The sequence below is a fragment of the Manduca sexta genome, chromosome 13, assembly GCF_014839805.1.
Source record: "Manduca sexta isolate Smith_Timp_Sample1 chromosome 13, JHU_Msex_v1.0, whole genome shotgun sequence".
Taxonomy (NCBI): Eukaryota; Metazoa; Arthropoda; class Insecta; order Lepidoptera; family Sphingidae; genus Manduca; species Manduca sexta.
The window spans coordinates 2,975,064-3,047,152 of record NC_051127.1 but is presented as its reverse complement, the minus strand read 5'-3'; the positions used below and the strand labels follow the sequence as shown (position 1 = coordinate 3,047,152).

Genomic DNA, 72,089 nt, shown 5'->3' with positions numbered 1-72,089 from the left:
AATATCCCTAAACGGGTGGAACCGAATGCATAGCTAGCTTGCAAATAAATTCAATTAATAATGGATAACCGAATAAATATTGTTTAGGTAATTATTGGCTTTTCATAATACGTTTATTCGATACGTAAATATGAATGAATAAACGAATGAATTTAATATATGAACGGGCCATTCAATCGCATGAGACCTTTAAATAGATCACGCAATATATAATCCTAGTTTTCATTCAAATGTATTGAAATATGGCGAGGTAAGCATGTTTTTTTAAGAGATATAATTTCCCACTAAATGTACCTACTTAAATAATAATGATAATATCAGCAGTATTATATACTGCACATTGCTAGACACGGGCCTCCTTTACTACTGAGAGGGATTAGGTCTTAGTCCACCACGCTGGCCTAGTGCGGATTGGTAGACTTCACACCCCCTTAAAATTCCTATAGCGAACGTCTCAGGTATGCAGGTTTCCTCACGATACTTTCCTTCACTGTTAAAGCAAGCGATAATACACAAAGAATACACATAACTTTAAACAAGTTAGATGTGCGTACTTGTGGACATTCATCTCGGCTCTCAATTCCATTCCCAACTAGGTTACCCTTACCTAAACAATAAATAATCAGTCTTCCTTATAAACTTGTTTTAGCGTTAAGAGGTGATTAAGAATTGCTTAAATAGCTGTCAAAAACATCACCGGTATCCTGGTTTAAACCTTATTAACAGACAAGATGGCAGGTTTTGACTTACAGCTGAACGAGTAAATTTATGTTTTAACACAGGTTTGCGAAATTTTTACAAATAAAAAAAAACAAGCATCTGTGACAAAAATAATGCTTCACATATCTTCATAATTCATTCTACAGAACCTATAACTTTGAACGAATGGTTCTTAGTCTGTATAACTGAGTATTACTGAACCCTAATTTCAGTTACTTGACCGTTTTTACGAGGGACCGAATGAACGAACGAAATTAAGAGCAACCCCCCAATATAGAATGTTTTCTATGAGATTTATGGCCATGTTTATCTCTTTACAATAGACGTTATAATTGCTTTTCTTTAGAAACTCGCAATATTTTGTTATTATGTAATGCAATATCGGAAGCCAATTTACGACACACGTTCTTCCTGTTGCCGTCTCTTTCTTTCTCATGTGTTGTTGTATTTGTGTCCCTTTCTCTCTTAAGGCCGCTTGTTTCTAGTGCCGGTATTTAGGGCATTCTAAGAGCATAGTGTATACTAGTATTTGTTCGCGGGTCTGCCCGGGTTTATGTTTATATTGGAAGTATACATATTTCGATAATTTGTTTAGTGTAGAAAACCAATCATGTAGACATAGCAATATATTGTAATAAGTCGCAAAAGGCAACGCGCAGACACTTTATTATAATTGGAAAAGATTGAGATGACTAATCGGTGGCATAATTGTATTGCATGCGCGGTACGATCCCGTACTGATATCACGCGTTCGAATCCCGGGTCGGGCAGTGATATTTGAGTTTATCTGCTCAGTATCAACGCGGTGTCTGGAGTTTGTGCCCGGAATAGCGATAGACTCGCCCCCTATCACATCATGGGACGGAACACATTTGGCGAAAAATGGGTGCCCTGGTTTCACCTCTGCATACGCGTCCGGGGATAAATGCCTGATGATGTGTGTGTATTATAAGTAGTGTTGGTTTCCCTTTCGAAGATTTTCACCATTCGCAATTGCTAGATATATAAAACGCTACACTATTCTTGATTCTCAAAGAATACACATAGTTAATAAGTTACTCGCAAATAGTTTACTAATAACGCTCACAACATGTTTACCGGAGCGTTGATGCTAATTAACACATCCTATTTTCTGAGTAAATAATCAAGATCGCGTATTACTTATGCTGGAATATTGAGTGGGCTACTACAGGTTGTCGAATGGAAGTCGATTGGAAATCGGAGTAAATTCGACAGCGAAATGTTGATTCAGTAGTGTATTCCCGAAGGCATAGAGGTTCAACAAGTGCATACTATTCGCCAAACTTATATCTATTTTACGGTGTGAGAAAGCAAGTCAATTCTGTATCAAATATTTTCTTTCCCCAGTAACACGTATATGTTTTTCCGAATTAAAGCAACATTTTCTTATTGCCTTGCCTGGGATTCCTCATATACAGTTTAAGGTCATTTATCTTGAAAGATAAAGCGACTAATCATTGTTCGTAAGAAAACGAAGAAGTTCATTAAAATAATCCATCTAGATATCGGTAAATTGTGTAAAGAGAAATCAAACGATTTAAAATAAACGAAATTAGATCAGAATGATACATAACTAGACTAGCGACCCGATAGATGTTGTCCTGCTCTAAAGAGGAGATAAAATCTCAGAACCCCAGTACAACGCCAACTACAAGGTCAAACTGTGAATCTAAACCATCCAGGGACCCGAATACTGATCCAAATAGCTCCAACGCTTTAGGAGGATTTCAGTGACATACACACGTACATATTATATTATATATGTATCAAACAAAAATGCTGTCTGCTAAATTCACATACATCATACATACGAACTGTGAAATACCGAAGTTAAAATAACCGTTAAGTTACATTAAATTTTAAAATTTCTTTCAATATCTTTAATTGGTTTTCCGTTAGAATATTCTACAAAGTATAAGCAAAAGAAATTCATTTTCATAAATAAATATATAGTAACTCGACTTCGAATCACTTTTAGTCCAATGATTATTTGATTACAAAACATATTTTATTAATTTCTTTCATAATCTAGAATCATATCTCACCACTTTCTCGCACGCGAGCCAATGGTAACGTCCCAAAAACTATGTACGGAAGAACTTGGCAAATCAATTTGAAACTCCTAGCGGGCTGAGTATTGGATACGTAATTTACTATCCCTATGCCACTCGCCTGATTATGTTGATTGTACTGTCACTCGTAAATAGAACTCGCGCGAGTAACTGGCACTACTGTACTATTTGGAAGTCGGTTTGTTCTTACTGTTTGTTATGTTGGTGTACAATAAACAATAATCTATGGCTTAACGTCTGATGTTTTAGGCACCGCTCAGACGCATTTTTTGCACCAGAAACCAAATGGCGGCAGTAATCTGTAGTTAGTTTTCATACATTGATGACAGTTACGTCAATTTATTTTTAGACTAATCCACAGTTAATAGATAGCGCCTAATGATGATGCCTTTATAAATTCAGGAAGCCCGCTAAAATGTCCTAAAAATCGTGACTCATAAGTCAATGTCGTTTAATTTGTTTGTTTATGATCGAGAAACCAATGCGTCGGTCATGTGTTAGTCCCAACCCTGTGGTAGGATATATTTTATATCCGCCTGCATAGCAACCACCAAAGTGTTAAAACCTGCCATAGTAGCCATGTAAGTGCGTCCGGGATGGGCCTGTGTATATCCGGTTTCAATAAGCCGGCATAATTGTGTCGACTGTCTAGGGGTAATCATTCATCAGTAGACATTCTATTGGACCCCACTCGGCTTACCATGAAGTATAGGGAGTCATTTTGCCGTATAAAAATGCAATTTGTAAAGATGATTTATATCACAATGACTAATTATATTTTGTTAATTTATCAAAATAATTAACAAAAATTCTTAACATTCGTTCACAAGTAACACGTATCATAAATTTCTTACGCTCATTAAACTGGCTCATTTACAGCTAGGGTGACCAGGTGTGCAGTATTTTACGGGACATCCCGATTTTTTCTGTGTCCCATAATTTGTGAATCTAATGAAGGATAATTAAATATTCCATTTACAGCTTCGACAACATAGCCTACACAGCCGTGCCATACGTAAAACGAATTACGAACGAATATGAATATTAAAAGAGAAGAAATAGAGATTATAATAAAAAAAAACAACTGGTCTATTTGGAAACCTTTAGTAGAAACGTTTGTTGGGCATTGGATATCCTGTCATGATGACTTAAAAAAAATAGTGTCTGAGTATTAAAGTAGAACAAATAGAGAATTATAATTAATAAAAAAAAATATCGATTGGTAAACCTTTAAAGGAAGCCTTGGACATTAGATATCCTGTTACGATGATTTAAAAAAGATTGTCTCATATTTTACACTTGAATCCCGCATTTCAATTGTTCTTTAAAATGAGAAAGCCTGGCAACGCTGTCTGAGGGCAAGAGGTCGCAGGTTCGATGCCCGCTGCATTTTTCATAATTCTCTTATAATAAGAAAAGTTTGATCGAGTTTGTCCATGATCATCTTGCGAACTATTCGGCTGTGAAGTTTTGTATTTATTTTTAAACGCCATTATAACCAGATGTTTAATTAAAATAACTTTTTGGGATTTAAAATGGTTTAGGTTTGACTGATGGGTGAAGATTGAAGAGATTTATACTAAATTAATCGTATTATTTATAATAGTTTAGCTATAGAATATAGATACACATAATATATAATATACTAGCGATCCGCCCGTCTTCGCTCAGCACAACTTATTATTTAGATTTGTAGTGATATCTGAACACAAATTATATTCTCGAAGGATGATTTCTTCGATACAGGCTTGTAGTGAAGAAATTGAAAGAAATAGTTCGCCGATAAATTGTGATCAGCAAAAACATTGTTCTACTGTTTTAAGGTTTAATTTTCTTTGCATGTCATGTTTTATGTGTTTTGCTATAATAAACAATTTCATTTCATCTATAGCCATATAACTCCTGAAGATCCAGTCGCTTCCAAACTTCACAGGATCGACACGGAATTCAAACCCGGGACCCCATAACGATGTACCGCGCACGCAATAGACCTACGCCACCGAGCAGTCACCATGCTATAAAAAACTCACTTTAACACCAAGCAACCAAACTAAAACTCAACTACTTTAGTAAAATACGTTGGCTGACCATGTAGACCCCAGGATTTATTAACTCCATAGGTAAAACTACAGAGTGTGTCAAAAAGCGGTGAATGCATGCAAAAAGTTCTATTTACGCGAGCGACGCGGCGTATGCGAGGCCACGGAGTTCGCTGCGCCATAATTTGTGTACAGTGATACAGGGTGTGACTAGATGAGCCACTAACCAGTGCTTAAATATTAATTTTACCAGTGTTTTTGTACATAATAAAAGTAAATCTGCCTATATAAGTAGTTGTCGCCTTATTTTACTCAATATTAGGTCTAATATTTAAGGACGTCTTCAGATTAGCGGCGCGGCTGCAGCGCGGCAGCGGTGTTGCGGTGGTGCAATCTCTTTGCGGCAAATTAAAGTCACTGTTAGGACTTATGTTAGCATCCTTTGTTGAAGCAATTCTTATGATTTTTTTAATTCGTGCACTGCAGTATGACCCTACTATATCTAATGCTAAGTGAAGTGGGATCCAATAGAATGTTGACTGACGAGTGGTGATTACCCCTTGGCTGTCGACACTATTATGCCGGCCTGTAGAAACCAAATATACACAAGCTGATGGAACGCGACGCACTTACGTAGGCCATCATGGCGGGTTATAACACATTGCGTACGGTGGTCGCTATCCGGGCAGATAGTCTACCACCAGCAACATTTCAAAGGAACTGCAGACACGCGACTAATATGAAGACGCCCTAAGACGGTATGACGGCTTTAGATATTGATAAGAAATAATATTTGAATCAGTAATATTCAAACACTATTTGATTTCGGTTTGAAGAAAATTATAGCCTGCATACTAGGCATTATGCGACTCGGCTTATTTTAATGTCTTAAAATGATGAGCGTAGAACTTTATACTTTAGGGCTCGGATGATATTAAATAAATAAAATAATATCAGCCCTGTATTATATACTTGCCCACTGCTGAGCTCGGGCCTCCTCTACTACTGAGAGGGATTAGGCCTTAGTCCACCACGCTGGCCTAGTGCGGATTGGTAGACTTCACACACCTTCGAAATTCCTATAGAGAACTTCTGAGATGTGCAGGTTTCCTCACGATGTTTTCCTTCACCGTTAAAACGAACGATAAATTCACAAAGAATACACGCATGATTTTTTTTAGAAAAGTCAGAGGTGTGTGCCCTTGGGATTTGAACCTGCGGACATTCGTCTCGGCAGTCCGTTCCACACCCAACTAGGCTATCGCCGCTTTTTTGGATATATTTATTCGGATGATATTGAATCTACAATATTATTAAAATTCGGTCACAATATATATCATTAAACAGACATTCTGACCTACAGGAGTCCCTGAAGGGCTTCAATTTTGTATCAAATTCCACATACTTAATATATTCATTCATTTTTTTTGCTTTGAATGACGAGACTAGCTTGCCGTTCACCTGATGATAAGTGATACGATCGCCCATAAACAGCAGAAACACCATCCAACACCTTGAATTAAAGTATTGTTTGGTATTCGACTGCGCTCGCCATCCTGAGACATGAGATGTTAAGTCTCATCATGTCCAGTAGTTACACTGGCTACAATGTCCTTCAAACCGGAGCACAACAGTGACTACACACTACTACTTGGCGACTGAAAAAGACTTTTCGGTAGTACCTACCCAGGCGGACACTCACATATGAGAGACCAATCAACAGTAAGTCATGTATATATAATAATAAAAATGAATCCCTATTTCCCTTGGTTATACGGCTGGACCGATTTCACTATTTTTGTTGTGTTTGTTACTGTTAGGAGAAGGTTCTTATGAAAGACAAAATTTAAAAAATTGCGCGACAAATTTGAAAATTTAAAAAAACTTAACGAAAATATTATTTTCAAAACTGTCAATTGTTTGAAATAACTGTCAGCGATTGACAGAATGCGCGCTGCAAATTTGTAAAGACGGGACAACGTCTGTCGGGTCAGCTAGTGAGCAATAAATATTCAATTCGTCACATCCCTTCCAGTTGTTATATAAACGGCGGCCGCGAGCTGGCATCACGCCAGCAACTTAAAGCCCACAGTACCTCACGTTGGAGCATTTGTTCAACGATAACATAGACTTAAATTAACTGAATTACAAGAACCATCGACGGATGTCCCATTGTATTTCTTATTGGATCGAATTAGAGTTTAATTTCCGATTGATGATGAGTGTCCTAATGTAATTCGAACAATTTTCATGACTAATACGACGATTTTTGTACGATTAAAGTGACCCCTAATGGTAAGCGTGATGAGAGATGGTTATCCCTTGCGAGTTGACATAATTATGCTGGCCTTCTTGAAACTTAATATAAGTACATTGTATTTCTATTATGTCAAGCATCATGCATTACACCCTCATTGGTCTTGAGAAGCCTGTCTTGTATTGCAATACGACGGGACAATACACTAAATGATGAAATTAGTACATCTGGTACAGTCAGCTACAAAAACAACATGAACAATTTAAAAAAAGCCATTATTAACACAAACACAAAAGTTCAAAGGCAGTTAGCAATTTAAAATTTCTTCAGCTACTTTTATGGCTGACTGTACATTCACTATTCGTTTCAGTGTTATTATTCACATCACGCTTGTCAGACACCTTCTCTCCTCATTATTTTTTACATAAGAAGCTTACTCCCAATCCTTTTTATCTCTTAAATAAAGAAATCACGACCCGACTTAGCTTAAGGCCCAAAAATCTAATAACAAACATAACACAAAAAAAAAACAAACTTAAATTACTTTTAAAGCAAAAACAAAACTCAATTTGTAAACAAAAACTATTATATGATAAAATCTAAAGATAATAAGACGCGAATAGGCCTTAAATTTGGGATGGGGGTGAGCCAAGATGGTATCTACATCGCAGGGCGTTTGCGGGACGGCTTGTAAGAGACTGCTTACAAAACGTAATGTGGATTAATTTATTCGGATGACCGATAGCGCATTCATCTTGGTGAGAGGTACAGTGGCTTGCAAATAAATCGAGCATTAGTATAAAAATAAAATAAGCCTTTATTGTTGTTACTGCTAATTACAATAGGTATCTTATAATTTATTACTTATTTATCTAAGTATTTTTGACAATACTATTACTTATTATCGATAGTCGGTTTCCATTTTACAACAGCTTGTACTACAACAAAGGCCTCCTCTAAGGATTTCCATGTGATTTAACCTTTGGTTAAACGGGTCCATTCAAGGCCTGCTACTTGCCTTAGTATATTGAATATTAAATCAGAACGTAGAGATACAGCAATCAGCAGTGAATCACACTTTTATTGCTTTGAATGACGAGACGAGCTTGCCGTACACTTGATGGTAAACAATACAGTCCATAGACGGTAGAAATACCATCCAACACCTTACAAAGTATTGTTGGTAGTCCATTGCGCTCGCCATCCTGAGACATGAGATGTTAAGTCTTATTAGGGCCAGTAACACTGACTACAATGTTCTTCAAACCGGAACACAACAATAACACACTGTTGCTTGGCGGCAGAAATAGACATTGCGGTGGTACCTACTCAGGCGGACTCTCACATATGAGAGACCGCCACCATTTTTGTAACATTATATTCGCATTCTACCAGTGTAATAATTTAGCTTTAAAAATAGAACCAAAAATATAGGATGCCCCATTTTCATGTCCCGCATTGCATCAGGAAGATATGGGTAACAATGTTTGAGGGAGGTGTACTGCCATTGTAATGGGATAACACGACTTGCAGATATTTCCCAAGTTAAGTTATGTGCTAGAGCGTTTGCAAAATGCCGGACAGATTAAAAAAAAATAATATGTCTTTCGTGCTAACCTGCCTGCAATGACGTTTCTTCTACACAAGTAGAGTGTTGCGACTATTTAGTTTGTAATAATATTTATACGTAACTAAATCGAACTTTAAAAATAAGATAAAATGTTCTATTTTGTTACTAACAATAAAATGCAGCCTTAGTAAAGACCCATAATCAAAAAATCGCGCAAAAAATATATATAAAAGAAAGGCACCTGACATCTAATACAAACCTACTTCGAATTCACAAAGGAAAGCCTAATTTTCAGTTTTTTTAATACTCGCCATACAACCTAAAAGCTCTAACCTATCTCAATCAGCCAATCTAGACTGGTGCGCGCTCAAAAAGTTCGTCACTTGACCCCATAGCTTTGACAATCGTGATTAGACCTAAACGAAAGAACCGAGTGATTTAACAATATTAAATTTGTTTGACCTTTGGACTTTATCGAGTTTTTTAATCACAACGAACAATGAGAGCTTTTAGACATTGAGTGTGAAGAGCTTTTACGTGTGTCGTGAAAAATTTAAAGATTATCTGGTATTTTGCATATCATTATATAGAGTAGCGAAGGTTGAAATTTTCATCAAAGTCCCAAACTTTTCCTCTTTGTAATATAGATATATAGTATAGATTAAAAGGAACTGGATAATGATTTAAGCTTCTATTTAAATATATCTAAATAATATTAATAACAAATATTATTTTTACTGCTGTACCATTATATAAATTGCATGCTGTGGTCTCCTATAATTTAAGAGGTACCTCACATTGTTGATTGTAAAAATGCTACGACATTGTTTTTATTATATGCCGTGTATCCTTCGTTGGAGGTCCTTAAATAAATAAATAATAATAGCCCTTTCTAAATCTGTGACAGTTCAAAGTAAATTAAAGTCGTAATATTATCTTTGGCCAGGTTATAATAATTTCAATCAAAACCCTAGAACACATACAAATTAAATAAAAAATATATCAGGCAATTCTCAAAGCGAAATCATTTCTTCCAAGAGATAGACAATTATTTTCTTACGCTCGGGTCAAATTCAGAAAATTTGCTTTTTCATGTTGAAGGTAGACATAATCTTAGCAAAGAATCGCCGATATGAAGGTCCGTTGGACCCTACTACCGGTTTTCACTTTTAACTCGAAAGATTAAATGAGGCTTAGAAAGAGTGCTCCCGGTAGGCAATGGCTTAGGTGTGTCTTTGGTATTGCAATGTCTATGGGCGGTACATGCTGCTTATTATCATGCTACCTCTAGCTCGTGTACTTACTAAGGCGATAAAAAAAGATAAAATAAATGTATATTAGCTTTAAAATATCAGATATATTTGAAGCACGTAACACAAAAAGGAACCATAATTTAATTCCAATTTGAAAAGATTTTATTGCTTGTACATTACGAACTAAGATGAATTGTCTGTTTTGTTTTTGTCAATGTTATCTATCTCATTTTGTTATTAAGTTTAAATAATGAATTTTATAATCGGAAATGACAGCCTTATCCTGTTTCGTAAAATAATATTTATGGGTTTATTTCGAATAAATAACCTTTCATACATCGTAGCAACCAATTTTTTTTATACGCCCTCGGCAAAATTAACACAAAGCATCTGATGGTGAGTGGAGTGGGGTCCAATAGAATGCCGACTGATGAGAGATAACCCCACGGCAGTCGACACAATTATGCCGATCTGTTGGAACTGGATATACACATGCTGATCCCCGAACGCGACACACTTACGTAGGCCACTATGGTGGGTTTTAACACATTGTATAGCGGTCGCTATCTGGGCAGATACCAAATATATCCTACCAACAACACGCCTTGTCGAGTTCCTATCGAGAACAAATGGTAGGTGCTATCCAAATATGAGCAGAGAAGGTCGGAAGCCAATTTTCCCTGTGCCTTATCGCTGAAATTGTTTTTTTCTTAGGTCGCGGCTTATTTTTTCGATTCACGTGCCATGACCTCTATTTTTGATCACTTCCCAACGTTGTAATTGCACCAATTTTAAATATTACAAATATTTTATTCAAGATTCTTATGAAATATGGTGTTGCATTTTTCAGTACAAGAGAATATTCTTTTACGAAACGTAGCGACTGATTCTTTTATTATTTCAAGATAATTTCGAACCGAGGATGTCTTCTGATGCTAATGAATGCATTCATGCTCTTCATATCTGATGATGAGATCAATGCCAACTCGATGAAATTCGAGCAGAAGTCCAATACCTTTTCCTTACTCAAATTAAAAAACACTTGATCGGTATTTGAAACCACATACTCTTAGGAGCATTAGATATAGTTCAATTAGCACAGACCAAGGAAGTAAAACATACATCCGACAAAAACATTAACCAGCAACAGATGTTAAAACTGAACGCAGAACGTTTAAAAACGAAGTAACCGTTGAGTTCAACAAGTTCATAGCAATAAACAGTTAGATATAACGCAGATGTAGCAAACATGTTTGGGACAACTTTCAATATGTTCTGGTGCGTTTTGTGTGGTGTAAATAAGAAGATGTTTGCGGGATAAGGGATATGTGGGCCGTCTTTACTTGTCATCGTCTCAGTATTTACTGGTGGAAGGTCTCTCATACGTGAGAGTCCGCCTGGGTACCACCGCAATGTCTATTTCTGCCGCCAAGCAGCAATGTGTAGTCTTTATTGTGTTCCGGTTTGAGATTATAGCCAGTGTAAATAGTATTAAATAATGATCAAAATAATTGTAGCCAGTGTAACTACTGGACATAATGAAACTTAACATCTCATGTTTCAAGATGGCGAGCGCAGTGACACCAAACAATAGTTTGTAATTCATGTTGTTGGATGGTGTTTCTACTGTTTATGGGCAGTCGTATCGCTTAGCAACAGGCGAACGGCAAAGTCGTCTCGTCACACAAAGCAAAAAAAAAATTGATCCTACATAAATTCTATATAAACGGAAGCCGGTAGGAATCGGGTAGACCCTTCGCCACTGAGTATATATCCATCCAAGTTTCATCAATAACAGCTCAGTGATTATGGCTTTTACTACTCACGCAACCAAACCATCTTCGCACACTTTCGCATTAATAACATCAGTAACATATCTACGATAGGTTTTGATCCGCCTTGAATCCGTCTACGGGAAACTCGCCTCTATTTCCCACCTTACACCACAAGCAAACACAAAGAGTTTGCGGGATAGCGGTCGGAGGAAAGTTTTTAGATTGACGCATTGCAATAACACTCGTTCAGCACTCCAACAAAACGCGCCCCGTCGATATATGTAATAATAATAATATCAGCCCTGTATTATATACTGTCCCACTGCTTGGCACTCCTAATCTACTACTGATAGGAATTAGTCCACCACGCTGGCCTAGTACTTTACAGTAAGGGATAATTTTTTTATACAAAAAATTCGGGATCTGACCTCGCAAATTCTAACTGAAACTTAACTTCAACTAAAGTACTATGGTTGCATCTTAAGGCGTTAAATCTATTTAGCAGTTACTTTTAAGTCGACTAAAACTGAGTACATATGTTATATACTCTCGTAGTTATTTGTATTGTACGTTTTTTATCTACTACTGAGAGGGATAAGGCCGTAGTCCAACACGCTGGGCTAGTACGGATTGGTAGAGTTCACACACCGTCAAAATTCTTATAGGGAACTTCTCAGGTATGCAGGTTTCATCACGATGTTTTCCTTCACCGTTAAAACAAGCGATAATTTACAAAGAATAAACACATCATTTTTTGAAAGTCAGAAGTGTGTTCTTGGGGTTTGAACCTGTGGATATTCGTTTCAGCAGTCCGTTCCACACCCAACTAGGCTATCGCCGCTCATGATTTGTGTATATCATTAATTTGTGGAGATATCTTTATGTAAACAACGAGACGAAAGTCGTATGCGATGAAAAATCAGCAATTATTTGAAGCAACGGTCCACTAATCTACTGCTGTTTTAGCGATTAGTTGAAGAAACTTACAGGTGCCGTGTGTTCGCACAGTGATAGTGTAGCGTTAAACAGATGTTTAACGCAGAACACAATATAATAATAGGTAGTAACTACATAATACTGTCGCTTAGTGGAACATATGTACCTTTTCTTATACACCACGGCAAAATGATCTCCCTGCTCCTGATGGTAAATGGAGTGGGATCCGATAGAATGACGTTAGATGTTTACCCCACGATAGTCGACACAATTATGCCGGCCTGTCGGAACCGGATATACATAGGCTGATCCCGGAACGCGACGCACTTACGTGGGCCACTATAACTTGTTAACACAGGGAAACTAGCTCTTTAAACAGACGTATAAACATAAAAAATTATTAGAGTTTCTAAGCAATCATTATATTTATATATTTATTTATTGATAACAAAGAGCTACACAAAATGTTACAAACGATATTATTTGTACAACCACGACATTGTTCACAGTTTATTACAAAGAGAATCAACATTTGCCGTAGGTTGATACTCAAATTAGAAAAGAAAAACTTAAGTATTAATTAACAAAATAATACATATTACGAGAAGATAGATATTGATATAAACAACAAATGCGTCATTGAATGTTCATTTGCTCCCAATTTAGTTATATACAATCATACTTATAAACTTGTTTAAGCATTAAGAGGTGGTTAAGAATCACTTAAATAAGTGTCAAAAACATCACCTATTCCTAGTTTAAACCTTATTAAGAAGCAAGATGGCGGATTTTGAATCACAGCTGATCGAGTAAATTTGTGTTAACTAAAATAGCTTTGCGAATTTGTTATAAGACTGTATATGTATATTATCTATATCCATACTATTATATGTAGCTGAAGAGTTTGTTTGAACGCGCTAACCTCAAAAACAACTAAATCAATTTTAAACTTTTCACTTATATGAATCTCCTGAGTGTTATAGACTAATTATTACCCCAAAAAAACTCTCAAACGTGAAGGAAGCCGCAGACTAAAGCTAGTGTACTATTCGCATCAGTATGAACAGGTTAAACTTGTCTCTCTCAAGCACGCAATTCATGTAACCTTTCGTGTAATCCGAATAATAAGCACACTACCGTTCGGAAACCAACTCGCTCGTACATCACGGCGCAACGCTATCGCGATCGACACGAACCTAAAGCGCAACACTAGATACCATCGCTGCGCACAAATTGCAAGAAGTGGGTGGCCTGGGGGCTGGCCCCACGCCAACCCCAGCCGTAATAGCCCGCTGATTATGGTAATTTGAATATTTGCTGATACTTTTGAGGTTATCTGTTGGGATTTATGGATTGCTAAGGTATTCTCGCGATTTGGTCATGTGCTAGGGTGTAATGTGAACTGGAAGGTGCGGAGTTCGTATTCCACGTCGGGCGACACTTCATGACGATTCAATAAAAGAGCGGGTCCACTTTGGATGCTCGCCTTCGTTTTACCTCTGCCTACCTACCTACTTTGGGGATAAAGGCGTGATGTCTGTCTTTATATAAGAGGCAGGCCTTTGATTAACAATGCGATAATGTATGAGGACGATAGTATAATTCATTATCATTATTTATAATAATCACTACACACTTCAAGAGGAAGGTTTATATGTATAATAATAACATCCATTAAATAGTCAGCATTGCACCCGTGCGAAGTCGGGGCGGGTCACTAGTGATTAATAAAGTGACGATAGCCTAGTTGGGTGTGAAACGGACTGACGAGACAAATGTCCGTAGGTCCAAAACACATAGGCACACACTTCCGACTTTTCTAAAATTATGTGTGTATTTTTGTGAATTATCGCTTGCTTTAACGGTGAAGGAAAACATCGTGAGGAAACCTGCATACCTGAGAACTTCTCTATAGGAATTTTGAGGGTGTGTGAAGTCTACCAATCAGCACTAGGCCAGCGTGTTGGACTAAGGCCTAATCCCCCTCAGTAGAAGAGGAGGCCCGTACCCAGCAGTGGAACAGTATATAATACAGTGCTCATATTATTATTATAATTACTTATAATCATAACGGAAATATTTTGTAAAATAATAATGCTTACAAACAAAAGCTAGTTCTGATAGTCAAAGAGCAGTCTTCCAAATAGTCAAAACAAATAAATGTTTACATCAAATAATACAGAGAAAACATACACAATTCTACCCCGCTCGTATTAACACAACACAAAGTACATAATAAAATCACTATTGGAACGGAATGAATCAATATACTGCGTCCAGGATTTCCCTGGGGAGCTGTTGACATCAATCAAGCAAACTCCCGTATCACCCACACGCCCCTACCATTGTCTTTGTTATTTATAAAGCCTACTTTCAACCATACATTATAGAAAGAAGAGAATTTGTGATCCAAATCCTTCTTATCTCTACATTTTGCTAGGTGGACTCACTACTGTGGATAGAAGAGGAAAATGTATGCACCCAAAGCCTTCGTTTATTTGGCTAGATGGACTCACGACTTCATCCAGATAAATGATCTTTTTAAAATAACATTACTATACTTTTCCAAGGTTAAAGGAAGCTGTAAGTTATCCAGGACGCTATCTATTTATTACTGGCGAAAGGTGAAATTTTTCTAAAGTGAACCCGACTCAACATATAAGTACTAATAAGCAAGAATGCGGTCCGCAAATCACTCTAATGGTATTTGCATTTTACATAAATTCTACATAAAGGGACCGGGTTATATGGACCCTTCTATCTCTCTTCTCTTCTTCTTGATCTTATATCTATGTGCCAAATTTCATCCAAATCCGTTCAGGGATTTCCGAATTTACTTCTTATAAACATCGTCACGAACATTGTATTTATAATCTTTCTTAATTTTTTTTATGATTATAGTATAGATGGGAATATTTGTGAAAATGTTTGGATGTTTGTTAGAAGTAAACGCGGAAACCGCTCATAGGATTTGTATGAAATTTGGTACACTGATAGATCATTTCCTGGATTAACATATAGGCTACTTTTTATCCCGGAAATGCTATTATAGTTAATAATTCAGATTTTTAATTAGATAGCATTGGCGACATATATCGCTCATGATTTAGGTACTTTTGTAGTGAAAAAAGGTTTTTACACGAACAAAGCTGTAACCAATACTTAGTTTCAAATACAAAAACAATAGTGTAATAGGGAGCCGCACTGTTGTCCTAACAATTCTTCCGTAGGAAATATTTAAATTTCTAACCAGTAGATGGCACTGGCATAGTATAGGTTACGGATCGCTACAGTTATTTGACGACTTTTATACCGGGTAAACCGCGAGTATCACTTAATAAGATATAAAAATATTTATTGCAAGTAAAGACCTAGCGCCCTATCATATTATGGGACTGAATACACTCGGCGGAAAGTAGGTGCACCAGTTACGTCTGCCTACCCCTTTGGAGATAAAGACGTGGGTGTAAAGGCTGGTAAGTACCTTCAGACACTAATCGATCTTACTGTTTGGTGTCAACTGTCAATAAACCATTGATTATTTATTATTTTGCTGTGATAATACTGATGGAACCAGTAGTAGGGGTAAATACGTTACAATAATTAGCTACTGAAACATACAAAGGCCCGTTAAATGACTATTTCATAACAGGAAAGCCGTGTATATCAAATAATGTTTTCGATAGCACAAAATCGACTACATTTCGCATGAAAAGGCAATATAAAATAAACATTAATTTCAATTACAAAGTTTGATAATACAGTACCACATCGCAGTTTTATAATGATTATTATTATTTTTTTTCTATGAATGACGAGACCAGCTTGCCGTTCGCCTGATGGTAAGCGATACGACCGCCCATTAACAGTAGAAACACCATCCAACACCTTGAAATACAAAATATTGTTTGGTATTCCACTGCGCTCGCCATCCTGAGACGTGAGATGTTAAGTCTCATTATGTGCAGTAGTTACACTGGCTACAATGTCCTTCAAACCGGATCACAACAATGACTACACACTGTTGCTTGGCGGCAGAAATAGACATTGCGGTGGTACCCAGACGAACTCTCACATATGAGACGCCTACCACCAGTAATTAGCATTATTTCATTGATAATTAATTGCGAGCATCATCATTAATATCTTCAGTACCACGCAGCTATCTCAATGCAACGAGATACCCTGAAACCGTCCCATTTGGGCCGAAGAAGACCACCGCTGGTTTGAGTTGGTATGCTGGTGTAGGGTATGCCCAGGGTTTGGGACTTGGTCCAATAATCGCTCGGATGATGTTATACTCCCGAGTGTCGACATTGGACCATAAGACCGGTAAAACCAACATAACCAACTTATCCCAAGTGTCTGATTGCCTCGGTGGCGTAGTTGTACATGCGCGGTACGGCAGCGCTGAAGTCCTAAGTTCAAATCCCGGGTCGGGCAAAGTGATATTTGTGTTTTCTGCTCAGTATCAGCCTGGAGTCTGAAATTTGTGCCCGATATGGCGATAGGCTCGCCTCCTATCACATCATGGGACGGAACACACTTGTCGAAAAGGGGGTACCTTGGTTGCGCCTCTGCATACCCCTTCGAGGATAAATGCGTGATGCTGTGTGTGTGTGTGTATGTGTGTGATCACAAGTGGTAGTAGCGATAAAGCATTTTTAATCCGCAAGAAAATAATCATTAAGATCCTACGTTTCCTGAAGCAGGGAGCTACTACAATGCCTCTCTATTTCAGCTGGTCTTGAGCTTCGTGTCTGATTTCACTCCAAGTCTTCCTAGTACTCTAACTTTGTCACAGTGCGTCGCCAGGTTTGTTTGAGGCGGTCACGATTTTGCTTTCCTTGTGGTGTGGAACGGACTGCCAAGACGAATGTCCGCAGGTTCAAATCCCAAGAGCACACACCTCTGACTTTTCTAAAAAATCATGTGTGTATTCTTTGTGAATTTATCGTTCGCTTTAACGGTGAAGGAAAACATCGTGAGGAAACCTGCACATCTGAGAAGTTCTCTATAGGAATTTCGAAGGTGTGTGAAGTCTACCAATCCGCACTAGGCCAGCGTGGTGGACTAAGGCCTAATCCCTCTCAATAGTAGAGGAGGCCCGTGCTCAGCAGTGGGTAAGTATATAATACAGGGCTGATATTATTATTATTGATACCATCAGATGACCGACATCATCACAAGCCAGTCTTTCATAAAAAAATTGAATAACAAAGCATAAATTTTTACACTCAACGCCGTCAAATACAATTCATTCGTTGATTGTTATCGATTGTAATTTACTCACTATATTTCAAATATTCCACACGAGAAAACATAAAAATCAACTCGAATCATATGCAAATAGTGAACAAATATTTGAATACATTATTTCTGAATATTCGAATAGAAAACACGCCGGTTCGAATAAAAATATATATCGAAACGTGAATCTCATTTTCAATCGTTCAAGTTCGGAATAGGCGTTCAAAATTCAAAGTCGTCGCGGTGAGCAGAGAGCTGCACATGGCTGTGTCATCGATACTATCTATCCATAACTATTTTTTTTTTAAATATTTGTTTTTAACGCCAAAATAAAGGCTGTGTCATCGATACTATCTATAAACACCTAATTGTATTGCATATATTCCTTTTTAATGGCAAAAATATTAATTTTATCTTTTGTAATCTTATATTTATTCTTACATTTTTTTTAATCACTCAAAACGAAATCATTAAGGAAGTATTATAAAGGTTATCATGTTTTTCACTTTAAAGGTCTTTACTATAAAGTAGACATTATCAAGTTGGCGTAATGTACAATACTGGTAATTGTTCTGAAATATTACTTTCCTCTAGAAGTTACTTTCCGTTCTGTCCGTGTAACACAAATTTTCCCAAAATAAAAATATGCCTAGTATGAAATTAAATTTGACACATAACCCATATTACTGATAATTGTTCCGAATTAAATTTTTCTCTAGAAGTTACTTGTCTAACAATTTTTTCCAAAATAAAAATATAGTACGAAAATAAATTTCAACTTAAGTGAAAATCCGCCATATTGACTCTTTGATGAGTCCGTTTAGAAGTCAGCCGAGCCACACGCAGTCAGTAATTACTCCAACACCACGTACCTAAATTGGGGTAGGTAATGTCTCTCATTAGTCAAATTTACATTTGCTATGCACTCGCCATCGAATAGACTGTAGCTAAGTGTCGGTCTAAGGTTCGTAACCCGTTAGTGGGTTGCCCTCAGCATGGTCGCCTAATTTTCAAGGGTTGCGAGCGCCTAAAGGGCTCACCCAAAATTCTAGTGTGTTTTTATAAGCCGGCCTTTGCCGGGCTAACAAACATGTTTATGTTATAAAAAAAAGTGTAGATAGATTACGGTAGCCTCGAAAAGGAATATGTTTGCTGGTGGTAGGATATGTTTTATATCCGCCCGGATAGTGACCACCGTACACAAGGTGTTAAAACTCGCCATAGTGGCTCACGTAAGTGTGTCTCGTTCCGGAATCAGCCTGTGTATTTCCAGTTCCATCAGGCCGGCATAATTGTGTCGACTGCCGAGGGGTAATCATCACTCAATAGTCGACATATTGTTTCGTCTGCATCACACAGGACGACTGATAGAAAATACCTTCGGCTTTAAATCCGTTTTTTTTCAGTGATGTATTAAAAGTATAAAAATAAATAAATAGACACGATAATGCCTAGCTCCTAGACTATAATACCTACCACCTATTTCCCGTACACGTGAAATTGGAATATTCTTTCATATTCGTTTGTATACGTTTACAAGTGTGTTTTCAAAATATTACACATATATGTACCACAAATATAATACATTTCGAGTACATTATCAAAGAGAAACCTTCCTATTTTAACGTTACAAAACAATTTTTCATTTCGTAACCAACAAAAGGGCTTTTGATATTAAATTCCAGTATATTTTTGGTTTATTTTTTTTAAGGCTACAACCTAGTCAAGAGTGAACGGACTGCCGAGACGAATATCCGCAGGTTCAAAATCCAAGGACACGCACCTCTGACTTTTCTGAAATATATGTATATTATTAGTTATGTGTATTCTTTGTGAATTACCGGCAGCTTTAACGGTGAATGACAACATTGTGAGGAAAACTGCATACCTGAGAAGTTCTCTATAGGAATTTTTAGGGTATATGAAGTCTGCAAACCCGCACTAGGCCAGCGTGGTGGACTACAGCCCTCTCAGTACTAAAGGAGACCTGTACCCAGCAGTGGGACAGTATATAATACAGGGCTGATATTATACATATATAATTATTATAATATTTATCGCTTAATATATTTTCCTTGATTGCTCGATAGCCTTTTTTTGGTTGGGTTTAAGTCCGAGGTCATATGATAATGTTCGTTGATTTACAAAACAGCGTTATAAAATAAAATCGCACCTAGTCGCCAATTGAAATTTCTACTTCATCATTCGATGGCTCGCCCATTATCCAGTGGCATAACTAGATAAATAAGGACCCAGATGCCAAAAAAGTTGCTCAAGGTCCAGTTTGTGCAACACGTGTAATCGATGCGAGGGCCCGGGCAGGACTAAAAATAAGGTCCCCGATTAACTTTTTAAGTATGCTTTAAGTTCAGGGTGTCTGATCAGGGTTTCGGGGCACCCTGGCCTCACTAACACCGTCTTGCCCCATGGTAGCTACCTCCTGCCCCAATCACACTTTGGAACGGATATACGTTCCATGAAGTTAAAGTTTGCTTGCACCTCTGCCTACCTTTTCAAACATAGGCGTGATCATATAGTATGAAGTACAATGACAATTTCATACTCATATCTATTATGATGTTTACATAAAACGAAGCTCTAAACAGTAAAGACATTGTCTTTTTATAAAAGAGCAAAAACATTTCAAAAGGCAAACAAAGGCTTCTAAATGTCTGTAAAAAACTAACAATTGTCTTTGCGAGCGGATTGATGGCTGCCGAGGCAAATGTCAAAGACAAATGGAGAATTAATGTTAGGCTCTTGCAAGAGATTTTAGGGGTCCGTTAGATCTCAGCAATATATCAAAGGACTGTATATTGAAAATCTATCACGTGATTTTGAGCAAGGGGACGGCGAAAAATAGTTTAAAAAGTGTTGGACTGTTAAAAATATATTGCATTCTAAATATATGGTAGGGTAAGCTAAGGTAGTTTAGGTATTTGGAGAGGATGAATGATAAGAGATAGACAAAGAAAATATATAAGCCGAATCTGGATGGAAGAGCTGGTAGAGGTCGACCGCACCGGACCTTCGAATGTATGATATCTGACATTCTAAGTAAAGGTCAAAAGTACTCTGAACCGGCGGGAATGCATGAAAAGTTTGATGAAGGTGAAGAAACGAGAGAAGTATGCAAGAATCGTGCAAAATGGTAATCCATAGTCTCTACCTACCCCTATGGGATAGAGACGTGATAGATGCGAGACTATGATAATGCGAGATGCGAGACTGTTTATTACAATCAAACACATAAATAAATTAGAATGATTTTGGCATAAAGATCAACCATGTACATACATATTACTTTCCTACTAGAATAATACAAAACAGAAATTTCATTGAAACATCGATAAACCATAATCTAATCTGCGGAACCTTCTCATTAAAACTTCATCGCATTCGCAACGTCTTCAATCAATGTTGGAAGTGGAATTTCCAAATCCGCCCAAAATGTTTAGTTAGCAGGCGCATTGAAAGCGGTGATGCAATTTATGTAAATAACTCAGATTATACAAATTGAGATTCGGAGCGACTCTGGATTCAAATTGAGTTAATTTGGTCTGTATTTTTATGAAGAAGCCCTAAATTATTGTAATGCTGACTCTCTGAAACGTAAGAGATATCCCAAGCCGATATCTAAAACTTACCAGTACCTGCAGGCTGTTGCTTGATATCTATAGGAATCTATTTCCTACCTAGAAAAATACAGAATTAACTCCTTAAAAACTCCGCCCGGGCCTGTGACGTCAAACCCCGCAAATAAACGGTCAGCAGAAGTAAACCGCGTATAAAAACGAGATAGACTAGCTGCGAATAGAACGGACTGCCGAAGCGAATGTCGGCACGTTCAAAATCCAAGGGCACGCAGCTTTAACTTTTGAAAAGTTATGTATATTCTTTGTGAACTATCGCTTGCGTGAACAGTGAAAGAAAACATCGTGAGGAAACCTGCATACTTGAAAAGTACGTAAAACTCCGCACTGGGCTAGCATGGTACACTAAGGATCAAACTCTCTTAGTAGTACCTAGCAGTGGGACAGTATATAATACAGAACGGATAACGAACGGATACGAACGGAAACCACGCGAAGGAAACCGATCTCGAAAAAATTATATAAAAAGAGCTGCCCCATATGGAAATTAACATCAGAATCTCACATTCCACAGTCCATTGCTGGCACTAGCCTAAGGCGGCAGTAAAGAAGAAAAAAATGAAATAAAAATAAAATATTAATCCAATTTAAATCGCCTCCGATGCCGTCGGTTTATTTGTGTTCAGTTTGAAGATGTTTCGTTGTTTAGTCTTTCTAAAAACCACGTTAATATTAGACGGTTAAGTATCAAGATCGTAAGCGACGATAGCCTAGTTGGGTGTGGAACGGACTACCAAGACCGATGTCCGCAGGTTCAAATCCCAAGGACACACACCTCTGACTTTTCTAAAATCATGTGTGTATTCTTTGTGAATTTATCGTTCGCTTTAACGGTGAAGGAAAACATCATGAGGAAACCTGCACATCTGAGAAGTTCTCTATAGGAATTTCGAAGGTGTGTCAAGTCTACCAATCCGCACTAGGCCAGCGTGGTGGACTAAGGCCTAATCCCTCAGTAGTAGAGGAGGCACGTGCTCAGCAGTGGGCAAGTATATAATACAGGGCTGATATTATTAAGTATCAAGAATTAATTAAAAATAAAACCCTAAGTAGGGGTAACAAGTTACTGTTCCAAAGAAATTATTAAAGTTTTATAGCGGAATTACATTTTATGAAGTATATTTTAATATTAAAAAGGCAAAACAAATGCTAAAACTAAGATGTTAAAACAATACCACCAATTTTTATTATCTAATGTATTACATTTATTTATATATTGCGGCTCTGCCTACCTAAAAAGGGAAAAAACAATGGCATTTAAAATGTAACTCTTCCCGTTATGCCTAAACCGGAAAAGTTTAATTTATTAGGTTTTCCAGGAAACTTAACACTACGGTTACAATAATTTAAATATTATACTTATAGCTATAATGTAAGCTAGAGAACACTCAACATGTATACAATTCTAAGACTTAAGCGCAGCAAATTAAACACAATATAATTTGGAGACGTTCACGCAACAAGTAACCTATGCCAAACTATATAAATCTTGTTATTAAACTATTATATGTGATTGTTAAAAACACACAGTAATTTAACACGACAATACCAAGTTCTTAAAATAACCTATCACGTTACCCACAAAAGGGAACCGAGTACCCAATACCTTAGTCATCGAGCCACCACTATTCTTAAGCCATTTCCCGCGAAAGTCCCAAAACTTAAATGAAATCCATTTCGGCGGCAATCTGTCACCTACACCCCGCAGAATAACATAAGCGTGTGAACGAGACGGAGAGATAAACTCTCCAAGAGTGAAAAGGACAAAAACCTGCGCAACGACATATTGGAAAACATTTCAAAGACGTTTTGAAAAACAAAGAATCTCACTTAAAACTTTGGAGTCCATCATTAGACACTTGTGTGAGATCAAAGACGAAGTTTGAAGACAAGTAGAGATTAGATTTCAACGTGGAAGTAAATTAACTAGACGAGGTATCTTATATTTGTTTAAATTAAATATTATAAAACTGACTAAATTAAATATTAAAAAGACTGCCTCGGTGGCGTAGTTGTATTGCATGTCCAGTACAATAGCGCTCTGAGGTCCTAGGTTCTAATCCCGGGTCGGGCAAAGTGATATTTGGGTTTTTCTGCTCAGTATCAGCCCGGAGTCTGGAATTTGTGCCCGATATGGCGATAGGCTCGCCCCTATCACATCATGGGACGGAACATACTTGGCGAAAAGTGGGTGCCCTAGTTGCGCCTCTGCATACCCCTTCGAGGATAAATGCGTGATGTTATGTATGTATGTAAATATTATAAAAACAAATATTTATCTATAAATATATATTATTAAGCAGTTACAAGAAACTGATCTTGGAGTATCAACCAAAAAATCTGCAAATTTTTATCTAATTAAATATATTTGTATTACTTCGTACGAATTTTATTTTTATTTATTTATCAAGTATCAACGAACTTACAGAGGAAATACACCAAGACGTTTGAGTGGAAGAAATACAAAGTTAAAACGAAACAAAATAAAATTAATCAATAAAAACAACTACTTATAAAGTAAATTTACAAGACGCTTGTTAAAAAAAAATTATATATAAATGAAATTATTATGATGTTTGTTAGAATTAAAGGCAAAAACAACTAAATTGATTTAGATGTAATTTGACACACGGATAGATCTTACATTGGATTAACATTGGCTATTTTTACACAAAATACACAGCAGGACTTTGACTATGTCTTCCACAAGGGTAGATACTATTACAAACTACGCTAATACCACATTTATATAATAATAATAATATCAGCCCTGTATTATATACTTGCCCACTGCTGAGCACGGGCCTCCTCTACTACTGAGAGGAATTAGGCCTTAGTCCACCACGCTGGCCTAGTGCGGATTGGTAGACTTCACACACCTTCGAAATTCCTATAGAGAACTTCTCAGATGTGCAGGTTTCCTCACGATGTTTTCCTTCACCGTTAAAACGAACGATAAATTCACAAAGAATACACACATGTTTTTTTAGAAAAGTCAGAGGTGTGTGCCCTTGGGATTTGAACCGCGGACATACGTCTCGGCAGTCCGTTCCACACCCAACTAGGCTATCGCCGCTAATACCACATTTAGATAATCTAATTCTTTAATTTTCGTGTCCTCGGATAAAATATTCCGTTTGCAAAGCGTCTTAACTTGTGGAAGGTAGTCACTGGACAGTGGGGAATATGTAATTGGGTAGCTCTGGACGTCTCGTCCCGTTTACTTCATTTAGCTTTCCTAAATTAATTATTTGCGAAGACTTTCCGTGTTTGAATAACGTATTCTAGTTGATAGGTGAATTATAGATTTGCGTATTTAGTAGTTAACGTGCATACTGGTTCAATTCTTTGTGATTATAAAAAGTTATGACCAGGATTATAAAACACGTGCTTTGTGACATCACTTTTGTTTTCTTAAAGTTATCAGTACGCAATTCTATATTTTATAACGGTGCGGTTTAATGATTTATGTTTACGCGAATAAACTATTTTTCCGTGGGATAGTATACAGAGTCATATTGACATCGCGTTACTAAATGAAACCACATAATTATCTACTTGGAAATAACACTATACAATAAGTTACTTGAGCTTGTGAAGTTTCGGACTAAATAAATATTAATAAAAAATAATCTTAATTTTACGCACCTTAATGCCACTACTCCTATTCTAAGAAAATTCGTAGCATCATACTTTCAGTCAGAAATACACTCACACACGCCACATTCGCATTAAACTCCCAAAAGATCAAAAAATCACAAAACTAAAACCAGTATCTTTCGTAAAAATATTAATTATTAATGGATGATTTTTGGCACAATGTCAGCAAAGGTGAAAACGAGTATGTAATTTCATTTAGTAACGCAATGTCAAAATTACTATATAATACAGAGCTGATATTATTTTATTATTAGAAGCAAACGAAGACTTGTTACTGCGTCTACGCAGCGCCTTAGATCTTAATAAACTATAAACTCAACCCTACAATGCACACGTAAACAACCCAATCGAATTCACTCAAAAGTCAGTGAATTATACAAGAACATGTCCTTGAACATAATTGAATAACCCATTAATAGGCAAGTTCGCCCACGGCGGGCCCACGTTGCGGTCGTGTGAGGAAATAAGACTTTTACTTAATGGTCGGGAAGTGAAGTAGGGCTCGCCGCTGGTGTGAATTTAGAGGTTTCGGATCAGTTGGTTTTGGTTTGGGGATTGGTCGTGTGTTCCTTTTTTGTTTTTTAATTGTTAGGGTTGTCATGAGTTGGATGTGGATTTATAAAATGTTTTTAGAAATATTTGCATGGTTTCAAGGTTGATTGATCCCCTGTCGTTAAAATATATTAAGTGTATTTATAATAAAAAAAAATCTATACTTTCTTTCTCTCAAACTATCCTAGTGTGATAACATGGCCTAAGTCTATAATTTTACTTCTCTCGGTTCCGTCATCTCAAAGTGATGTCATAGTTTCTTCAGAATGTTTCTTCTTATCTCCTTTAAATCATTTCTAATAAATAAAAAAAAAACCTTTTTTTAAAACTATTTAACAAAAAAACAGCGTCAACAGCTTACCGTGACCTACACGTCTTTGCCTTCTTGAATTTTGATAAAGCATTTTTATAATTATCAATTTAACTCTAATCGACTTTATCCTTCTCAATCAAGACGAAACGATATTATCTGCATGATGCACAGTTGAATGAGCTATATGCAAAAAAATACTTACAATATATAAAAATGATTTAAGATTCCTAAACGAGTCGACTTTAAAGTAAGAAAGCCAGACAAACAAAATAAAATATTCAAGATGACATTGACAAAAACAATTTCTCTTTGATAACCCTAGAATATTATCTAGACATAAAAAAATAATGCTGATATTAAAATATTGTCTACGGCGGCAAATAAGTGTGCTTACTTGAAAATGTCCTACAGAATTGGCAAACATTGGACCTCCAAGAATCCGATAATAGGGTGACCATGTTCTGTTATTAGTTTTAGTTTATTGTGATTATATTTTTTGAGCATATTTTTGATAGTCTTCATATCGTATGGCGGAGTTAATAGCTTAGTTGGGAGAGGATCGGATTGCCGAGACGAATGTCCGCAGATTCAAAACCTAAAGGCACACCTTTGACTTTTCTAAAGTTATTTTTTTTAAGTTTACGAATCTCATAACGAACCCATTACATCATTGCTGCGTTATAAACACTGTGAGAAGCACGCTAGAATGAACCTTATTAGCACAATCAGTTTCACTATGGCGTCAGCAACTTTTAAAATATTTTATTGGCTAAGAACTGTTATAAAACGCCCCATATGTTAATAATTAAGCTATCTATGTGTGCGATAGTGCACCGTTTCTACGTATCTACACCTATTTATTTTCATATACCATTGCTGTTACAGCTTTATTAATGGTTATGATGAATTGTCAAGCCCACGTTGGTCTAGTAGGAACTTACTTGGACAACAAAGGTAACTCAAAATCTGAAGAATCATACGAATCGAAACGATATATTTTATGAGCTATGGATTAAAATAAAAATAAAATAAATTCATCGTCTGTGGCTGCACGCATAATGCCTTTTCCCAGACATGACAGGAGTACTTTCCTCAAACAAATATAGATATTTTTTATTAATCTTCGGACCCAAACTCATGGTCGCCGTGGCACCCTTTCACGGTGACTAAACACACGTAAGACCGGCCGGCCCTGTCCATAATTAATCACTGGGCCTATTGACACACGCGCATTTCGACCCCTACCTGACCGGCCGAATCCGCCCCTGTTTGGATAAACCTTGTAAATGTTCCAATCTGTTAGAACAATATGTTATTTTTGGAATATACGGGAATCTAAGCTGTTAAGAAGGTTCTTTAGATCGTGATATAGATATTAATATTTTTACAATACCGCCTTCTCTGATGCTTTGCTTTGGTTAAGTTTAAGGCATCTGCCAGATAACAGCTCGCTTGGTGCATTCCCAGGCATATCGTGTTAAGAAACCCACTCAGGTATTGCCTGATATGGGCAACAGCTTTCTTGGGGGATCCATACCCAAATAAATCGTGTTAGAAAACCCAGGTGTTGCCAGATATGGGAGTCGAAGTCAGCATCTACCGACCCGTAGCCCATATATGCAACTGCGTTTTTTATGAGCACGGGAAAGTGACCCCACTGGACCTGATGGTTGGTTTCTAGATATCGACTCACGAGAGTTGATTATCCCTCGCCAGTCGACATAATAATGCCGGCCTGTTTGAAACCGATACACACCGATATCAAAATCAACACACGACGGCAACTATGGCGTTACCTAGTATATAGAGATCATTATCCTGCATGCAAATAAATATCCTGCCAATAACATCATCAACAAAAACAAACTACGTAAACAAAACCAACCACAAATTCCAAAACAAAAATCAAAAAGAATCATCGAAAAAGCAATTTAATTTTTCAAAAATGATAACGTTGGAAACAATCCGTGTAAGTTATCTGTGGAGATTGCGTATTTCATTCAGGGCCTATTGTTGGCCCGTGATAAAGGAGGGCCCTTAAGCTCTCCCTTTAATACGATGCCTGCTTACCTGCCCTCATAGATGTGGGCTGTAGATGCGACATTGCGGTTTTCATTTCAGTGCTAGTAGGTATATTAGCGTGAGACTTTGTAGAATTGATAGGAAACATCATTGGTTAGAGATTCATTATTTAGTAAGGAAATTGTGTGCAATATACTCCTTATGATCACCAAGTTTGCAAGTGTTTTTGTGTTATCAAAGCTACATGGCATTGTAACGAAATCGTGTGCAGTATAATTCAAATGACCATGAAATATCAATTTTTTATGTCAAAATCTTGGCCTTTATTACTCCAGGAGAACTATCCTTAATTACTTAGGCTGACAAACATTTTGGATCAGGATATAAATATATTTTCAAATTCAATTTTCCACATAATGTTCCAGATTTAGATCTTGTTTGTCCTCGTAAAATGTATCTACCTCCAAACTATACTTATTCTTCTTTAGAAGTATAAGCTATAGACAATTTTTAAGCTAGTTCCAAAATGGGTCCTCTTCTCGGGACCTGTCTGGATTCAACCTCTTTTTGGAAAAAATACTTCGAAAAAAACGTCCTCTTGAAGAATTAATTTGAGTAAGACTAAGGATTTTTTGTTTTTAGTAGTCAAAGTATAAAATTGATTTATATTGTGTCGCATCTGTACTATAAACTCTATAGTATACCTTTTAAAATAATGTGAACACTGAAAGATAATACTTCGTCGTAGATGAAACAAAATTAAAATTCATAAATCTGTGAAAAGGTACCCGCGTTGTAATACGGATGCCTTGTAATTTTATACCACGCTTCGGTTGAAATAAAACTCGAGTGCTATGTTTATAAAATGTTTTCTTGTTGCTAGGTATTTCTATCTTAACAATTACTCAGTGCTCGGAGTCATAAAGTTTATGTGATACCATCGTGCCTCAGAAAGTACTTAAAGCCGTTGGTTCTGCGTCTGATCACTCTCCGGTCATATCGGGATGGCTTCTCACGGAATGGCTTCTATCGGAATAGATTATAAGTGTGTAGGAACAGAGAATGCAACGTGTGTATTGCGTACACACTCGTGCACTATAATATCTCCTGCGTACCAGGCTGGTCTCCCATGAAATTCACCGCTATGGCCCTAATTGGGCCAGGAGGAATGTTAAAATTTTACTAGTGAGTGGACTCCAGGAAATTTTATTAAAAATTAAATTTTTGTATTCAAATGTTTAGAAGTTTATATGTCGATACATCCTAATGTTTACTAGTAAATGCAGAAACTGCCGAACCAATTTGGATGCAATTTGACATACAGACATGTAGACCACTCCTTGGATTAACGTAGGGTTACTTTTGGTCCCGAAAAAGGTTTTTATACATACGAAGCCCCACGCAACGCTTAATATCATTAAATAGTTTACAATTTTTTGAACCAAAATTCCTGGGCCATCCCAAATCATATTTGCCTTAATTCCTCCAATTTCATTTTCACTCGTACAATCCAAACGTCAAGACACAGATCCCACGTTAAGGCACGGCGTAAAAACACGTTATCAACAGCACAAAGGCTCGCAAGTTGCGTGGCACCTCTCTAGCTGTCACTGACTGCCTCAAGGCGCGTTTCCATTGTGGATAAACTTTGTGTCTGCCTCACGCAGTGACAAGGTTCTATGTTTACTGCGGACATTTTGCGAATTCTGTTTTATTGTAATTGGTAAAATGTTTTCATGTTACATATTAAAATGTTTTTTGGAATAAGCACGCTAACGTTGCAGAAGGTCGTCGGATCACCAGTGGACTGTAACTGATTTCTTTTATTGCTTCGTATGACGAAACGAGCCTGCCGTTTGCCTGATTGACTGCCTATAAACAATACAAGCACCATCCAACACCATGAACCACTAAGTATTGTTCGGTATTCCACTGCTCTCGCCATCTTAAGACATGAAATGTTAAGTTTTATATAATGTCTAGTAGTTACATTGACTACAATATCCTTCAAACTGGAACACAACAGTAACTACACACTGCTGCTTGACGGCAGAAATAGATATTGCGATGTAACCTACCCATGCGGACCCTCACATATGAGACCACCAGTGAAATAAATCGTCATAAGACTACAAACATGCTGATGATAATCCCTGATTACCACCCATTGTCACCCTTAATTTAAATAAATCCTTGATGCATCGGTGGCCGTAAACAAAAGGTAAATAGGGAAAGGCGGCTTGTTATTAGAGCTACGATACATCTCACTACCTAAAACGTAGCACCAAACAGTCATTTCACGTTTCTGTGAAACTAGTAGGTTTGAGAACCTAAGTTGACCTTTAATTATTTGAATAAAAAAAATTTCTTCCCTGATATTATTGTTATACACTAGATATTTTCTGACGATCTGCCTGCGTAAATTGTTTTTCCGTGATACATATTTTCTCAGGATAAAAAGTAGCTTCCTATTAGTAAAAACAATTTCAAAATCGGATAAGAAGTTTCTGAGATAAGCGCGTTCAAATAAACAGACTCTTTAAAATATTAATATAGATTAATGCACTACAGAAAACTGTTCTCTTTACAAATGTAAGCATTATCCCACCTTTTCTTAGACATTAGCGCACCTGTATTTCAACATTAAGTCGTATTTTGAGCAGAATATTTCCGTCCCTTAATGGACAAGAGCATGAAGCATAACTCACAGATTCGCATAATTAAAATGGTTGAGAACATCTCTTAAAGTATTTCGTGTGATTGCGGAAGTTTTGGTGTATTTATAAATTATGTTTATTAGGGAAATATAAGCATGAACCATCCAAACTTGAGGCGTTGTCGAAACAATATCGTTGATCAAGATATAACAGTCTTACTTATAAACTTGTTTTAGCGTTAAGAGGTGATTAAGAATTGCTTAAATAGCTGTCAATAAGATCACCGGTTTCCTAGTTTAAACCTTATTACGACACAATATGGCGGGTTTTGACTTACAGCTGATCGAGTATTTTTTTTTATTTTTTGAATCACGAGATGAGCTTGCCGTTCGCCTGATGGTAAGCGATACGACCGCCCATAAACAGTAGAAACACCATTCAATACCTTGAATTACATGTTATTGTTTGGTATTCCACTGCGCTCGACATCCTAAGACATGAGATGTTAAGTCTCATTATGTCCAGTAGTTACACTAACTAAAATGTCCCTCAAACCAGAACACAACCGTAGCTGCACACTGCTGCTTGGCGGCTGCGTGTAGCCATTTTGTTTTAAATCTTTTTGTTTTTAAAATTGTGTTATAACTAAGCATAGCATTGCGAAATGATTATAAGTAAAACTGATAGTTGTTATTTGTTTATTAAATGGCGACGATCTTAAGATGCAGACCTTAACTCAACAGTGTCTCAGTTGATATCGCAGTTCAAAGCTAAATTGAGTTGCTTCTCATCTGCAGCCCTAAAGGATTCGAGACTTTTTTATAGGTGCACGGTGAAGTGACCTCACTGCTCCTAGTTAATGTAATGAGGTCCAATAGAATGGCAACTGACGAGAGATGATAACTGAGGGGTTAGTAGTCGATACAATTTTGCCGGCCTGTTGGAACCGGATATACACACGCTGATCCCGAAACGCAACACACTTAGGGCCACTATGGCGGGCTTTAACACCTTGAGTACGTCACTATCTGGCGGATATAAAATACATCCTACCACCACTGACTGGTTTATATCACTTACCCCATCATGGTGTCACTACACGCAGTCAGTGCATGAGTATCGGAACAACATTGGCATGCATATCAATGTTGAAGTTTCGACGGCCATGCGGCCCAACTTTAAACCGGCGTTCAAGCAATAACGCTGCCGTTTAGCCGACGAAAACTTTACAACTAAGATATTGCATGACATGAAGACGTATGTTACGGTTATTGTGCGGGAACAGAAAGTTTCCGGAAGAACTAATATGAATTTGATTAAAGAGCCTAAATATTAAAGATATTTAGGGTTATAAAAAACACTCACGCACACAACATCACGCATTTATCACCGAAGGGGTATACGGAGGCGCAACCAAGGCACCCACTTTTCTTCAAGTGTGATCCGTCCCATGATGTGATAGGGGGCGAGCCTATCGCCATATCGGACACAAATTCCAGACTCCGAGCTGATACTGAGCAAAAAAACCAAATATCGCTTCGCCCGACCCTGGGTTTGAACCCAGGACTTCAGTGCGCTGTCGTTCCACGCATGTAGTACAACTACGCCACCGAAGCAGTCAGTCGCGAGGCAGGTTAAAAAAAAAACACAAATAGAATATTCTCGTTTTTAGGTTAGTATTTGGGAGTAACATAATCTGTTGGCTGGTTTTTCCACCTCTACTAATTATTTTTAAGACGTTTTTTTTATTATTGTCTTGTAGGCAAATGAGCAAGCGATCTGCTTGATTGTAAGCAGCATCTGCCGCCCATTGACTAAAGCAATGCCAGAGGCACAGCCAAGCCGTTGCTTACCGGGAGGTGAACACTCTTTTTAAGAAGAATAAGTCATTTCACTCGGGGAACACCGATGCAAGGAGTTCATCATCATCTCACCCACAGGAAGTCCACTGCTGAACATAGGCCTCCCCCAAGGATCTCCACGTCAGGAGTTCATCAATCAATTCAATAATTTTGAAATAGTTATTTAAACAACGAAATATAAAATTACGTTTCTCCAAATATGCCCCACGAATCATTATTCTTCTAGTTAGTTGTAATCTAAATCGGTAATTACGAATATCAACGTAATCGTCAACTTTGCCAGCAACATCCAACGTACAATTGGAGCGAAAAATTTATTTGTATTGGCACAAACATTGGGATCTGTGTGTCTTGTGTGGTGTATATGAATTTCCACTGACGAAAGATGATTACCCCTCGACAGTCACAATTATGCCGGCCTGTTGGAACCCGATATACACAGGATAATCCCGGAACGCGACACACTTACGAGGACCACTATGGCGGATTTTAATACCTTGTGTACGGCATTCGCTATCTGGGCGGATATATCACCTACCACCAGTGACTACTACCTATTGTATTGTGTATGCAATATACAAATCCAAGTTATTTCAGGGATAAGATAGTCTTCTTTTATCTGTCTGATGTGGGATCAGGGCAACATTTTATTCAAGAATTTACAGAAATAATTTAACTTATTTTTGCAACTAGTTTTCATGGCATGAACTCTCTCTGGATTCATCTCGGGAAAATCATGTTATAACAGCAACCCTGTATTATATACTATCTCACTTCTGGGAACAAGTCTCCTGTTAGCGGATTTAGGCATTAGTTCAACACACTAGGCTTCACATCCATTTGAAATTCTCGTTAAAAAATTCTCAAGGATGTACAGGTCATGAAATGTTCCTTCACTATTAAAGCGAACGATAATTGTCAATCAATACACAGGTAACTCAGAAAAGTCAAGAGTGTGCCTTGGGTTTGAACCTGCGATCTTCGGCTTGGTGGACTGCACCACTCCCAACTAAGGTAACAACACTCTTGGTAATTATAAGGCACCTTCTACGGGTAACCAAAAGAGATGAAAATTATTTCTTTGTTATTTTAATTTATGTATTTAGTCATACCTTTTTTAATACTAATTATAGGTCAAGTTCCTCGTCATATCGGGCACAAATTCCATAATCGAGACTAAGGGAAAAAAATATCACTTTGCCGGACCCGGCATTCGAGCCCAGGACCTAAGGGCGATGGTCGTATCGCGCACGAGTTTCAACATCGCCAAGGCAGTCTCGCCTAGAAGTCCCAACAATCATTAATTAATCCTGGTTTATGAAAGTTACAATTGTAAATAGTCTAGCGGCATATAGGTAGTCGCCACCATAAAGGAACAGATGGTTACATTCCTCTATGGCAGGGGTGGCCAACCGGTCGATCGCGATCGACTGGTCGATCGCGACAACAAGTCCAGTCGATCGTGAAAAAGCAAAAATATAAATACGTAGAACAGATCGCGCAACATACCTAATCACTAACTGCTGCACGCATTGTCTTGTATCATTTTTTAATCAAAATAATAATAAATTATGTACAGAACTATGTTGTTTCATTTAAGATTTCAAGATGTATGTAGCTTGGTAGATCGCATAGAGTATCATCAGTGAAAAGTAGATCTTGGGTCTTACCAAGTTGACCACCCCTGCTCTATGGGAAGTGAAGATCTCTAGTAAGGCAAATATTGCTTGCGACCGGCCGTGGACTCTCCGATGGTTCCTATTCGGAGTTCTTAAATTTTGCTACCGCAATGCAGGATTGTATATCGCCATCTAATGTTGGGCATTATTTCCTGATTATCGATATTCATCTAACAAATCAAGTGATGTTAACGAGATGGCGTTGTATACAAACTGTGCCGCGAAATAATTTTATGACCACCTGCCTTTCCCACTTGTAAATGTTTACCTTCAAGCAGTACTTAGAAGCGTCACAAAATTCACTTCTAAACACTAGAAATAACAAGAGTTTTGAAAGTCAGCGCTGCAGCGCTTTCGACCAGTGTCCCCTAACATAGGTCGCTATGCAAATAGAATGAGTTAGATAAAACTCACTAGAATTGATTTTATCAAATTAAAGGGGGCTCTGTTGTATTTAGTTTAGTGGCGTATTTCGCCTGTGGAGTGGGAGGTCGCGAATTTTACATTTACGTTAAGTCGGCTACCACGCAGTGGCGAATGGTGAAATTTACCAAAGGGTTCAACAAATAAGTGCTAATAATATGCATAAATGCGGTTGCAAATCGTTCTAATAATAATTAGATTTTCATAATTTTGAAAGGGAAGCCGGCGTTAATGGTACCTCGTTGTATTGAATTTTGCTACATGATTTACATGTTCTTTCAAATCGTTCTCATAATAGTTAGATTTTACATAAATTTGAAAGGGAAGCCGGCAGTAATCGGGTTATATGGACTCCGCCACTAATACCACGCATTGAATTTTGTTACTGATATACCCAGATTTAGATCCTTCAAAGATGGTTGGTAGTAAACATTAAACCAGACATTCTCTAATATGGGTAAAGAAATCTGCCTTGTACGTAATCACATTGTAGTGGCTTGAGGGTGGGCGAAAAAATGGGGTAAAGCTATCTTAGTACTAAACGAAGAGTACTAAATATTTTTACACCTGATTGAATAGTTCACTATCCGCCATTTTCCATAAACAACCACAATCATTTTTTTCTATCTATCGCAACAATTTACCAATTATTAAATAAACTTTCTTACACGCTCACAAATGATTTATTTTGATTAATCCTTTTTCGGAATCGGATTAAAGATTAAAATTAAGATCGTTTTTTGAAAACCGTATATCATAAAAACTATTTTTATCTCTACTAGTCATTAGTCTTGCTATCAGGTAACGGTTGTAAAATAGTGATATGTTTATATTGAATTGACAGTCATGGTAAGATTTTAAGTACGCTAATCCGAGTCTAGGCTACCGACTGTGAACGTTACTGTGTCCATAGTTACACACAAACACACACACACACACACACACACGCGCACGCAAGCACGTACGCGCGCACACACACCTTTTATCCCCTAAGCAGTAGAGTTATATCTAGTGTACCCACTTTTCATAATGCGAATTCCGTCCAGTAGGCAAAAGTATCATCGAAATCCTTGGGTTGTGTTGGCAAAGGAACCTAAAATCACTACCCAACATGGGTTCCAAAACTTCAGAGGTAGCCAACTACGTCAACAACATAGTCTATAGTCAACTATGTAAAACACTAGGCACTAGTGGTAGGATATATTTTATGTCCGCCCGGATAGCGACCACCGTACACAAGGTGTTAAAACCCACCATAGTGGCCCACGTAACTGTGTCGCGTTTAAGATCAGCCTGTGTAAATCTAGTCCAACAAGCTGGCATAATTGTGACGACTGCTGTGGGGAGTACCCCATAGAGATAGAAATGATTACATCTCTCGTCAGTCGACCTTCTATTAGACTCCGCTCTCTTACCATCAGGAGCAGTAGTCACTTTGCCGAGTTCCAGGATCAGCCTATGTATATCCGGTTCAAACAGGCCGGCATAATTGTGTCGACTGTCGAGTGGTAATCATCTCTCGTCAGTCGACATTCTCTTGGACTTCACTTACCATCACGTGCAGTGGTCACTTTACCGTGCCAGTATAAAAAAATCACAAACCGGTGGTAGGTGGTCGGTTGGCCCAACACATGGCGCCGCTCGTTACCTAGAGAGCGCTAAATCGTTGAACGTCAAATTGGAGTGCGGTGCAATTTGTGAAAGCCTCCGCTGACGGACTGGTGCGGTACTGTTTCGGCCGTTTTGTATTGGTACTGTACAAAGATAGTATATAGTTAGTATACTGTATCATATTCAATTATATTTGGATTTAAGACTACTGTAGAGCAGTGGCGAAGGGTCTATACAGTGCCAGATTTATATTTTTTATGAGTGTAGGCCACTTTATTTCCGCCGCCCCATGTAGGTATGTATGTATGTAGGTTTCTAAACTTAGTAATTTTCCATTTGTATTATGGAAGGCACTAAAGTTAAATAAACGAATGATTAAATCGAGTGAGCGTCCCCTGAAATCTGCCGCAAGAGGCTGCCGCCCATAGGCCCGTACGGCCTATTTACAATTCCAGGCCTGGGTCCTTATAACCCGATTCCTACCGGCTTCCCTTTTTCACTTATGTAAAATCTAATAAGCGGCGATAGCCTAGTTGGGTGTGGATCGGACTGCCAAGACGAATGCCCGCAGGTTCAAATCCCAAGGGCACACACCTCTGACTTTTCTAAAAAATCATGTGTGTATTCTTTGTGAATTTATCGTTCCCTTTAACGGTGAAGGAAAACATCGTGAGGAAACCTGCACATCTGAGAAGTTCTCTATAGGAATTTCGAAGGTGTGCGAATTCCACCAATCCGCACTAGGCCAGCGTGGTGGACTAAGGCCTAATCCCTCTCAGTAGTAGAGGAGGCCCGTGCTCAGCAGTGGGCAAGTATATAATACAGGGCTGATAATATTATTTATTATTATTAAAATCTAATAATCATTGTAACGATTTGTTTACCGCATTTATGCATGTTCGTAGTACCTATATGTTGTGTCGGGTTACCCTTTGGATCATGTAACCCTTCGCCATTGTTGTACAGTCAAGTTTATTTAAGCATACTAATCTTTAGGGTGTACTTGTTGCGCATTGTCCTCGTAAGAAGAGATGTGAGTATATTTTTTTTAAACATTAGCTTTTAAAAATTATTTCCTTAATAGGGAGTTACTTTGTCACTGAGTACTGTATGCTACCTTCTTTTTATCCAAGGAAATGATATTACCATCGGTGGAGCAATGGTCAATCAGATCAGATCAGCTAATTTAATTACATTGTGACTTACTGCTTTCTGTGAATTGTAGAAAAACCAATGTTAATTGATTAGTTTACCAAATAGAATTTTTAATTGTTATTTTGTACCTATTTTGTAAAATAGATAATTGTCTAATTTCAATTGCTAGCTAGATAAGTAACCTTGTTGTATAATATTTATATCCACGATTAATAACTTAGTGGCTGATTTTTTCTATATAAGCCAAAAGTAAACGGCATTGAGTGTGTATATTTTTAAACACTCGAAATCCCTTCGATTTACATCTCGTCACAGCACCAAATACTACATGTCGATAATCGTCATGCGCTAAATACACTTTCTTCAAAAACATAGGTGAAATTCGCAATAAAAAAAAATTGACCAAACGAACCAAGTCCAAGCAGCACAGACCCAACACTTGTCAATAAAACGAAATAGGGAAGATGTGGTGCGCGGGCTTCTCGCATGGAAAATATTTTCACATTTCCATTCAGGCTGCAATGTCAGGGATCTGTTGGGGGTGGTCGTGTCGGCTTACCAACTACTCAGTGTCCGTGTTCGCACGTCGACCACTGTAAATTGACACAGCGTTAATTTATGAGAATTTTAAATGTAATTTTTGTAGGTATTTGAATTTTTTATATGTGATAGTATATGTAGGTTGGGAGATTTTGTGTTATATTCTCAGATCGGTCAATGTGTTGTGTGTTTTTAACGTTAGGTTAGGTTAGGTTAGGTTAGGTTATGAAGGGGTGCTAGGTCAGGAAACCTCCTCGTGGTGCACCCTGGGCAACGGCGCGTCGATCGAGCTGGTCGGCGCGACGGCCAATATCCTGACAATGGAGTTGGATGGCGGTCGTCGCCCCTTGCGGCGGCCGTCGTGTCGTAGTGAGATGGGATGGGCCCATCTTGGGCGGCTCCCGGTTCTGTCCCGGGGGTGTCGACGGGCTCGGTGTGCGCTCATCCCGCCCCGAGCAGGCAGTGGGGGGGATTCTCTCTTCCGCTGTCTCCGTCGCAGATCGTAATCCGGTATGGAGGTCGGTGGTTATGTCTCGCGCTCCTGCCGGACCGAGGGTCTTGGCTTAACCGCCCGGACTGCGAGGAAGAAAACCTCTATAAAAATTACCCCGAATCCCAAGCGGCGGCGCACCGCGAGGGGATGCATGGCCGATGGGTAGTTCGGTCTCGAGTGCGACCCCCGCCAGAGTACAGGCCGACCCTCTTGGCGGGTTACGCTAGGCTTACCCAGGTACAGGGGGCACTGCCTGGGCGGACTTTTATTTCCCCCATACTCGTGGGAACAAAAATGAACCACTAAAAACCAATTTTAAAAAGAAGGCGGTTGTGGTGCTGGAGAGGTTGCCTACTCCAGTTCCGGCTGGAGAGGCGGAGGAGGTAGCAGCAGGTGTGGGCGGGAAACCCGTTGAGGCCGTAGTGGGCCAAGAATTACGCCGGAGACTCGGAGTCGAGCGAGAATGTCTCGTCGGCCCGAGGTGAAGGCCTTGGAGGACGTCCTCGGAGACGGACGAGCCTCTCCCCAAAGCTTTAACGACGGACAGTCGGGGGCGAGGACGTCCGCCTACGACTTCTACGCGCCTTAAAAAGACCCGTAAAGAGCTGGACGCGCAGAAGCGACAGCTGGCCAAGAGGCAGATGGAGGAGGATCTGGCGCGTTGCTCCAGTTTCGGAGGTCTCCGGTGGCTGGCGAGGGAGATCATGCAGGTCGACGAGGACCGCGTGATCTCCAGGGAGGATCTACTGCGCTGCGGAGACGTGGTGCGGCGGATTGTGAAAAGTCGGGGAAACCTCAAGGGGACTTCCCAAAAGGCCCTAAATGAGGTCACCGACCTCATAATTAAATACGTGGACCAGCCGGAGTCCTCCAAAATAATTCGCCTCGAGCACGAGGCGAAAAAGTGGAGGGAGCAGAGTGCCCGCCTGGAGGCGTCTTTAAAGACACTCCAGGAGGAGAATGCCTCGCTCCGCCGGCGCCTGGAGGACCTGGAGACGGCCTCCAAGTCTGCTCCAGTGGAGGACGTCCTGGAGCGGATGGAGGCCATGGTGCAGGCGAGGGTGGAGTCGGCGCTTATGGGCCCGGCTCGGAGACCCCACTGGCGCACGAAGTGCGCAGTGCCCCTGTGGAGCTTCCCGTCCAGGGGGGCTACGTAGTGGGGAGCTCCCACCCTCCCTCGGGTAAGGGCAAGGGCGTGGGGAAGGGGAAGAGGGCGGCCAAACCCGCTCCCGCCCCTCTGACCCCGACCCCAGTGGCTGGACCTTCCAGCGCTCCTCCCCGCGTTGAGGCCCCTGGCCCATCCGGTGCGGGACCGTCTGGTGGACAGGCAAGGAGCGCTGGTCCTGCACCACGCAGAACCACCAATGGTGCGGCTAAAAAGCCCGAGGAGAGGAGGACCGGGGGGGCGAAGAAGAAGCCCGTTCCCCCCCCGCAGCAGTCTCCACGTGAGCCCCGTCCGCTGCCGCCGGCACCAGTGTCGATGGACACTGAGAGTGGACGGTCGTGGTGGGCAAACGGAAGAAGCCCAGGTCCGGTGCGGCGCCGGCTGCAAGTCCGCAGCAACCGCCGCGCCGGGCTGAGCCGGAGATTCGCCCGCCACGCTCTGCGGCCGTCATTATTTCTTTGACGCCGGCGGCAGTGTCCAAAGGGGCTCACATACAAACAGGTCATTGACGAGGCGCAGGGCAAGGTTGACCTCACCGGCCTTGATATTGGCCGACTAGAGGCCGAAATTTACGGCCACGGGTGCCCCTATGTATGAGGTGCCCGGGGCCAACTCTGAGAGAGGGCCGACTCCTTCGCCGCGAGGCTGAGGGAGTGCTTCAGTGGGTCGGAGGACGTTCGGATCTCCCGGCCCACTAAGACAGTGGAACTGCGACTGACAGAGCTGGATTATACAGCTACTTCTGAGTCAGTCGCAGCGGCCCTCTCGAAGGCCGGTGAGTGCAGCCTCGAGGCGGTAAAGGTGGGACAGGTCCGTCCCGACCGCTTCGGGGTGGGCAGCGCATGGGTGCGCATGCCCATGAAGGCTGCACAGAAAGTGCGGGGCGCGAGCCGAATTTTAATCGGCTGGACCGCGGCTCGGGTAACCGTGCTCGAGTCGCGGCCCATGCGGTGCTTCCGGTGCCTGGAGTCCGGGCATGTGCGGGAGCGCTGCGACTGTGCAGTAGACCGCAGCGAGCTTTGTTATCGCTGCGGTCAGGCGGGCTCACAAAGGCCCGCGAGTGTGATGCCGCGCCGAACTGCGCAGTCTGCGCGGCTTCCGGGAAGCCCGCCGGGCACCGGCTAGAGGGGGAAGGCGTGTCCCGCCCCCTCTCGCCGCAATCAGCGTCGCGCCCCGAAACGTAGTGCTGTTGCCGCTGTGGCCGTGTCCCAGCCACAGACGGCAGACCCACCGCAGGTCGCGATGGAAGTAGTAGAGGTCGTCCAGTAATGGACTTAAAGTTCCTCCAGGCGAACATCAACCACTGCGCCCGCGCTCAGGACCTGTTGTCCCAAAGCATGGCGCAGTGGTCGGTGCAAGTGGCCGTGGTTGCCGAGCCGTATTTTGTCCCTCCCCGTGATAACTGGGCAGGGGACATTGGCGGTTCGGTAGCTATCATCACCCAGGGAGCCGCCGGCTCCCCGCCCGTCGAAAAAAGTAGCGAAGGGCCAGGGATGTGTGGCGGTTCTGTTGGGGGACATTTGGATTGTCGGAGTGTATTTTTCCCCAACAGACCCCTAGCTGAATTCGAGACGTTTCTCATTCAGCTGGGGTCCCTGGTGGAACAGGGTCAACCTCGCCCCACGATCGTCGCCGGTGACTTCAACGCCAAATCTGTGGTTTGGGGTTCGCCGGCGACTGACGTTCGAGGCGAGGTCCTGGAGGACTGGGCGATCTCTATTGGCCTGGTCGTCCTGAACAGGGGTCGGTGGACACGTGCGTGCGGCACAACGGCGGGTCTATTGTCGATCTGTCGTTTGGGAGTCCCGCCGTTGCGCGTCGTGTTCGGGGCTGGAGAGTCCTTGCGGGCGTGGAGACGTTGTCGGACCATCGTTACATCAGGTTCGACGTCTCCGCGTCAGCGAGTGTCCAGCCCGGCGGTGTGTCGAGTGCCCCTGTTCAGGGCGGCCTGCGGTGGGTTTTACGTCGCCTCGATAGGGAGGCCTTAGGTCTGGCCGCTCTGGTCGTGTCCTGGCTCCCCGCACCGGAGTCTCCGGTGCGGGTCGAGCAGGAGGCGGAGTGGTTCGGGGTGGCAATGTCGGACGTTTGCGACGCCGCCATGCCCCGGGCCCTCCGTCGTCCGCCGCGGCGGCAGGTGTACTGGTGGTCGGCGGAGTTAGCGCAGTTGCGTGCGTTTTGCGTTGCTGCGCGCCGCCGGTACGCCAGGCATCGTCGCCGCAGGCGAAGAAGGCAGGACCACGAGGACCAGGAGCGGCGGCTCTATGGCCTCTATAAAGAGGCGAAGAGAGCGCTGCGGGTGGCCGTTCATAGGGCCAAGGTCGCGGCTCGAAAGGAGTTCCTGGGGACTCTCGACGGGGACCCGTGGGGGCGCCCTTATCGCTTGGTGATGAACAAGCTTCGCCCAGCGGCGCCCCCATTGTCGGAGAGTCTCCGGCCAGACCTTCTGGCCAGTGTTGTCGCGGCCTTGTTCCCGGCCACCGTGGAGACCACTCCTCCACCGATGGCGTCACCGGAAGTGGCGTCATCGTCGGTAATGAGTTCGGCAAGGGATATCCCGGAGGTGTCGCCCGCGGAATTGCGGGCGGCGGTGCTTCGACTGCGGAGCAAAACACGGCCCCAGGGCTCGACGGCATCCCCGGTAGAGCGTGGGTGCTAGCCCTCGAGCACCTGGGTCCGAGGCTCCGCAGATTGTTCTCCGCCTGTTTGGAGCAGGGCGTCTTCCCGGCGCGTTGGAAAACCGGGAAGCTCGTCCTGCTGAAGAAGGAGGGACGGCCCGCAGAGTCGCCGTCGGCCTACCGGCCCATCGTGTTGCTCGACGAGGTCGCCAAACTCTTCGAGCGCATCGTCCATGCTCGCCTCGTCGAGCATCTCGAGAGGGTCGGTCCAGATCTGGCCGACAACCAATACGGTTTTCGGAGGGACGTTCTACCGTCCACGCGATTCTGCGGGTAAAGTCACAGGCGGAGGAAGCAGTGGCCAGAGGCAGCGTAGTTATAGCGATATCGTTGGATATCTCCAACGCATTTAACTCGCTGCCCTGGCCCTGCATCCACGAAGCACTGCGGTATCACGTGGTGCCGCCCTATCTTCGGCGTCTGGTGCACGCGTATCTGTCTGACAGGGACGTGGTGTATCCGGGCGTCGACGGGTGGCACCGAAGAGCGATGTCGTGCGGTGTTCCACAGGGCTCGGTTTTGGGCCCTCTCCTGTGGAACATCGGGTACGACTGGGTGCTCCGTGGTACCAACCACCGGGGTGTCGACGTGACCTGCTACGCTGACGACACGCTGGTCACGGCGACATCAGGGACCTTCCAGGATGCCGCAATCCTGGCGGCGGTGGGCACCGGCCATGTAGTCGATCGTATTCGGCGCTTGGGGCTGAAGGTGGCCCTCGAGAAAACCGAGGCCATTTGCTTTCATGGGCCTCGGAGAGGGCCACCGGCCGGTGCCCACATCGTTGTGGGGGTGCGGATTCCCATCGGCAAGAGTATGAAGTACTTGGGTTTGGTTTTAGATAGCCGATGGGAGTTTCGCACCCATTTCACGGTGTTGCGGACAAAATTGTCCCGGGCAGCGGGCGCTCTTTCAAGCCTGCTGCCCAACTTGGAAGGTCCTGGTATCCCTTGCCGAAGGTTGTACCACGGGGTCGTGCGGTCCATGGCACTGTACGGCAGCCCTGTTTGGGCTGACGCCCTGGGGAGCGTTCTGTCGCTCTCCTGCGGGGCCCGCAGCGCGTAGTGGCGCAGCGGGCGATCAGGGCGTACCGCACGGTCTCGTTCGAGGCGGCTTGTCTTTTGGCCGGATTCCTGCCCTGGGATCTGGACGCCAGAGCCCTGTCAGAGGTATTCCACTGGCGGGAGGAGGCGTTCAGTCGCGGGCAGCGTCCGGCCCCGAAGGAGGTTGAGGCCATGAGGGCCTCCCTACGGCGAGCCGCCGTGGAGGAGTGGCGTCTCAGGCTGGAGGCCCCGTCAGCGGGGCTCCGGACCGTCGTGGCAGTGCGGCCTGTCTTTGCCGAGTGGCTAGACAGGCGCCACGGTGCGGCAACCTTTCGGTTGACACAGGTACTCACCGGGCATGGCTGCTTCGGTGAGTATCTGTGCCGGATCGTTGGTACGGAGGTGTCGGCCGTGTGTCACCATTGTGACAACTGCCCGCTGGATACGGCTCAACACACTTTGGCGTTGTGTCCAGCCTGGGACGAAGAGCGCAGCGCTCTCAGATCAGTCGTCGGAGGAGATCTCTCGCTGCCGGCCGTGGTCGCTTCCATGGTCGGCAGCGAGAGGTCATGGCGTGGTGGCCCACTTCTGCGAGGTGGTCATCTCGCAGAAGGAGGGTGCCGAGAGGGATCGGGAGAGGGAGGATCCCTCTCGCCGCCAGAGGAGACGTAGGAGGCGCCGGGTGGACGACTGACCGGCGTCTCCCGCCCTGTGGATTGGGGGCGTTTGGAGAATTCCACCACGGTATCCCCTGCCTGTCGTAAAAGGCGACTAATAGGGGCCACGATGGGGGTCGTCGGCGGGCAGCAGGGGCTGTCCGCCCTAGTGCATTTTTGTGCGCTCTTGCACAATTTTCGGTTGACCCCCGGGATGGACGGCAGTGTGCAGTTGGCCTCATGCTGCCGTAGACGCCGAGGGCGTCCTTCGGTGCGCGGGGGCTTCTGAGCCCCCCCATAATAGGAGACGGGCCGCACTAGGCGGCATCGCGCAGGGGCGGCTGCAGTTGTAGTCTTAGACAAGCGTCAGAGGAAGCCTGCAGCCGTCCCTAATGCGCCGAAGAAGGCCACCGCGGAGTTTTAGTTGGTATGCCGTGCGTTGTACATAGGTTAGGGACTCGGCCCGGGGTGCTAGGTCAGGAAACCTCCTCGTGGTGCACCCTGGGCAACGGCGCGTCGATCGAGCTGGTCGGCGCGACGGCCAATATCCTGACAATGGAGTTGGATGGCGGTCGTCGCCCCTTGCGGCGGCCGTCGTCCGATTCGGACGAGGTGGGCCCATCTCGGGCGGCTCCCGGTTCTGTCCGGGGGTGTCGACGGGCTCGGTGTGCGCTCATCCCGCCCCGAGCAGGCAGTGGGGGGGACTCCCTCTCCCATTGTCGCCGTCGCAGATCGTAATCTGGTGTGGAGGTCTGTGGATATGTCTCGCGCTCCCACTGGACCGAGGGTCTTGGCTTAACCGCCCGGACCGCGAGGAAGAAAACCTCTATAAAAAATCACCCCGAATCCCAAGCGGCGGCGCACCGCGAGGGATGCATGGCCGATGGGTAGTTCGGTCCCGAGTGCGACCCCGCCAGAGTACCGGCCGACACTCTGCGCGGGTTACGCTAGGCTTACCCAGGTACAGGGGCACTGCCTGGGCGGACCGTTATTTCCCCATACTCGTGGGAATAAGATGGAAACCCAAAAAATAATAAAAAAAGGAGTGCACTGTCGAGGTAGAGTTGCTCTCCGACCGCGACATTTCACGATGGCGACTGGGCGTAACACTGCCTCCACCTCGACTGCCGAGATGCGCGGTGGTAGTGGCTCTAAGCCAGGGAAGGCGGTGGCCGCTAGGAGGCGCGCGCCGGCCCGGATCCTGAGCGAGTCCGAGCCGAGCAGTGACTCTTCGCGGCTACCTAGGCGAATGGCGCGGCAACCCCGTAAGCCGGCCTCAAAAGGCCGCGGGGAGTCCGCACGAGTGGCAGTGGCAGCGCAACGGACCCAGTATTGCGCGCCGCTGCCAAAAATTGTGTGGGGCCTCAGCCTCGGATACGGAGGAGGATGACTCCGTGGCCGGGATTAGGGAGAGCTTACCAGTCGGCCCTGAGGGAGGAACGTGTGGCCGAAGCCGCCCGCGCAGTGGAGGAGGAGACAGCGCTCCAGGAAGTGAGGATCGTGGCGCCCTGCCCGAAAATTGCGGCGCCAAAGTCGGCAAAGGTTCCCACAAAGAACCTCCTCCTTGAGGTGGCGGAGAACATCCGTCACGTCTCAAAAGCGTCCCGGAACCTCAAAGGGACGTTTGTGAAGGCTCTCAGGGAGGATGCCGCCAAGCTGCAGGAGCGCGCGGAAGAGCCCTCCTCCGCGGAAACCGCGAGACTGGAGGCCATAATAGCCTCCCTCGAGCGGAAGGTGACGGCACTGGAGGCTGCCTTGGCCACCCAGAACAAAATCCTCGAGGATTTTGTGGCCGGCGACACCGCTCCAGGGAGCCGAAGGCGGCCTCTAAGAAAAGGAGGAGGATCGCCTCGAGCGGCATGAGAGACGGATGGAAGCTCTCATGGAGAAAACGCTCGAGGCGATCTCGGCTAAACTCGCCCCAGCGCCCTTCCCACGCTCGTCAGTGGCGTCGGTGGTGTCTGGCCCGTCCTGGCCAGCCGTCGGGGAGAGGAGGAGTCGGGCAGCAGCAACACTCGCGGCTCCGCCCAGATCTGCTGACGTTCCAGCTCCCGCCTCGGCCCCGCTCCTGCAGCCACACCTGTGGCCGAGGAGCCTGCCCAACGCCCGCCGCGTCGGCGTATGCGGGGTCCAGGAGGAGAGCGGCGACGCCTCTGCCTCAATCCGCTCCGGCCCCACAACAGTGGAAGAAGGGTGGACAGTGGTGGGTAACCGGGGCGGCAGGGGAAGAGGAACAAGAGGAGGACCGGGCCGAAGCCGAACGCCCCAAATGCCGGCCAGAGGCAGAAGGTGGTGCGCAAGGTTGTGCCCCAGCTTCGTCTTCCGAAGAAGGCTGCCGTCACCCTGACGGTAGCACCGGAGGCAGTAGAACGGGGCACGACCTACGCCCAGGCCCTGCAGGCGGTCAGGGGCAAAGTCGACCTGGCCAGCCTTGGCATCGGGGTCGGCATGAAGGCGCGACGGGTGGCCACCGGTGCCTACCTTTTCGAGGTGCCCGGACCTGAGTCCGAGGCGAAAGCCGACTCCCTCGTCATCAAAATGAGGGAGGCGCTCTGTGGGTTGGAAGACGTTCGCGTCTCCCGGCCCGTCATGACAGCAGAGCTGCGCATCTCAGGGCTTGACGAGTCCGTCACCCCTGACGATGTCGCAACGGCTATCGCCAAAATCGGAGAGTGTTCGATCGAGGACCTGAAGGTGGGCCAGGTCAAGATCGAGCACTCGAGTCTAAGGCGCCGCGTGGGCCCAGTGCCCGGCAAAGGTGGCGGATAAGGTCGCCAGGGCAGGACGCGTCCTGGTAGGCTTCGTGTCCGCCGGGGTCCGGCTCCTTGAGCCGAGGCCCCAAAAGGTGTTACAGAGTGCCTTTGCCGGGGGCACGTAGGTGCTAAATGCACCGCAGGGGTGGACCGCAGCGGGATCTGCTACCGTTGCGGTCTTGATGGCCACAAGGCCAAGGGTTGCTCCGCGGAGCCGCATTGCGCAGTGTGCGCAGCTGCCGGCAAACCCGCGGGGCACAGGGTGGGCGGCAAGGATTGCGTCGCCTCTTCGACCCTCCCGCAACCGTCGCGGAGGAGGTGCTGAAGTTGTGACGCGTCCGCAACCGTCCCACCAGTGGAGAATGGAGATCGCCCATTAAATCATGGCACAAAAACATTTCCTCCAGGCGAACATCAATCACTGCGCCAGAGCGCAGGACTTGCTTGTTCAGAGCCTGGCGCAGTGGTCAATCCACGTGGCTGTAGTCAGCGAGCCGTATTTCGTTCCCCGGGATGACTGGGCAGGGGACTCCGACGGCTCGGTGGCTGTCATCACCGGGGTGCCGCCGGCTCCCCGCCCTTCGAAAAAGTAGCGAAGGGTACCGGATGTGTGGCGGTTCTGTTGGGGGTGTGGGTAGTGGGAGCCTACTTCTCCCCAACAGATCCCTAGCCGAATTTGAGAGTTTTCTCATTCGGCTGGGAACCCTGGTGGTGCAAAGCAGCCAGCCCCGCCCTGTGCTTGTCGCCGGCGACTTCAATGCCAAATCCTTGGCCTGGGGTTCGTCGGTGACGGACGCGCGGGGTAAGGGCCCTGGAGGAATGGGCGATCTCCTCAGGACTGGTCGTCCTAAATCGGGGTCGGAGGACACGTGCGTGCGGCACAACGGGGGTTCGGTGGTGGACATCACGTTCGCCACCCCGGACCTAGCCCGCCGTGTCCAGGGCTGGAGAGTCCTGGTGGAGGAGGAGACGCTGTCCGATCACCGGTACATACGGTTCAGTGTCTCCACTCCCCGGACCAACCAGCCCAGCAACAGTGGAAGTTTGACCTCCCGACGATGGGGCGGCCAGCGTTGGGCCGTTACGCAGCTCAACCGGGAGGCCGTGAAGGAAGCCGCTCTTGTTCAGGCGTGGTTCCCTGTACCGGCAGGGCCGGTGCGGGTCGAAGAGGAGGCGGAGTGGTTCGGGGGCAATGTCGCAAATCTGCGACGCGGCCATGCCCAGGCCCGATGCCTCCCTCCGAAGCGACAGGTGTACTGGTGGTCGGCGGAGCTCACCCAGTTACGCGCGTCCTGCATGGCTGCGCGCCGTCGACTCGCCAGACACCGCCGCCGTCATTCCCGTCCGCCCGGCGATGATGAACAGGAGCGGCTGCTTCACGGCCTACACAAGACGGCCAAGAGAGCGCTGCGGGTGGCCATTGCGCAAGCAAAGGCCGCGGCACGTGAGGAGTCTCGGAGAACTCTCGACAGCGACCCGTGGGGACGCCCGTACCGCATGGCGTTGAGCAAGCTCCGCCCGTGGGCGCCCCGCTGACGCAGAGTCTCCGAGCCGATCTGGTGACGGACGTTGTCGCGGCGTTATTTCCGGCCACCCAGGAGGCCATTCCTCCACCGATGGCGCCACGTCCATCGGCGCCATCGTTGTCGATTCCGGCAGAGGATATCCCGGAGGTTTCGCCTGGAGAGCTCCAGGTGGCAGTGTCTCGGTTGCGGAGCAAAAACTCAGCTCCGGGGCTCGACGGTGTACCCGGACGTGTCTGGGTCCTCGCTGTCGAGTCACTGGGTACGAGGCTCCGTAGCCTTTTCTCCGCGTGCTTTGAGCAGGGCACTTTCCGTCGCGGTGGAAGACGGGGAAGCTTGTCCTGCTCAAGAAAGAAGGGGAGACCCGCAGAGTCGCCATCGGCCTACCGACCGATCGTGTTGCTCGACGAGGTGTGCAAACTGTTCGAGCGTGTGGTACACGCTCGCCTCGTCGGGCATCTCGAACGGATCGGCCCGGATCTGGCCGCTTGCCAGTACGGGTTTAGGCGCGGCCGATCCACGATTCACGCGATTCTGCGGGTGAAAGCACTGGCGGAGGATGCAGTCGCTCGGGGCAGGGTCGTGCTGGCGGTGTCCTTAGACATCGCCAACGCGTTTAACACCATGCCCTGGGCCTGCATCAACGAGGCACTGCGGTATCACGAGGTGCCACCTTATCTCCGGCGTCTGGTGCGCTCGTACTTGTCAGACAGGTACGTGGTGTATCCGGGCGCTGACGGGTGGCACCGTAGAGCGATGTCGTGCGGTGTCCCGCAGGGCTTCGGTCCTCAGGCCGCTCCTGTGGAACATCGGCTACGACTGGGTGCTCCGTGGTACCAACCTTCGAGGCGTCGCCGTCGTCTGCTATGCGGACGACACGCTCGTGACGGCGACGGCCAGGACCTTTCAGAGGGCGTCCCTGCTCGCCTCATTCGGTACCGAATTGGTGGTGCGCAGGATTCGGCGACTGGGTCTCGCGGTGGCTCTCCACAAGACCGAGGCCCTTGCCTTCCATGGGCCTCGGAGTAGGCCGCCCATCGAGGCCTACATCTCTGTGGAGGGCGTGCGGATACCCGTCGGCTCAAAGATGAAGTATCTCGGTCTTCATCTGGACAGCCGATGGGACTTCCGCGCGCACTTTGAGGCTCTCTCGCCGAAGTTGGTACGGACGGCCGGTGCTCTCGGCCGTCTGCTACCAAACGTCGAAGGTCCTGGCAATCCCTGCCGGAATCTGTACGCTGGAGTCGTGCGGTCTATGGCCCTATACGGTTCTCCCGTATGGGCCAATTCCCTGAACGACCGCTGCGTCAGGCTGCTGCGAAGACCGCAGCGCATGGTGGCGCAGCGTATCGTCAGGGAGCTACCGCACGATCTCACACGAAGCGGCTTGCGTATTGGCGGGCACTCTGCCCTGGGATCTCGACGCGCGGGCTCTCTCTTCTGTCTTCTGGTGGCGGGAAGAGAGCTTGCGCCGAGGACAGAGAGCTAACCCCCAAGAGGTCGAGACCACTCTGGTCTCCCTCCGCAACGCCGCTGTGGAGGAATGGCAGCTCAGGCTGGAGAGCCCGAGTGCGGGCTTGAGGACCGTCGCGGCAGTGCGACCCGTCCTTCGACAGTGGTTGGACAGGCGCCACGGTGCGCCGACATTCCGGCTTGACGCAGGTGCTCACCGGGCACGGGTGCTTCGGTGCATACCTGTGTCGCATAGCCGGGAAGGAGGAGTCCGCCGCGTGCCACCACTGTGGCAACTGCCGCGAGGACACGGCCCAACACACTCTCGAGGAGTGCCCAGCCTGGACGGAAGAGCGCAGCGCTCTCTTGGCCGTCATCGGAAGCGACCTCTCGTTGCCGACCGTGGTCGCCGCCATGGTCCGCAGTCGGAGGTCGTGGCGAGCTATGGCCTCCTTCTGCGAGCGTGCCATGTCGCAGAAGGAGGCCGCGGAGCGAGATAGGGAGCAGACCGATCCCGCCCGCCGCCGCCATAGGAGGAGAAGGAGGCGTCGGGGCGACGGTGTCTAACCCGTCGCCCTGCGCCTCGTGGGCAACCAGGGCCGCCGCTCCTACCATCCATTAAGGCGGCCCACGGGGTGGGCGACAGCGTGAAGGGCTAGGCCTCACGTTGTCGCCGTCGCCACAGCGACGCTCGGCGTGCGGGGAACGGACCTTTCCCCCCGCCGAGTCGGGCCGCGAAAGCGGCACTGCGCAGGGCGGTTCCGGCGCAATCCATGCGTTCTGCTCAGGTTTTCCCGGAGCCGTCCCTAATGCGCCGATGATGGCCCACGCGGGGTTTTAGTCGGTATTCCGGTGCGCTAAGTCTGGTAGGGACCCACCCAGCGACCGCCCATTACATCTCGGGCGACTCCTAGCATCGCTGGGTGGAAGGCGCCGGTGAGTCCGACACTCCCCGCCTCCTCGGAGGTGGGGGGTCCGTAAATGGATTTTCCCCGCGACACAAAAAAAAAAAAAAAAAAAAAAGGGACTCGGCCCGGCGGTCGCCCGAAGGCTGACATCAAATCCGGGCGGCGCAACGCCGGGTCGTAAGGCACGGTGACCCCAACATAACCGCTCAGTCGCCCCCCATGAAGGCTGGGCGGTAGTCATAAGGCACTTTCTCCGCGAAAACAAAAAAAAAAAAAAAAAAAAAAAAAGGTTATGAAGTTAGATCTTTTAGAGATCGTATGTAAAATCTTCCATAACTAATCCAAAAATACTATAAAATACGTGATAATGTGTACGTATTTCATATCTATACAACGTACATATATTAAAATTTTACTGAAGGCTCAATTTTCAAACTGTATTTATAAAATTTAAAGATTTATTCATGTATTTTCTCTATATTAGAGACGAAAATATGTTTGTTTATTTATTGTATTTTGTCTCAAAATAATAGATTTGCAAAAAAACATGACTACAAAAAAATATAAATCCTGGGAATCGGATTGTAGTTATCCCAATCAAAAAGGACGGGGAGGAGCTTCTTTACACTACACATATGGAACAAATTACTAAAATAATTACGACTTGAATACCAAATACTTTTTGCGGTCACAACACAGAACACAAAACCTTAATCCAAAGTGCTAAAATTCCCTGGCATTAATATCATAATTATTTCTAACGTATAGCAAAAGGGGAAAATTGTAGCATTAATTCCCTTAATTTCAGTAGAATGTTGCGGTCAACGGCTGACGTATTATAGGTTGGTATTTTGCGGTGGCCGGGCAGGGTGGCTTGGCTGGCGGCGGGCTCGCGACAAACGCAATAGATTGCGATTAGTCGCAAATTAGATTGACAGTCTTTACATACCTTCTAAATATAATAATAATATCAGCCCTGTATGATGTACTGTCCCACTGGTCGCAAATTAGATTGGCAGACTTTATTTCAAAATATAATAATAAATAATAATATCAGCCTTGTATACTGTCCCAATGGGTCTCCTCTACTACTGAAAGGCATTAGGCCTTAGTTCACCACGTTGGCCTAGTACGGATAGGTAGACTTTACGCATCCTCAAAATTCATATAGAGAATTTTAAGGTATGCGTTTACACACAGGGTTTCGTAACCGTTTTCTTCCCCGTTAAAGCAAGCGATAATTCACACAAATATACACATAATTTTAGAAAACTCAGAGGCTTGCCCTTGAGATTTAAACCTAACTTGTTGGTACCATCGAAATTCTTATTGAATATTCTCAGGCAGCTTCATTATTTCCTTCACTATGCAAGTGAGCAATAATAAACAATCAAAATACTATGAAAATCATTATGATCAATATGTGAAATAATGAAAATCATTATTATTACTTATAACAACAATTTCGTTTTAGAAAGCCAACACATCAATAAAATTTTATAAACGAGATAATATATAAGGCCATACTCATATCGTAAGTACAATTTAGATGTCATAAAATGATCATCAAAATGTTGGACGCGAAGGAAACGAAATCTCATATCTCTATCGTAAAAAATCGCAAAACGCAAAATCGCACATGCAAACCAAGCCTGTTAGTTGGCGAGTTTCAGGAATATCAAAATTAGTGCCGACCCAGTAACCGCCTGCTTTCAAGCATTGAGAAATGAGAGCACAGAATTTCTGTAAAGGATTGCCATTGGAAAGTTGGGACAACTGTCCAACAGTGGGCCTTCTACCAGACTTCGGATTAGACGCACATTCAAACGACATATTTGCATGTTTCGGCTCCGATTTTGCTTTTGAACTTCGATTTTCGTTATTAAAATTGTAGTCAATGCAAATATTGGTTTTAATGTGTTTAATTAAAATTTGCATTAGCTCGGCGTAGTGGGCTAGGTGCAGGAGATAACAAGTTCGATTTCGACACACATAAGTCAAGGTAAGATAGCAGGACACTTGTATATGAAATCTAACTGGGTGTCTACTGCAATGCCTATTTCTGTCATCAAACAGCAGTCAGCATGCACTATTGTGTCCCGCTTTGACAGGTTCCACTTTTCAAGGCGCACACACTACAGAGACTTTATACTGAGAATCTTGCGACATCACTATTATTGTTAAGGCAGTTTCCAATGTTAAAATAACAATGTGTGATAAGCTAGTGAAGATGCTCAATGTGTTATGTGCTCCGAGGTTCTGGGTTCGAATCTCGGGTTGGGCAAAGTGATATTTGGATTTTTCTACTCAGTATCAGCCCGGAGTCTGGAGTTTGTGCCCGACATGGTGATAAGCCCTACCCTTATCACATCATGGGACGGAACACACTTGGCGAAAAATGGATACCCTGTTGCGTATCTGCATACCACTTCGGAGATAAATGCGTGATATGTGTTTTGTTGTGTTTAGTGTGAATTGAAGACTAATCTCAGCCCTTATTAAATGCAACTTCAGCAATAGGTTTTAGCTGTTGTGCCCTGTGGCTCAGGAGGATCTAGAGAACTCTGTCATGGCCATATTCCCGATTGTCGACATAGGACCGTAACATCAATGAAACCAATATAACCGTTCCACTCCCCCTCCAAATGGTGGTAGGGACAAACCGTATTTTCCCCCAAAAAAAAAATAAAAAGGAGATTTTTGCTGTTGAATTATATACCTTAATATTAGACAATTAAAATAGAAATATATTATATAACTCGAACATAACGAAGGGCCGTATTCTAAATCAAAACAATATCAAGGGGATAATTCCTTCGCGGCCGCAGCACGTAATGAGAACAACCAAAAACATTCGCCCATGTAACCGAGTGTCGCCGAGTATTCCGCGTACCCAGACAACGTGCCTACACATAATATTTACATAACAAGAATATAAGAGTTCTAGAAGGGATCAGAAACTATGTATATAATAATATCAGCCCTGTATTGTATACTGTCCCACTGCTAGGCGCGGGCTTTTGGCACTGAGAGAGATTAGGCCTCAGTCCACCACGCTGACCTAGTGCGGATTGGTAGACTTCACGCACCCTCAAAATTCTTATAAAGAATTTCTCAGGTATGCAGGTTTCCTCACTTTGCTTTCCTTCACCGTTAAAGCAAGCGATAATTCACAAAAATACACACGTATTTTTTTTTTGAAAAATCAGAGGTGTGTGTCCTTGGGATTTGAACCTGCGGACATTGGTCTCGGCAGTCCGTTCCCAACCAATTAGGCTACCGTTGCTTTTTTTTAACTATGTATACGGCTGTAAATGGCACCAGCCAATCCATAATATATAAAGCTGAAGAGTTTATTTGATAGCGCTAATCTCACGAACTACTAAACCGTTTTTGATTTTTTTTCACTAATAGGAAGCTACATTACTCCTGAGAGCTATACGCTTTTTATCCCAGAATACATACACGCAGGCGGAGCCGCAGGGAAAAGCTGTAATACGAATTCATAACTATCAATGTATTCGCTAGGATATTTGCATCTTACCGTATAGCACCGTACACAAAGTATAAAAACTCCACATATGTGTCGCGTTCAGGAATCAGCACATGGTCATCCTTGATATAAACAGGTATTACATTGAAACCGGATATAGGTACACAGGTATATCCGGTTTCAAATAGTATATCCACTTGTGTTCCGGTCTGCAGGACATTGTAGCCAGTGTAACTACTGGACATAATAAGACTTAACACGTCATGTCTCAAGCTGGCACGCGCAGTGGAATACCAAACAATACTTTGTAATTCAAGGTGTTGGATGGTGTTTCTGTTTATGAACAACGGCGCAAGCTCGTCTCGGCGTTCAAAGCAATAAATTAAAAAAGGACCGGCATTATTATTTGTCGACTGCCGAGAGTAATCATCTCTCGTCAGTGAACATTTATCATCACGTGCAAGCAGTCACTTTACCAAACCCAAATACAAGAAAAATTCTATAATCATTAGAGAATGTACTCACGACTACCAATTACATATTATAGACAATATTTTTTGGCATAACAAAGGCATTAGTTACTTCAATAACTGCTAGTTATATAACAGTGTTTCTCGACAATAACAAGAGCATTTGTGCGACGCTTTAGATCCAAAATGCAACGAATAACCCTCCAAAATGGTTTCAACTCCAAAACCAATACCGTATCCAGTAAAACACACATCGGTGCGTCAAGTTTAAACTAGGCTGGATTCCGCGCAGATATTTCGGACCGTACCAACTCAAAATTAGTTTTGCCACTCAACTTTGTGTCATACACACAAATGGGACGGAATGATTTACGTTTACACACTATTATGGCGTATTTATTTTAATATATATATATATAAGTAGTTTGTTAAAAAATTTCCGAAAGTATAGTCTGCTTGAGTTTGAAAATAATAATATTCCCACTTTTATCTCTCTTTATTATTATACTTTCGTTTTACAAATACTGCGAAAAATTTAAGTCAGGCATAAACATTAAACATAATATCAAAAACAGGCATCCGTCCACACAAAAAAAAATCGGTAATGTTCTAGAGGATTCCGTTTTCACTTAAAGGGAAACTGGGCTACCCTTTGCCTGAGGGTCACAGGATGGAGGCTCAATATACCGAGCTTAGTTCGAGCAGAAGAAAATGCTAAAAAAATCTTTCGTTTTAAGTGTATAAAAACAATATAATATACTTAAAATTTATTTATTCCGACGGTATGTAAAGTCTACTAATCTGCATTTAAACAGCATGGACTAAAGGGGTAGTAATAAATCCTATCTTTGAGTAGCATCTCAAGTAGATATTTAATGTATTAAACTATTTAATAAACAAAGCTTAAGATGTAAGAGCTTATTCTCAGCTAATTTGGCGTTAAACAACACTAAACGCTAAAATGAAACTATTTTTTTTATATTATGATTTTCTTCCGAGGAATGAGAGAATGGACCCCACTCCACTTACCATCAGGTGCAGTAGAGACACTTTGCCCAAATAAAAAAAAAAAACTTTCCCGTAAGGTTTTAATGTTGCAAAATACAATAGAATATTTTAGTTAGACGAAACTCAACTGTTACTAAACTTTGGGTCTAAATATTCCAATTTGAGGTAATAAAATCGCTCTCAAAGTCCGCCTTCTTATAATTTGCAGAACTGCAGCCAACTAAGTTGATTTGTTTGACCCTACTTCCAAAGTGAAGTTCAAACGCCTGTTCACACCGCACGTCATAATTAATTAATATGCAATTTTATTATTATTTTACTAAGGTTCAAACATCTCTTGTCGGCTTGTGAAAACGCATGGAACGTCAAACGTTTTACTTTTTTTATTGTTCGAAAATGTTATAATTTATTTTGCCTTAGTGGGCGATTGAGCAAACGGTGATAGGCAGTAAGCGTAGTATACGGTATCTTCCGCCCACGAACTATAACAATACCGGGAGTATTGCCAAGGGTTTGGATTTTTGAGAGAAGAAAAAACAGAAATCAATTTGGATGAAATTTTATCGACACCATAAAAGGGCATGTTTTGAATTAACTGATGATACTTTTATCCCATAAAGGTATACAATGGGACTTTAATACGCTTTGATTCTTCTATAGCATACGATGCGATAAATCGTATCGATGTATCGTCGTTTCTGACCGAGCTGTGTATTCACTAACTTTTACTTGGAGCCACTTTAACCCCGGTCACTTTACAACTAATTAGGCCCGAGTTCAATTTTTACCGTAGAATGACAATCACGAAGTTGAAAGAATTTTTTGAATTCCAGTAATTAGTCGATGTTAAATTCTAATAATAAATTGTTAATGCTTATTTCCCACTATTTCATTTGCGCCTTTATCCCTTCAAGGTTAGGTAGAGACGCAACTAGTGTTCCCAATAATCAGGCTTAAATCCCTCGCCTGGTATAATAGGTGACCATATGGTTCTCTTCCCCGAGTTACACATTCTCATCATGTAATGAAGAAGGAGAGGCTACTATATATGGTCTTAAATACAAACACCTCAAAACCTACCATTTTAGGAGGCCGGTTACAAAAAAAAAAAAAACATTTTTTTTAAGAATTAATAAAATGCTGTCAAATCATCCGCTAAAATAACAACATATATCAGTTCATTCACTTAACATTTTTAATCATCAACTAAGTAACTTGATCGTTGCCATAACAAATAAGTAAATAAATGTTGATCTCAGTATACATCACGATTCCATACCACCAAGTACAAACTTGCAGAACTAAACTCACAAACATTTCTAATATTTTGCAAAGTTTCAAATACTGTACATATGGACGTAAACGTCGCATGCCACAGATTTAAAACTTTGACAACTGCGACAGATGTCGTAGCGAACGCTAAGCAAAGTTCATATCTTGCAATATTTATATCTTAACTTTTACACGCAAAGTGCATAACTTTAGATTTACCATGTGGATTTTACAATCAATTTGTCTTTCGAACATAAGCTTATGAGTTCGAGATTGTAAAATAAAATTCAAATTTTTTATATATGATATCGGGTAAATAGAAAATAGATGCTTAGATCTAGACTAGAAATTTCTGTTTTGTGTGAGTTGGGAAAAAGTCCATCTAATTTACTCACAATCGGTGTCATCTGTCGTTCACTTTAACGGTTAAAGAAAAGATAGTGAGGAAACCTACTTGAGAATCCTCCATAAGCATTTCGTAGGTATGTGAAGTCTGCCAACACGTAAGACTACCGTGATGGACTAAGGCATAAACACTCTCAATAAAGAAAGCCAATGCTCAGCTATAGGCAATATCATTATCATCAACGCAGGATGTCCACTACTGAACGTGAGCCTCCCCCAAAGATTTCCAGATCGATATTGGAAGCGGCGTACATCCAGCGACGTCCTGCGACTTTTATTAGATCATGTGTCTATCTTGTGGGTTTACGTCCGACGCTGCATTTGCCAGTTCGTAGCCTCCACTTCACAACCTTTGTGCCACGTCGACCATCAGTTCTATGAAAATAATTATTAGATTAAATAGTATAATACTACTATTATTATTATTATTTTTTGCACCCTATGTAAGTAAGCTCATATTCATACTTCCAGAAATCCTGTCTTCTGTTCCATTCCCGTTTTTTTTAAAGCGTGTCATGCACTATTTTATATTCTAAAGAATCGCAGGTAAAGTCCTGGAGCTCAATTCACAACTGAATACTTCATCTTAACTAAGCCCCCATATCCTATTAAAAAGTCACAAAGGAAAGACAAGCTGCTATCGAGCCACCCAAATTCCTAATTTATCTGGAGTTAGCCTTGCTTCATTCCAAATCGGAATAGCGTTAGTTCGGTCTAGATACGATCAGCCTGTATACTAAGAATTCTATTGAAGAAGCATAAACTATTGGTATGGTGTGATAAAGTAGTTCGAGTCCAATTGCCAGAAGTAGTTCTCATTTTGGTTTTTGTTTTTCTTCTCGATGTAGTGTGAGTCCAATTGCCAGAAATCTATTCGAAATAGTCCCCATTTTAGTTTATTCTTCTGGTTATTTCTTTTCGACGACTTAAATTTGGATGTAGAGATTATCTCGCCCGTATGTAATCCCTTTACTATAACTGAAGCAAAGATTCTGGCAAGTGTAAGGATAGTGGATGGTGGTAGATGTGACAATAGTGTTTCTAGTTTTACGCGATAATTAAGGTGCTCCCTTAACATGAAGCGTTACGAAATATAAACTACACATGTCAACTTTTTCTGAGAGCTGGGAATCACTGGCTTACTATTACAAGGTTCTATGTTAATTTTTACATATGTTGCGAAATGAAATTTAAATTTTTCTTGGTACAAATTGGAAAATACAATTATGGTTCCTCCTTTATTTATTTTTCGTATTATTGTATTTTTTTACGAAAAAACACTTAAAATTATATGAAAATATAATTCAATTTGTGCTTCAAATATATAACCTTGTAATTAGCGAGCCAGCGAAGTGACTTTCGTAAAAACTTAGCCAAATCAATTCTGCTACATCCATTGTGTTTCGTTGGCCTTACATAAAAGTGCTGTAAGATTATGTATAGGACCATATTAACGATGACGTGCTAGAAAATATAAAAGGGAATATAATACAAAAAGCATGTCAACAATAAATCAACAATCCGCAAACTTGAATAAATAATTCACGAACAAAAGCCAACGGTGAAGGAAAACATGCGAAGATAAACCGAAGTGGACAAAGGTAACCAGCACAAAATCAATTTCGTCACAAAACAGATTAAAAAAGCACCGCGTGGTCGCGCTCAAATTGTAGGTAAAGTCGCATAATACCTTCGGCAAAGTCAATTTGCCAAAACAGAGAATGTTTCCCAAACGAATTTATACCCTACAACCGTTGAGCAAAATTGTCTTTGGGTTAGCAATGGGTTTCACCAGGATGACCCCTGTACATGATTTGATTCTATACCTGTCCCAAACGGGTTTATTGAAAAAAATCTGTATTCAACTTTTTATCAGATCAGAACTTATTGGGTATTGTTAACATGATTTTGGGAACTAGGTTAATTCCTTGATGGAAGTCCTGTTTTACTGTTGGTAGGTCTCTCATATGCGAGAGTCCGCCTGGGTAAGTACCACCGCAGTGTCTATTTCTGCCGCCAAGCAATAGTGTGTAGTCACTGTTGTGTTCTGTTTGGAAGGACACTGGAGCCAGTGTATCTACTAGACTTAATGAGACTTAACATCTCATGTCTCAGGATGGCGAGCGCGTTGGAATACTAAATAATACTCTGTAATTCAAGGTGTTTCTACTGTTTATGGGTGGTCGTATCGCTGACCATCAGGCGAACAGCAAGCTCGTCTCACCATTCAAAGGAATAAAAAAGAAGTAAAAAGTTCATTTGCGTCACATCTTTTTCTATATCTGACATCAAGCAGGGTGCCAAGAATTGTATGCTTTTATAGACAAGTGAGACAACGCAATGTTTTTTTCAAACCCTATCAACAAATAAACAATGATTTAAATGAATGATGAATTAAAAATGACTGGCAATTTTTAATCTTTATCTTCTACAAAAACTTCTAAAACAGGCCTGCATAATTCTAGCGATCGTCGTGCAATGTTCTTGGTCTCCATTCTAATACAACAATATACAATAATTCAGTTAGTAATGTTGTCTGTGTTCTATGTTTATATACTTATATTTAAAACATACATCACGCCTTCATCCCCAAAAGTGTAGGCAGTAGTGCAAAAACAAATCGTCGATTACGTCAACGAATACGTGAGTGAAGCCGTGTTGCTATGTACTAATTTAATATATCTCGCGTAAGTACACACACACAACATCACGCATTTATCCCCGAAGGGGTATGCATAGGCGCAACCAGGGTACCCACATTTCGCCAAGTGTGTTCCGTCCCATGATGTAATAGGGAGCGAGCATATCGCCATATTGGGCACATTCCAGACTCCGGGCTGATACTGAGCAGAAACACCCAAATATCACTTTGCCCGACCCGGGTTCAAACCCAAGGCCTCAGTGCGCTATCGTACCGCGCATGCAGTACAACTACGCCACCAAGGCAGTAGTAAGTTGTCATAAGTTTAAATAATATTATTATTAGTATCTATACGTTGTGTTTACCTTTTAGAAAATTTCTTCTTTCGCCGCTAGTAGTGAATATACATCATTTCTAAAACAACTCCAACGTAAATTGAAACGTACATCACAAAAAATATCCACCCACCATTTTGTTCAATTTATCCATTTTGATACTCATTGTCGCAAGTGGAGGCTTTTATCTCAACAGCCTTCTACACGAAACACCTAAAATGCTATCAAGTTACACTCAACATCTCTCTTATTTTATTTCGTAAAAAAGTGAAATTATTCCGTTTGTCTTGAAGAATGTCCGTTGGGAAATTTCATAGATAAATTATTCGAAATCTCGCGACACTCTGCAGGGATGCTGTGTCAAAAGGAATATAAAACATTTAGATAAAAGGTGAGCTTAATCTTTATACAGGTGACCGTGCGCAGGTTCGAATATCGACGGGGGAATATAGATGTATGGTCAGTTTTGATATGAATTGGTGTGCTCAAAGGTACTGATATGGGGTTTATTGTTTAAGAGTTTTTAAAAAAATTAATTGAAGAATAAATTTTAAAAGCCTTCCAGCTTTAACTTTATGAGACTGGCAGAAAAACCCATTCAACATTATCTTTGGCCTAACCTGGGATTCGAACCCAGTACTCGTAGGAGTTACAACTACGCCACCGGGGCAGTAAATATCCCAAATACCAATATAATATTGGAGCGAGTGCGCAGTTTGGAAACCACCCTAAATGTACCCTTAATATTACATGAGAATATCACGAACCTTTGATTCAAACAAGCATAAACCACAAGAACTATTAAGCAACTACGCAATGTGTGTCGTATTGCGATGCTTTACGTTATAAAATGTACTTAAGTATACTACGTTGTACTGGATTTCTCTTCATGTGGCTTGCCATTGGATACAAGCAACTCTTATTCCTTACTATAAAATAGCAAGGGAAAAGTCCTTGGTATTTAAACTCAACCTTTATCTTTGGTGTTAGACAGATACACTATTGAAACCACTTGATTATTTTCTGCCGCCAATGCCCTGGTATATATTTGTCATCGACTGTGTAGTATAATTTTCATTATAAACTAGAATTTCGTATCAGTTAATTCCAAAATATGCATCAAAATTCGTTCATCCGATTTTACGTGATGCTATTGAATTAACTGACTCTTTACGTCACAATAAAACGTATTCGCCATATTCCTTTTTTAAACATAAGCAATAATATTTAAAAAGAACTTGTCATCAGCAACAAATTTAAAAATAGAATATTGTTTTCGGCCAGTTTTAAACGGTCCTAAAACTGAAAATCTACAAACCATAGATAATTAGAAATAAAAAATACTTTTACAGAAAATAGTATAATACATAATTCATTAAAATACAGTAAGATTACTCCTTATTTCTCCCATCGAACAGACACGTTCCAATGTGTTTCATTTGTAACGTTATTGGAAGCACATCGTGTGTCTGGCGGTTGACAGTAACGCAGAGGAAATGTGACACAAACCCGCGACTCTGGATTCAGTCTCTTGTTTTATTTACTGCTGCTATATCTCAAAATAGTACATAATTTGATTAAAAATGATCACGTATTTCATGGAAGTTCCAACAAAATAAATCGGATTTCTATTCTCTTTTCCCGCCAAACGTTTGCGTATTGATTTTGATATCTGATATTCTTTCTATGATTATTATCTACGATATTCTGTTTCTGAACACCAAGTCTTCTATTTACACGATGGTGTCATGATGACATCTATGGTACTACAATTTCGTTGCCATTTTCATCATCACCATCAGCCACATAAAGTCAACTGCTGAAGAACGGGCGCATCACCTGATGGGAAGTAGAGTGAGATCCACCGAGAGATGATTACACCTCGGCAGTCTACACAAGTATGCCGGCCTGTTGGTATCGGATATATACAGGCTGATGCTGAACGCGACACACTTACCTGCGCCACTATGGCGTGTTTTAACACCTTGTGTACGGTAATCACCAGGCGGATATAAAATATATCCAACCACGAGCAAACATACATAAAATGTTAAGTCTCATAACGCGCAATAATTACGCTGACAACAATTTCCATATAACCGGATTAATGCATGCACACTGCCGCTTGACGATAGAAATAGACACTGCGGTCCTCGCATACGGAGACGTATCACCATTAAATAAAATAAGACAACACCCTGTATAAAACCCTAGTATTCCGACCCAGTTGTTGCAGGGACAGAAAACTGTTCTATTTACGTCCTCTCTACATCCTACTTCAACCCTCTTCCCCCCACACGTGTAGTTGACCGTAGTTAATTCTGTTGCCGGCCGATAGGACGGAAGTGAAGTAAATCTATTAGGTTTGGTACGGGATCGCTTCTTTTGTTATTTAAGGGTGGCTTTTTGGTTCTCTGAGGACATTTTGACATGTCCGTGATGGTTGTTTTAGTTTTTTTTACGTAGTATTAAAAATAGATTACAAATGAATTCTTCATTTATGTTCATCCATTGCATTCATAGAATACAAAATACTTAAACGCACTGTAATGCGTTAAATAGGTTTTAGGACTTACTTAAGTGCTATACTTAGTAATAACACTGATTAGTGTTTATTCCTTCAACGAAATCATAATTCATACCTAAAATTAAAGTAATAAACAAAAGAAATATATTTGACCGGTGGCGTAGTTGTATTACGGTATGAATGTAGTACTGAAGTTTCGGGTTTCAATCCCGAGTTGGTTGAGTTTATATTGGACTTTTATGCTCCGTAGGCTCGCCTATTATATCATGGGACGGAATACACACACCAAAAAATTAAAGCATTAGTTGCACTTCTGCTTACCCCATTAGTGAGAAAAGACATGAGTGTGTGTGAAAAAAGATTTCATATCATTTATTGCTAGTATTCTTCGGTTTATCATTCCCATAGGACGGAATACACGCGGCGAAACGTTGGTGCATTAGTTGCACTTCTGCTTACCCCTTCGATGATAAAAAGCGTAAATATGTGTGAAAAAAGATTTCATATACTTTATTGTTGGTAATATTCCTGCGTTTATTATTCCTTTTCAAAATAATCTACAGCGTTTACAAGAGAACATTCACTTCAAAATGGCCTGTTTAAATGTCGGGATCCCGTCAGCCTGTACTCACCGGGATAATGAAGTGTGACCAGGGCCGCGCGGGATCCCGACACGCGCAAGAGACCGGAAAATCAGCCCGGCATTACACAATCTTTTATAATAAACCTAACGCCTGATGCTTCACGAGTACTTGATGTTTGATAGTAGTAGAACGACAGTATCTGCATGAGTGGACCGACTCAATCTGGACAATATAATTACCACTAGGCTAAAAGGATAGCGGCGATAGCCTAGTTGGTTGTGGAACGGACTGCCAAAACGAATGTCCGCAGGTTAAAATCCCAAAGGCACACACCTCTGACTTTTCTAAAAAAATATGTATGTATTCTTTGTGAATTATCGCTTGCTTTAACAATGAAGGAAAACATCGTGAGGAATCCTGCATACCTGAGAAGTTCTCTGTAGGAATTTCGAGGGTGTGTGATGTCTACCAATTTACTAATCCCTCTCAGTAGTAGAGGAGGCCCGTGCCCAACAGTGGGGCAGTATATAATATAGGGCTGATATTATTATTCTTATTAAAAGGATAGTGAAAACCATCACGGGTATAAGTAGTGGGGACTACATCAGGAGATGTCGACCCATACTATAAAAATTGGCAAACACATAACGTTCGTCGTGTATGCCAAGTACGAATGCGTATTAGTAATGCGATGATGCCAAATTATTCTTTGTCACCAAATTCGCCTGAGAACGTCGTTGATCAAAATTCTAGAAATTTCGATGGCTCCACATTCTTTACGTCTTCCGAACAAACTTCCTCAGCCGTAATTAATAATAAGATTAAATCACAATCACAGATTCCGCAATTCAATTACAAGGACTAAAGGAAACCAGATTTTGCTGGAACAATAGAAATTCCTCACAATGTACTAATGTTCGAAACAACTAAACAGAAGGCATTAGCCATTCTAAGTTATAATAAAATTGTAGTTTACTTTATAGGGGAATAAATTGTAACGGCCTTGTCCAAATTACCAGCCTCTAACAAGGCACAAAGCCATGAAATCCTGAACATTGGAGTATAAACAATACTGCTTTTGACTTAGATGTTAATTTTAATTGGTACCATTTTAAGACTTGTGATTATAGGTAGGGATGTTTAAAATGGCCTAAATAGAACAGTAAATGCTCTATGTGAATGCCTATATTTCTTATTTTCCATGCTCATATATTCTATTTTGGAATCAACTAACTGTTTCGTCAATTAGCTTAGTTTTTAAGAAACTTTGCTTATTATAATAATTAATTTAATATTAAAACTAACAAGCTCTCAGTCATTGATCCCCAGTAGTCATTTTACCATCAGATTAAAAAGTTATACTATAAAATTACAGATGGCCATATATAATAATTGACGCCATCAGGCCGGCAAAATACAGTCGACTGCCAAGGGGTAATCGACTCTCGTCAGTCGATAGTCTTTTGAACCCCACTCCACTTACTATAAGGTGCAGTGAGGTCATAATGCCGTGCACTTAAAAAAAACATGCAAAGCTTTACCTTTAAAATTTCTAAGTATTCCCATAACTTTAAGATCTTACTATCAAACGGCAACTAGCTCATCTCATTTAGTTCTATGAAAAAACAACTATTTTCGGAGATAAAATCTCAATGTCACAGCACTGCTCCCATCCACCGCGTCCCAAGAGTGGTGCGTACTAATTATTGTTAATGTTAGATGTTGGCTATTAGATAGCCCATTGTTAGCGGTAACAAAGCGAAATGAGATGCCTTCTCTGAATTATATGCCTTTTTTGCTAGTTCTGATTAGGATCACTATTCTGAAGGATGATTAGTCTGTAGTAGATTTGTATTATATCAAAGTTGATTTTTGATATAACCTTTTTCGTCAATTATACCCATCGATGTACTACATGTACTGCGTACTAGATTTGGCGTTCTGAACATTCACTGTGTTCAACTGAATGCGACTGTCATCCATTCAAACTGATTTTAGTATGGTATCAATATTGAAGCTTGTATTTGTGTACGGAGTGACGCTAATAATATTAAAACACGAGCCTAAATGCAAACCTGGATGTGAATAAAAAATATTAGTTAAATAAGTAAAATTATTTGTTTCTTTTTTTTTTTAATCTTTATTTAAGGAGCAAAAAATTATTTGTTGTTCAAGTGAATAAACAGTGACGTTTTGGTCGCCATTTTAGTTCAGATGTTGAACAAATAGTTTATATGGTCGTTCGTGTCTATACAATACACGTCAATGTAACCTTTTTTTTAAATCCTTTTGGATCCCCGTAGTGCATAAGCAAGGTAGACGGGGTATGTACGGACAAAATACCCTATGGTGATCTCTTTACAAGCCTTTGCAGCATTTGTGATAGCGGGCGGACTAAAACTTCGAAACATCGGGAGAAAATTACAATATAAAAACCGCAATAAATCTGTAAAATAGTTTTATTTTTATGTCTAACATTCGCGTAAACAAGACATCATTGTGTAATCCTAATAATAATAAATAATAATAAAATAAACATTTCCGATCTCTCTCCGGTCATGTCGGATCGCCGTCTCACCGGACTATGAGAGTGACGGAACAGAGAGCTCACCTGTGTATCGCGCACTTTGACTTCCTCGGTAGAGTAGTTGTAACTGTACACGGTACAAGTACGACTGCCGTGCTGAGGTCCTGGGTTCGAATCCCGGATCGGGCCAAAATAATTGTGACTGGGTTTTTCCATCTTAAAAATTACTCAGTCGCAGCTCGGAGTCAGGAAGTTGGTGATGTGATACCCCCGTGCCTTGGAAAGCACGTAAAGCCGTTGATCCTGCGCTAGATCTATCTCCGTACATGTCGGATTGCCGTCTTACCGAACTATGAGAGTGAAGGAACAGAGAGTGCATCTGTGTATTGCGCACACACTTGCGCACTATAATATCTCCTGCGTATCTGGTTGATCTCCGTTGAAATTAGCCGCAGTAAGAAACACGGCTAGGAGGGATAAAAATAATAGCATCAATAATTTTGCTCCAGTCAATTGCAAAGTAAACAACAATTAACAAGCAAGATACGTTTTATTTTTCCCTAGAATATAGTATGGAAAGACAATTTCCAACAATATCACTGTTCTTTCGAACTTCATCTCACTCCATCGAGTTTAATTTAAAAAGACAAGCACTTGGTATGACTAGGCGAGTTTAAAACTGCCTCCACTCGCCTGGTTTTCGCGTAACAAGTTTGAGCGTCCTAGAGAAACTTTATTTTTGCAACTAGTTTCACCTGAAGGTTATAATTGAACAACGTATTATGTGTAGGCTCGCTTATGATCTTAATTATACCTTATTGATGATTGTACTGTTAGATACTGAAGTGATTTTGATTATAAAAAGAAATATCACTGACTAAAGATTTCACTAATATTTTCACCAACTAACTGGTGGTAGGTCTCTCATATATGAGAGTCCGCCTGGGTAGGTACAACCGCAATGTCTATTTCTGCCGCCAAGCAGCAGTGTGTAGTTGCTGTTGTTTTCCGGTTTAAAGAACATTGTAGCCAGTGTAACTACTGGACATAATAAGACTTAACATCTCATGTCTAAGGATGGCGAGCACAGCGGAATACCAAACAATACTTTGTAATTAATAGAACATATAGGATGGTGTTTCTACTGTTTATGTGCGGTCGTATCGCTTACCATCAGACGAACGGCAAGCTGGTCTCGTCTTACACAACATAACATCACGCATTTTATCCCCGAAGGGGTATGCAGAGGCGCAACTAGGGCACCAACTTTTCGCCAAGTATGTTCCGTCCCATGATGTGATAGGGGTCGAGCCTATCGCCATATCGGGCACAAATTCCAGACTCCGGGCTGATACTGAGCAGAAAAACCCAAATATCACTTTACCCGACCCGGGATTCGAACCCAGGACCTCAGAGCGCTATTATACCGGACGTGCAATACAACTACGCCACCGAGGCAGTCACACAACAATTAAAAAAAAAACTAACCGACTTATACGATTCAATGACCAACTGCCCATCTATATGTCAAACGCTCAGTATTTTATAGCAAAAAGCATCACAAATACTCTCACAAGAATATTTTTATCCCAACAATACTAATATATTTTAAATTAAACTTCTAGAAATACATCGGTGCAAACTACATTTAATTGCATGAAATAGTTTTCGCGTGATGCGTGTACAAAAATAGATCAAAGTGCTACAAACTATTGTTTTGGCTCATGTTACTCTGATAAAGAAAAACATATTAATGTTTCTTCAATATCTATAATGTACAGACATCGACCTGTTACAATTCTATAATATGTATAGATTACTACTTATTACATTTTTGTAATCAAATCCACTTGTATTTATTTGCCAAAAACATTGCGCAATGTAGTAGGTGACGTCATAATGCATTATATTGATTCACAATTTCGACCAACTAACAACAGTCAGGTTGGCCGAGTGGTCTAAGGCGCCAGATTTAAGCTCTGGTTCCCGAGAGGGAGCGTGGGTTCGAACCCCACACCTGACAAACTTAGGACAACTTTTATTTTTTTTATTTTAATCATATTATATTTATAATATTTATTTTTAACTTATATTTTCAGTAAATATAACAATAAACGATAAAACAGTTTCATCAAACTCATATATTTAAAACAATTAAATCGTTCTTTAAATACATAATTACGTATATTATTAAAATTACAAAGCTATTAATTATATAATCTATGATTAATTTAATCAGCTTTAGGCAACTCATACCTCCCTCCGAAATACTAAATATTTTTTATGTTTCTTATTAAATTTATTTACTAGTTTCTACGTAGTATATCACACGTACTTATTTGAAGACTTCAGCCGTTTAATTTTAAAGTAATGAATCATAAAACTGTTATTTTTTTATATCTTCATTTTTATTTTCACCATTGTGTTCACTAATTTTTTACGTTTTCAAAATATTTCTTTATTAAAACCCTAACCCCTTCTGATTCAAGAGCCGACAGCAAACTATCTATAATGCCCACATTTAAAGCCAAAATGTTGTTTAAATTAGATTAGGGAATGTCAAAGAAAAGTTGCAGAGTAATCAATATGATGTGAAATAATTCACTGTAAATTGTACAACATAAACATATCACATAGCGTGTCTTCCTTTCAGTATAAACAACCTTGTAAAATTAATATAAAGATACAATTCATACAAAACATATGTTCTCAATGACTACATTGTTTAAGTATTTTTAATTTTTCACCAACTCATATAACAATATCTCGAAATAGATAATAAAATATATTTTTTTACCTTGAGCAATAGCTTATCATTGCGACATCGAGACATAGATTCAAAATATAAGTAATTTTTGTAAAATAGACATTCAAACTTTTAATTTTTTATTTGTAGTCAAAAATAATGAGATTGTTTTAGCATTTCCTGTGGTAATTACAAGCCATGCGCCTATGCGCTAAATATAAATTTTGTACGCCATAAAAGGCAACATGTAGCTAATTTTCCAAAACTGAAGATCTTGTACAAATTAATTGTCACTCATGTTTTACAAAATAAATATCTTTATCTTTATTTAGGGCACAGCAAAATGTTTCCCTGCACCTGATAGTAAGTAGAGTGAAGTCCAATAGAATGTCAAATAACAAGAGATTACCTCTTGACAATAACCACGGCCTCTCTATAGGGTCATAAATTATAGTTAGTTGCATTTCACCTCATCAAGGCCCCATTGCCCCATTCAAATGTCACGTTGCTTCACTCCAACTTGAAACTACAAGTATTCCGTTATTGAAAAGTAGGAATTCTGGTATAAAACAAATAAAACGATCTCTAAAAACGCAAAAACTGTTCTGTATTCCGATGCGACACCGTCGGGAACGTAAGTTAGGGAGTGAGCACTGGGACGGAATGAGAAGAGAATGGGGGCTTTTAATTATTGCAGCATTTGTATAAAGGTTTTTATTTATTTATTTTATTTATTTAATATTTGGGAAACAAACAGAAAATATCAAATATAAATAATATAAGAATATGTTACAGAATCCAGCGAAGTTTCCACTAATAAATAACACAGGTATGGAAAGAGTGAACAATAACATTAATTAAAATACAATGAAATAAAGGTAACAAAAAAAAAAAACTTAAATAAAATTATGCATAAAATGTAGTTGGAGAGTTAACAAAGATATGGTAATTGGTGTCAGTAGTGGCATAAATGAACAGAAATAAATTACATATCACTCTTAAAGCGTGCTAAACTCATCAGCGGTATCTCAAAGAAAAACACAGTCTTGATTTTTATGTCGTCAGATAGCTTAAAGAAATACCCATCCAATGAACTTACCTAAATAACGGTATCTTGTTTAAAACTTGTTAAAAAAAACCTTAAAAGAGTTTCTCTATCTCAGTTTTACAAACAAAACTATAAAACTATATTTACAAAACTTCGATTATCTCGAAATAAGGTTTCCCTGACATACTGCTTTTGCGCTTAGCACTACGGAATATACCTTTATCTATACATGTATTCTAATAAAATACATAAGATTATTAAGTAAAGTCTATTTTATCACACACAAAGACGCCCCGATATTTCTTACAACATAATTCCATTAAACAAAAAGATTCACAACACTTGTGACCTTTTATTTATCATACTTTTCTAAAATAGTCCTCTAATAAAGTACCTCCGAATCTTGAAATGTATATTACGCTCAAAAAACCTCGCGGTAATGGACTCATTAATGAACCCCCAACAACTCGGTACTCCGCAATACTCCCCTGTCCAGGAGCGGAATAAAAATGTCGCCAACTTTCAATATAATTAGACCTAACGCCACCTTTTCAATTGGTCCGGGCAACTCCGGGCCGAGTTTGTGAACTCGACTTGATTTTATAACGGCGCCGAGGTCGAATTACTCATTCTTATTTCACTTATTCACATTAAAATGTGGAGTTATAAATATGCTGATGGTATTCGAGAGGAGTAAGGTCCTAGTAGCGGCGATAGCCTAGTTGGGTGTGGAACGGACTGCCAAGACGAATGCCCGCAGGTTCAAATCCCAAGGGTACACACCTCTGACTTTTCTAAAAAATCATGTGTGTATTCTTTGTGAATTTATCGTTCGCTTTAACGGTAAAGGAAAACATCGTGAGGAAACCTGCACATCTGAGAAGTAGGAATTTCGAAGGTGTGTGAAGTCTACCAATCCGCACTAGGCCAGCGTGGTGGACTAAGGCGTAATCCTTCTCAGTAGTAGAGGAGGCCCGTGCTCAGCAGTGGGCAAGTATATAATACAGGGCTGATATTATTATTATATAAGATTCTAGTTGGCCCACATAATGCGTTCTAGGATCAGCCAGAGTACATCCAAAAAAGCTGGCGTAATTATGACAATTGAAAGCAGATAGTTTATCATCCTCCATTGTGGGAGTTCGCCTGGGTAGGTACCACCGCAATGTCTATTTCTGCCGCCAAACAGAAGTATCTATTCACTGTTGTGTTCCGGTTAGAAGGACTTTGTAGCCAGTGCAACTTCTAGACATATTGAGACTTATCATCTCATGTCTCAGGATGGCAAGCGCGGTGTAATACCAAACAATTCTTTGTAATTCAGGGTGTTGTATGGTGTTTCTATTGTTTATGGGCGGTCGTATCGCTTACTATCAGGCGAACGGCAACGGCTAATCTAGTCATTTAAAGAAATAAAAAAAAATGGACACCATTCAAATCAACATGTATAGAGAAATCCACAACCCTTCTGTCACGCAACGTCGAGTTCTGTAGGTTTTTCAAAAAAAAATATTATAGTTTACTCCGAAAACCTTATTACCTACTAATAAAAATTCAATCAAAATATTCTAAAACAAAAACAAATTTAATTTAAAATTCCCAATATAAAAACGGCTTAGCTGTGCCTCTGGCATTGTTTTAGTCCATGAGTGGCGGATGCTACTTACCATCAGGCGGACTACTCGCTCGGTAGCCTACTAAGGTAATAAAAAAAACTGCCGTATTGGCATTGACGCATATTCTATAGACACGAACGTCCATATAAACTATTTGTTCAAAATCTGAACTAAAATGGCAACCATAACGTCTCGTTATAACCTATTTATTCACTTGAACACCAAATTATTTTACTTATTTGACTAATATTTTTTATTCACATCCAGGTTTACACTTAGACTCGAGTTCTTATATTATGAACGCCACTCCGTACATAACCACAATATCAATGTTGAAATCATATTAAAGTCAGGTGTACGGATTGCAGTACATTTGAGTCGAACACAATGAGTCAGATTTAGTAGGTAGTACAAATATATCGATGCGTTTTGCAGAATAACTGAAAAACTCAATGAAATCAATTCAAGATCTATTATTAGCTATATTTTCAAACAAAGAGGTGCTAAAATAATGCCTTTAGAAATGCTAACGATTAAAACTAATATAGTTCGCGGGGTGATAAGTGAGACATCAAGAGTATTTACTGCTCGTTTATCACATACACCCGACGTTTGCTTTGTCACGGAGGAAGCGCACTCTTTTATACCCTCCGAGACGATGAACATCTAAGTTTCATCACGTTTAGAGTAAGATCTGTGTTAGAATTAGTTTCATTTATAAAAAAAAAT

At 41.8% G+C, this 72,089-nt stretch overlaps 1 protein-coding gene and 1 non-coding gene across 2 annotated transcripts; both read left to right on the top strand.

Moving 5' to 3' along the window:
* The first annotated feature begins 47,188 nt into the window (after window positions 1-47,188).
* LOC119189191 lies at window positions 47,189-48,341 on the top strand. Its single transcript, XM_037438233.1, has 2 exons — window positions 47,189-47,394; window positions 47,468-48,341. Exons 1-2 carry the CDS (start codon window positions 47,189-47,191, stop codon window positions 48,339-48,341), a joined length of 1,080 nt encoding a protein of 359 aa, XP_037294130.1.
* A 19,548-nt stretch (window positions 48,342-67,889) lies between these two features.
* Trnal-uaa lies at window positions 67,890-67,973 on the top strand. The gene has a single exon. It is a non-coding gene; the product is annotated as a tRNA-Leu (tRNA).
* The last annotated feature ends 4,116 nt before the right edge of the window (window positions 67,974-72,089 follow it).

What these genes read in the sequence shown, in the direction of transcription:
- LOC119189191 (XM_037438233.1), top strand. Translation starts at nt 47,189, where the DNA reads ATGGCACAAAAACATTTCCTCCAGGCGAACATCAATCACTGCGCCAGA. An exon ending in GCTCCCCGCCCTTCGAAAAA is followed by an intron (nt 47,395 to 47,467) that starts GTAGCGAAGGGT and finishes TCTCCCCAACAG; the next exon opens with ATCCCTAGCCGAATTTGAGA.